The sequence below is a fragment of the Macrotis lagotis genome, chromosome X (assembly GCF_037893015.1).
Source record: "Macrotis lagotis isolate mMagLag1 chromosome X, bilby.v1.9.chrom.fasta, whole genome shotgun sequence".
NCBI lineage: Eukaryota > Metazoa > Chordata > Mammalia > Peramelemorphia > Peramelidae > Macrotis > Macrotis lagotis.
In genome coordinates, this window is record NC_133666.1 from 154,059,078 (window position 1) to 154,131,166 (window position 72,089).

Below are 72,089 nucleotides of genomic sequence, written 5' to 3' on the forward strand. Positions count from 1 at the left end.
TGTTAATATTATGGAATGGAAGCAATCCACATAGTTTTCTTGGACTCTTTCCATAATTCTCTCCAGGGCTTGCTGCTTATAGGCAGAGAAACATTTCCTTAAGATGATTTTTTTTCCCAGGATTCAGGACAGCCATGAGTGAAGATAGACTGATTTTCTCCATATCATTCTCCTTCTTTGAAAGTTTAGTTATACTTTTGCTGCCAAAAGATCCCTCCTGGAGGAATTCCCATGGTTCTTTCAAGATCTACTCTCTCAACCAAGAACTTTGTCTTATATTTTACAGAAAAAAAAGTTGAAACCATTTGCTACGAACTACCTCTTTTCCTTATTTTCTATCATTTCAGATGCTTTCTTCAACTCTTTCCTCCTTCATCCCTGTCTCACAGGAGGTCTTACTGTCTACTCAACAGATTGTCCCCTCTGCCATTTCTACTCAAATACTTATTTTGAATTTCTCACTATTGACTCAATTCTCACTGCCTACAAACATGCTCATGATTTTTCCATCTTGAAAAACAAAACAAAAACCTTTCACATCTATCTCCTATATCTCTTCTGCTCATTGAAACTAAACTCCTTGAAAAAGTCATCTACAATAGGTGCCTCTCCTTTCCTCTCACTCTCCCCTTAACCCCTTACAATACAGTTTCCAGTGTTATCATTTCACCATAACTGCTCTTTTAAAAGCATGGGGGCAGCTAGGTGGTACAGTAAATAGAACACTGGTCCTGGAATCAGGAGGACCCAAGTTCAAATATTACCTCAGATGGTTTGATAATTACCTAGCTGTGTGGCCAAATCACTTAATCTCATTGCCTTGCAAAATTTAAAAAAAAATTACTAATAATCTCTTAGTTGCCAAATTAAATGGCCTTTTCTCAATTCTCATTTTCCTTGACTTCTTTACAGTCTTTGACACTACTGGTCACCTTTTTTCCCCCTGCCTCGATTTAAGTAAGTAGGTTCTCCTACCTATTTGACTACTTCTTTTCAATTTCTTTTTTCTCTTATATCATTCAGATAACTCCCTCAAAAATTAGATGTCTATGTGAATGTAATTATAAAATACTTTATACAAATAAAGTCAGATTTAAATAATGGAGGAATATTAATTGTTCATAGACAAGCAGGGCCAGTATAATAAAAATGACAATTCCACCTAATTTACTTATTTAATGCCATCCCAATTACATTATTAAAAATATTTTATTGAACTGGAAAAACAATAAGATTCATTTGGAAGAAAAAATTCACTTGGAAGATAATAAAAAGAATTAAGGGAAAAATATAAGGGGAAAATTTAACATACCAGATTTTAAACTATATTGTAAGGCAGGAATTATCAAAACTAACTGATATTAGCTATGAAATAAAAAGGTGGATCAGAGGAACAGAGTAGAAATACACTATGTCACAGTAAATAATTATAGTAATCTCATATTTGACAAATGGAAAGATTTATGCTTTTGGGATAAGAGTTTGCTATTTGTTAAAAGTATATTGGAAAAACTGGAAAGAAGGCTGGCAGAAATTGGGTACAGAGCAATATCTTGCACAATTTAAAAAGATAAGCTCAAAATAGACACATAACCTAGACAAAAAGGGATATTTTATAGATAAATTATATCATGGGATATGTTATCTATTAGATTATGAAGAGAAGAATTATGAATAAACAAGATGTAAAGAATAATGATATAAAATAATTTGTATTACCTTAAACTAAAAATGTTTCATATAAATAAAATTGATGCAGCTAGGTGGTGCTGTGGATAGAGATTATCTACAACAGGTGCCTCTCCTTTCCTCTCATTCTCCCCTTAACCACTTACAATCCAGCTTCCAATCTTATCATTTCACCATAACTGCTCTTTCAACAGTTACTAATGGGAGCAGCTAGGTGGTACAGTGAATGGAACAGAGGCCCTGGAGTCAGGAGGACCTGAGTTCATTTCTGACCTCAGACACTTAATAATTACCTACCTGTGACTTTGGGAAAGTCACTCAACCCCATTAAAAAACTAATAAAATTGATGTGGCTAAGATTAGAAGGAAAGCAAAAGACTGAGAAAAAATTAAATAGACAGTTTCTCAGATAATGGTCTTATATCTCAAACTTCATCAAATGTATAAAAATATATCATTTCTAAATATTAATTGATCAAAGGATATGAACAAGCATTTTTGGAGGAAGAAATCAAAGCTATCAATAACCATATGAAACAATGCTCTAAATCATTATTGATTAGAGAAATGCAAATTAAAACTATTTTGAGATAGTATCTCACACCTATCAGATTGTCCAAAAAAGATAGAAGGGTAAAATGACATGTGGTGGAATGAATGTGGGAAGAACTGGGACATTAAGACCCTACAGGTGTAACTGTGAACTAATCAGTCATTTTGGAGAGCAATTTGGAATTATACCCAAAGAGCTATAAAATTGCATATATATCCTTTCACTAACAATATCATTATTAGATCTATTTCCCAAGATGATCAGGGAAAAATAAAAAGAATCTATTTGTACAAAAAATTTACAATAACTCTTTGTGTTGTGGCAAAGAACTGGAAATTGAGGGGATGTTCATCAATTGGGGAATGGCTAAATAAATTGTCATATTTGGCAATACTACCATGCTGTTAATGATGAGCCAATTGATTTTAGAGAAGAATGGAAAGACTTGCACGAAGTAATAAAAAGTGAAAGGGGCAGAACCAAGAGACAATTATGTCAGGATCCCCATGCCTCTCTTTCTAGTCCTGTTTGCTCTTAGGAATACCAGAGCTAAAGCTGAAGAAGCAAATTGATATGATCCTATCATAGGATATGATCCTATCAATAACAACACTCCTGTGTCTCACATTTTGAATAAACTTTGTTGCAACTAAATCATAGAACTGATGGTCCCTGAGCTTGAGCAAGCAGAAGTAGGCTCATGAAACCCTGCTTTGAATCAACTTTTTGTCACAGGCAGCCCTGCTTCCCTGTTGTGCTCTACCACTGCTTATAAACTCATTGTTGATTCTTTGTCTAGTCACTACTATATGTATTAAGGCTCAGTCTCATTGCAATAGGTCTGCTCTGAGAGGAGCATGCTTGTCTAGCTGCCCCTTCTTCAAGGGAATAAAGAAAGATTTTTGCCTATAGCCACTGTGAACTCAGGTCATTTATCATCAGAGTTTAATAATAGCAATATTGTTCAAAGAATAATTGTGAATGATCAAGTTATTGTGATATTGTAAATACTTAAATTAAGTTCAAAGGATTTATGAAGGAAAATATCTATCCACAGAACTAAGTGGAAGTATGCATAGTATGGTTATATATATATATATATACATATGTACATATATATATATATATATACATTAATCTGTGTCAAATTGTAGTTTTCTCTACTATGTAGAGAATTACATAGTACTTACTGTGTAACAAAAATTAAATTAAATATTAAAAAATAGGTGTCCTTCAGGGTTCTGTACTAGATCCTCTTTTCTTCTCCCTTTATAGTATTTCTCCGAGTGATCTTAAGAATTTCCATGGATTTAATTAGCATCTTTATGCTACTGATTTTCAAATTTCTCTATCTTGCCAATTTCTCTGCTGACCTCCAATAATCCATTTCCAAATGCCTTTCAAATTTCTTGAACCTTAAACACCACATGTCCAAAACTGAATTTCTTATCTTTCCCCTTAAACCCTGTCTTCCCCTCCTATGTTTTGTTTTATTGTATAGGGAAACAGGGTATATGTTGTACTCAAGGAGGACTACCATCTCTGACATATGGACTTGCTGAATACTTTTCAAGGTTGTTCATTTGACTTTTTTGTCCACCTAGACAATGACTCTCACCTGTTGCTCCAAAAAAGGTATAAAATGAGCAGTTTACTCTGGCAAAATTATCCTCACAGGGAAGGTTAAACCAGGTTTAGGGTAATCCACAGTTCTCAATCTCATCATTGTGTTTGGGATATGAAGATTACCCCAAGAATGTGAAGACTTTCCCCCCAGTGGAATGGGTGGATGAGGACATTTTGTCCTAGTGTCCATGAGAGTGAAGCTGCTGACTTCAACTCTGCTCACTTATATCAATTCATGCTCAAGATATCACCCTGAAATTCACTGGTTCTCTTAAAAAAATACAGGACCTCCACCACCACCACCAATAGAATGCAATACCATTCTCCTAGTCTCTCAGACTTACAACCTAGAAACCATCCAGAATTTTTACTATTTTCCTCCTGTCCCCACTAAATCCAATCTACTACCAAAGTCTGTCAATTTGACTTTTGCAACATCCCTCAAATATATTCTCTTCACTTCTCTGATACTACTGTCACTGAGGCAGGTCCATATTAATCTCACTTCAAGAAAACTGTAATAGTCTGCTTGTGGGTCTGCCTGTCTTAAATCTCTCTCCTTATCAATCCATCCTCTATTCAGCAACCAAAGTGATATCATAAAATTGAGCATGTCATGTCCCTACTCAATAAACTCCACCACTCCCTATCACTCCTAGGATGAAATATAAAATATTTTATTTAGGATTTAAAGTCCTTCAAACCTAGTTCCCTTCTATTTTTCTAATTTTCTTATACCTTTCACCCTTCACATAATCATCTAACAATTGACTCTGGCATCTTCACTATTCCATGAATAAAATCCCCATCTCTTAGTTCTGGGTTTTTTTCTGTATCTCTCCACTCTTAGAGCATTGTCCCTCCTCATCTAAATCTACTGACTTCCATGGCCTCCTTTAAATCTCAATTAAAATCCTATTATTTATAGTATGACTTTCCCAGTCCACCTTTATTCTGGTGCCTTATCACTCAATTATTTAACATACACACCTATATGTATATGTATATTGATATTTGTATGTTGTCTTCCCCATTAGATGATGATCATCTTGGAGTCAGGGACTGTCTGTTTCTTCCTTTTTATTCCCAGAATTTATCACAATATCTGGCACATAGTAGACACTTAATAGATGTTCATTGATTGAAAAATATATTACACACACACACCCACACACACACACACACACACACATATATATATATATATATATATATATATATATATGAAAACAGGACAGAAAGACATTTCAATTCAGATTATATACATCTAATTAATCTTTGATCTAGAAATCTAATTATGAAACATGCTTCCCTTTTCTTGGCAGAGAGGTTGTGAACTATTGGTATGTATTATTGAACATGCTGTCAGACACATGCTGTGTCTGTTCTTTGGGAAAAAAATGTTTTCTCTTGGTAGCATTTCTATTAAGAGAATCCTACATGGAGAAGTATTGTGAAGTAGCAGGAATGCAAAAATCATTAAAACTTAAAAAAACTTACAAAAATAAAAAAAAACAAAAAACCCCTTGAAAAATATTTTAGAATTTTATCTAGGCAGAAAAAATAAAGTTCTATTGACTTATTTCAGAAATGAATGTTTTCAGTCTTGCTGTCCTCTGTGGGAAATAACCAGAGAAAGTCCAGGAAGAAAATGGAACATTAGCTTGAGACTTTGATCTATTCTAGGGGAATGTGGAATGTTGGAAGCTTGCCAATTTCCTTTTCTTAGGTAGATATATATATATACTTGCACTAGTATCCTATACTGTCCTATAGTAAAATTTGTGGGGGGGAAAATCAACTCTCATATAGACTAAAATGTCTATGCAATGTACAATAATTTGTGGGAAGAACCCATAATAGTTTAAATGAGAAGCACATTTACTCTGACCAACAGCTCTATTTCATTATAGAAGCTGTGTCCCAGATGGGATTATGTTAACTACTTTTGCAGAAGTTGGAATACTTTGTGAGAATCTGATCCTGGACAGTGGGAGATTCAAGACTTTCTTCAACTGTATGAATGGGAATATTTGCCTCAAGATTTCCCCTAAGAATTAAGGGAGCAATTATTTTTTTCTCTATAAAAATTTTTAATTGAAAAATTATATCCTATGCTATACTTAAGAAGAAATTGTTCCCAAATATCTGACATTTTCTGTTTCATTGTCACCAGTGAAGCTTCTTCCCATACAACTATGGTCCATGTGGTTTTGCATAAATAATTGATAGTGTGGGGGTGGAAAACTCACCAGGGATGTTGCGAAATAATCCTTATTATTTCTGTGGTTATGACCTATGTTTTCCTGAACTAAGCTATATTATGTACTAGAATGACTTAAGGATATGGGATAAACTATTATTCCTCTCAGTGACAATCATTATCCTTCTCCAAAAACTTTTGTTGAGTATCACTGATATGAAAGGCAATGAGTAAAAAAATCCTATTCAAGAAGAATTTTAAAGTATTCAAAATCTTTTTCTTGTAATAGTCCCATGGGTGGTTGTGAAATTTAATTTCTTTTAATGAATGAAGAAATCTCAGAGATATACTATTACTAAATAATCAGAGAGATTTCTTCATTGCCCCAGATCTTATAATAACTATCAGATTTGAGATAGGAACCCAAGTCCTCTGGTTCTAATTTTCTTTCTCTTTCCTCTACTACATTGCTTCCTTGAAATGAAAAAAAATTCCTTAGGTCCCACCCACAGGCTCATCATAACTTGGGAAAGATTCATCCATTGAAAGTTAAATAATGTAAAACAGCTTATGCTATGTGCCAGTAAATGTTTTAGTTAAATATCAGTAAATGTTATAGGAGTTCAAATAGCTGAGATGATCTCAGTGATCTCACCGAGAAATGGACTAATTAATAAAGGCCTTAAGATAAGGTAGGACTTGGTAATATAACAGATAAATGTCGAAGATGGAGAATATTCTAGATGAACAGGTGTTAGGAGCAAAGTGTGAGGTGAAAAAGAAAGATAATGTAAATGGATTTTGATGGTATACCAATGATAAATTAAATGCAAGGAGTGGCATAAATGAAATCAAACATATGTTAGTTCTGCCACTAGCGATGATAACAATCAAACAACTTCTATATCCCCCTAGGTATATTAGAAATAAACTTCTTGGGGATAGGGACTGACTTTTTCTTATTTATTATCCCATTACATAGTACCTAAAAGGAATTAATAAGTGCTTATTGAATTGACGCTCAAGTCATAACTAGTGCTCTTCTCTAAATTCAATAATAACTTAATAAATATTGTTAGCAATTATATCAATTTATCTACAATATATGTTATATAATTATAGTTATATAATATATAATATATAGTTATATAATTATTTATGAAGAGGAATTCATTTTAGAATACTACTGGGACAACACACAAGTGCGATATTATAAATTAACAATTTTTTCATTTAAAGGTATTGAAAATATACATGTTTGACAGATAACTAGGTTATTCAAAGTATATGTCAAAAACTTAAGTATATTGAGCCTATTTACTAATGAGAGAAATGATTATTAAATCTCAAATTATTGGAGAGATCTTTGACCTTTCCCAAAAATTTACCCCACCTAAAACAGTCTTATTTAGATGGAGTTGTTACCCTCCTCAATTAGAAAACCTTACAAAGAATTTTATCTAAGGTGAATGCCAGTCCATTGTGTTCCACTTAGGAAGGTTTAGTGGTGGTGGTGGTGATGATGATCTTTTGTGTAGATTACACAAATCAAGGAATGATTTGGAAGTAAATTATGTGATTAAAGTCAGGTCCCCCATCCCCTCAGGAGAATAACTCAATCTCTTGTTTATTTTTTCTCATTGCATATTAATTAATCAGAGTCAATTGCCAACCTCGGGAACACCCACTCTTCCAAGGGCACCACTGAGTCAGTTGAGAGGATCATTGACCTCTTTTATTATTTATATGCTAACATGATTTATAAAATAATTTATCCTCCCAAAGTTATGTCTCTCAAACTTTTTATACATCATGCTAGATAAGTTCCAGAACCAGCACAAGTGAAATTATGATTTTCATTTGAAGTAGAGGGCAGGAGCTTCATATTTCATCATGTAAAGAGGGATGAAATGGTCAGGTACCCAATGCAGTCCAGGATATTGTCTTTCTAGGCTCTTTAAAAATCACACATCTAGGGGCAGCTAGGTGGTACAGTGGATAAAGCACCAGCCCTCAAGTCAGGAGAACCTGATTCAAATCCCACCTCACAACCTTACTTAACTATGTGATCTTGGGCAAGCAACAACCCCACTGCCTTACCAAAAAAATAATCATACATTCATAGATAGGTATGTATTCTGAGTTAAGTACAAACATCTATATTTAGTCAGTTTCTTATATCAAACAGATGGAAATTGGAGGATGGGATGTTTTGCTAAGAGTTTTTATTGGGTAAGGAGAGGGGGAAAGAGTGTACAGATTTATTTGAATGTGGGAGGAGGTAGACAACAGGGAGTAAGAACACAGGAGATGAAGGATTCTTTTTAACCTGTCTAATTTTATAAAATTACAAAAAATTTTCATATAGTTCAAGTTACAAATCCTACCTTCAGTAATTTGTACTGGGGAAGTATCCATAAAAATTGAAATAGATCTTGTCTAATCTTACTTACTTGAAGAAGGAAGGACATATAGATTTTTTCCTTTTTCTGGTCGCCTCCACATAGGACAATTCATTTTGTTATAGAGATAATGTGAACAGAGAAGATGCTTTCACATGTGTTTTAATATGTTTTTATTAATTTATTAGAAATTATTTCATCAGAATTTATTCTATTCCAGATTCTGAATAGCTGTTTTCTGTCTCCCTCAAAACAATCTCTTCCTCTTTGTTCAAGAGAAATAGAAATTGAAGAGAAGATAATTTCATTTTGTACAAAAAAGTAAGAAATATCCAGGAACCCAATAACTAAACATTACTTGGAGCAATGATATCCTAAAAAGTTGCAGAAATATCAATTACTCAAAGTTGTACATTGCCAATATAATAAAAAATAGCCTTTAGATTGCTTTACATGTTCAATTCCATACCAATCAAATAGTCAAAGGATCACTTTATGGAATTAAATAAAATAATAGCAAAATTAATCTGGAAAAACAAAAGATCAGTGATTTTAAATAACAACAAAAAATAGGAAAATCAAAGCAGGAGGCTAGCAACTACCACATCTGAAAACTAAACTGCAAATCAGTTATTCTCAAGAGTATCTGGTACTGATTGTGAGAAAGAAAAGTTTAATTGTGAAACAGGTTAAGTACAAAAGATCCAGGAGCAATTTAAAAGAGTAATATTGGTGATGGACTAATTATTAAATAAAACCATTGGGATCAATAAATTAGAGAAAGGGAAGGAGATAAATTTCACAACTAGGAATAAAGGGAAAGCTTTACATCATTTAGGATAAATAGGATCGCAGGAGATAAATTGGTCAGTTTTAATTACATAAAAAAAGTTTTTCTAGAAACAAAATCAGTGCTACTGGAGTTAGAAAGCAAATTGGGGGGAAACCTCTGCAGAAAAATTCTCTGATCAAGATCTTATACCTGATATTTCTCAGTAATTGATACAAATTGAAACAAAAGTCATTCCCCAATAGGAGATTAAGGATATAAGCAGGAAGTTTTTACAATATAAAAGGAAAAACTATCAACCACTAGATGAAAAGATAACAGAAAAGTAAAGTATCAATTATTGGAGGGAATGTAGGAAGACAGGAGTTAACAGAATTTTGAATTCTACCATTCTGGAAAGAGGTTTGGAACCATGCCCCAAAAAATCATTTGCTTGGGCAAACCTGTTGGCTTAGCAATACCATACTACTTGGGATACTGAAAAGAAGTAGAAGAAAACACTCAAATAAATACTTTTTGTTGTAGCAAAAACCAAGATACAGTAGGTTATCCATACTTTGGAGAATAGTTGAAAAAATCATGATATGTAAATAATTTGAAATATTATTGCACAATTAGAAATAAAAAAAGTTGATAGATTCAGAGAAAATGGGAAGGACATATATGAATTGATGTAGATTGGAATGGACCAAGATAAAAAAAATTTATAGAATAACTATAACATTGTAAAAGGAAATAACTATGACAAATTTAAGAAGTATGATCTATCAGGACTCCAGAAGACTAATGATGAATCATGCTTTCCACATCTTGGCAGGGAGGCGATGGATTAGATGTGTAGAAAGAGTCATTTATTTTCTGATGAAGCCAAAGTGTGAACTTGTATTTAATTTTTGATGAGTATTTAGAGGTGACTGGGGAAAAGATATATAAAAATAAACAAGGAAAGAAAGATAAAACCATCAATGAATCCTCAAAATAGAAGTGAACAGCAGAAATTTTAGAAGAGGACCCAGACAAATAAGACTGTGCTAAAGCTATTATGCTAAATTATATAAATTGATATAGATATATACAATTATATTCATATATATGTATTTGTGGACCTATATATTGTTTACATTAAAAATTCACGGATTCATAAATAATCTCATTTTTCTGTATGAAAAATGTTCATGTTTTACATAATATGTATTATCTAGCTTGTTTTCTCAATAGATGGGGCAATAGAGAGGAAGAGATTTTGGAACTAAAATTAAAAAATGAATGTAATAAAAGTATTTGTATTTGCTTAGTTAAGGATAGTAAAAAGAGAAAAATATTACAAAAATTCATTTTTTAGGGGCAGCATGGTATAGGAAAAGTACTGGATGTGGAGTCAAATAATAAGGATTTAAATCTGGACTGTGGAGGTAGATTTCCTTTTCTCTGAAAAGGAAAATGTACATAAATTTCCCTATTAGATTTGCAATATTCCCAATTAGGTTTGCAATATTAACAATTTATCCATCACTTTCAGTAGAATATTGACAAATTGGTTATAAATGATTCTAGGATATCCCTGGTTCAAATCTTAGCTCTGCTACTTATTACTTGTACTGTTTGGGGCAAATATCAGGATCTTTTGGGACCCCAGTTTCCTCATTTATAAAATAAAGTATTTGAAAAAAATTAAATAAAGAGTTCAATTAAATTAAAGCTGTATCAGAGCAGGGAAACCGTGTTTGTATGTGTGTCTGTGTATGTGTATACATGGGCAACAAAGAACCTGGGATGGGAGTTAAAGGAGTAGATATGAATGTCGTTTTTCCTGCCAGGACTAAATCTTTAGTTCGAATATCTTTCCCAAAACCTATCTTCTTCCACCAACTCCTTCAGAAAAACAGGCTATAATCTCTCTATCTATCTACTTCCCATGCAAAAGCTTCAAATGAATTTGCTTGAGGTGCTTTGAGTCTCAGCTATTTCACTGGAATAGATCTTGGATTTCTTCCAAATCTAAATATTTTGAACCTAATAATTTATTTTTGTATTCCATTCTCGTCATTAATTCAAGTCACTTTATGGACTGAGAAATGCTTCTAAGATTGAAGGATCAGAAATTTTCTGAAGGGCTTGAAACATTCTGCCTACTTAAAATGATATTAAATTATCAGGAGGCAAAAGGGGGGAAAACTATATAGCTTCTCTATATGCTCTATGAAATTCTTATTTTTTTCACCTTAGAAAATGGATTCATTTTTTTCTCACACAAATAATTGGCAATGGTCAAACCCTGCTGGTTTTTTTTTTTTAGGTTTTTGCAAGGCAAATGGGGTTAAGTGGCTTGCCCAAGGCCACACAGCTAGGTAATTATTAAGTGTCTGAGACCGGATTTGAACCCAGGTACTCCTGACTTCAGGGCTGATGCTTTATCCACTATGCCACCTAGCTGCCCCTGTTTCTTTTTTTAGAATTTAGAATTCACACAAATTATTTTCTGAGTTTCTATTGAGGATCAAGATAGGGACTTGTGGTTTCATTGGTATTCCCCCCCTGGAAGGAGAAATTCCTTCCCCTGCAGGCTGGCAGCTTTTCTAAAATTTAAAGAAGTGCTTACATCTCTATTTTTTAACCAAAACCAAATGATTCTGAGAATTAACTGTTTGTAAAGTCATTAGAATGCTGGTATTGCTAGGATCCCTTCTTTCTCACTTTCTCACTTTTTCTTCATTATTTCTTTTTTTTCTTTTTTTTAGGTTTTTGCAAGGCAATAGGGTTAAGTGACTTGGCCCAGGCCACACAGACAGGTGATTAAGTGTCTGAGGCTGGATTTGAATTCAGGTACCCCTGACTCCAGGGCCGGTGCTCTATCCACTGTGCCACCTAGCTGCCCCTTTCTTCATTATTTCTTTTGATATTTTTTTGACTTTTTTCTTGTCTTCACATGAATTATTATTATTTTTTTCAGTTCTATATTTTTTGGCACTATCATTTTAAGGAAAGGTATATTTATTCCTATATTTCTAGTTTTTGAATTTGAGTGATTTGCATTAAAATTTTAAGTGACTTTCTTGGGGTAAACCAGCCAGTATGTGTCAGAACTAGGCCTTTAACGTAGATTATCTGGTTCTCTATCATACCACATTACCTATCTATCACAGAAACAGTGAATAATTTAATTAGTGTTCATAAAATTTTTTTGGTGTATTTAACATGAAATGGAAAAAATATGAAGTGTATAAACAATTTCCTGATCATTTTGCCAGGTTTTCAACTTTCAGGATGTCTTCCCCAGGACTGCAGAAACTTCTTCAAACTCTACAATCACTTTCGTTTGTTATGTGTTCCTGTGTGTGATTTAACAAACTGAAGTACAAGAGCTTAAAGCACAAAATTGCTTTACAATTCAATCAACTCCAGTTAACATGAAATGTAACTGCAAATTTTGATGCTCCAGAAAAATCACACTGTGATCAACCTCTGGTTATTCCTTAAAATGGGCAAAAGCAGTCATGTGTATTTTTAATTTATATTTTACTATGTAATATTCTGGAATAGCAAAACATTTCTAATAAAATATTGATTTCCAGTAAGCAAACCCTTGAACTCCAAATTCTGAAAGAACTAAATGATTTGTCTTTCACATCTTTCACATTCCATTCCTTCAGATGGAGGAAAATGCCAGATTAAAATGGACTTACTCTTCACCCCTCTCCATAACCCCTTCCATTTGTCTAAATTTCCTTTATTTGAGTTTCATCTCCTCCTACTCTGGGTGGTTGTAAGAAGTAATTAAATATTTTGGCCTTAAAAGAACTCTGAGTTTCAGATTGCTTGGGAAAATAAAGAGGAAATCTTGTCATTAGCCAAATTTATTATTCACTGAGTTCCTTATTATCTACTTAGTACTTAGTTCCAAAGGGACATTCAATATTATCATCTACAATTGAATATCTCTTGTGTGAAGTGTTAGCATTAATGTTAAGGTAGGGCTGTCTCAGGGTAGCTCCCTCATCTTGAACTCATTTTTTTGTGGGTGGTGAACTACAATTTGGAATTCTAGAAACACCCTACAGGTATTCACTACTTTATCTAAACTGTATTATATAGGTCATAATTCCCCATCAACAGTTTACCAACAGACATAATTAGTTCAAAGCTAAAGTATTTATTTGAATTGAAAAGTAAGAACAGTAGTTAAAAATACATATTGCCACATGATTTCCCCTCTTTGGACTTTTTCACAAATATTCAGCAAATCTCTGGAAAAAATGAGCATAAACTTGTAATGGTAGTGAGGTGCACACTTTTTCTCCTGTGGAGTTCTTTCAAAGCTTTCCCTGGCTGAGTCAGTCAATAGCCAGTAGAAATTCATTAACACTCATTTTATTCTAGACACTGTGCTAAATAATGAAGATTAAAAAATAAGTTAGTCCCTATCCTCAAGAAGTTCACAACAAAAAGCTATATACAGAATAAAATGGGAAATAATTAAAAGAGAGGAGGCTCTAAAATAAAGAGGGGCTGGAAAAGTTTTCCTTTATATCTTCCTTTCACCACACCCTCCACTCAAGTTATTTTCTTATTTAAAAATCATCAAAACAAAACAATTCCCAGGCTCTCTAACTTATTAGATTCCCTCTATGACCCATAATGATATTAGTGTTCAATGAGGACACCTCTATTATCTTTATATTTTAGAATATACTTAGTCCCTATATGTTTTCTTACTCTTATTTTATCTTTGTTATGTTTATCTTGATTCCCATGTTTACATTTCAAAGTTTCTACTTAGATCTAATCTTTTCATCAGTAATGCAGACTAGTGATTTGGGTATGCAATTTAAATAACTAGAAAAGAAACAGACTAAAAATTTTCAATGAAACACTAAGTTGGAAATCATTAAACTGAAAGTGAGATTAATAAAACTGAGTGTAAAAACACTGAATTAATAGATAAAACTAGGAGCTGATTTATTAAAAAAATAGTTAAACCATTGGTTAATTTGATTTTAAAAAGAGAAAAAAACCAAATCACTAGTATTAAAAATAAAAAAGAGTGAATATACCACCAAGGGAGATGAAATAAAAGAAAATATAAGGAGATATTTGTTCAAATTATATGATAATAATTCTAACAATTTAAGTGAAATAGAAGAATATTTGTAAAATTTATATGTTGTCTAGATTAGAAAAAAGGGAAAATTAGAATATCTAAATAGACTTTTTTTTAGAAAAAGAAATTGAACAAGACATAAATGAACTTCCTAAGAAAAACTCACCAGGACCAGATGGATTTACAAGTAAATTTACAAGTGAATTTGAATAATAGGTAAAGAAGGGATTCTACCAAACTTCTTTTATGAAATAAATATGATACCAAAACCCTAAACAAGGAAGAATGAAAACAGAGAAAGAAAATTGCTGATCAATTCTATTAATGAATATGAATGCAACAATTCTAAGCAAAATACTAGCTAAAATATTACAATAATATATCTTTAAATTATACATCATGATCAAGCACAATTTATGCCATAAAAGGATGGTTTAACATAAAGAAAGCTATTAACATAACTGATTATATTAATAATAAAATTTAAAAATGCTCATTATATCAATAAATGCAGAAAAAGCATTTATATTAAACTCACATGAAGTATTGATATAAATGAATTTTTCTTTAAAAAGATAAAAATCATTTGTCTAAAATCATCAACTAGCATTATTTGTAATGGGGATAAGCTGCAAGCCTTTTTAGTAAGATCAAGTATGAAACAAGAATGCCCACTGTCACTGAATTGAATTGAATAACATTGAATTGAATTGAATAACAATTCAATATTGTATTAGAAAAACTAGAAATTGTAATAAGAGAAGCAAAAGAAGTAGAAGGCACAATAAAAGAAATGAGGTAATATACTATCTCTTTTTGCAGATAACATGATGATAAACCTGGAAAATTCCAGACTCAAATAAAAAGTTAGTTGAACCAATAATTTTAGCAAAGTATCAGAATATAAAATAAATCCATATTAAATCATCAGCATCTTACATATTATAAACAAAATCATTAAAAAAATAAGAGATAATAAGAGATACTCCTTTAAAAGTAACTCCAGATAGTATGAAATATCTGAGAGTAAATCTGTCAAAAGAATCCATATAACTATATAAAAGAAATTATTAAAAAAAATTTCACACAAAATCAAATTTAAACAATTGAAAAAATATAAATCATTCATGGGTAGGCAAGATCAATATAATAAAAAAGGACAATTTTACCTAAACTAATTTACATATTCAAAGTCATCCCAATTAAATTACTAAAAATATATTTTGTTGAATTAGGAAAAAATAACAAAATTTATTTGGAAGAAGAAAAATTAAAGAATGTGAAGCCAAGGGAACTAATAAAAATATAAAGGAAGGAGGTTTCACAATCTCAACTCTTTAATTATATTATAAGGCAATAATTATCAAACTTACTGTTTCTGGCCTAAAAAACCAGGAAGACAAATCAGTAGGACAGAATAGGCATACAATAGCAGCAAATGGCTATGGAAATGTTTTTGGCAAGTGTAAAGACAAGTTTTTGTAATAAGAATTCATTATTTCATCAAAATCATTGGGAAAGCTAGAAAGCAATTCAGCAGAAATTGAGCATAGACAAATATCTTACACTGCTTACCAAGATAACATCAAAATGGATACATGACTTAGATACTAAGAGAAATATTACATGAAAATGTGAAGGTCATGAAAGATACTATTTATCAGATTTATGGATAGTTGAATAATTTATGAATAAGTAAGAGATAGAGAGCAAAGTTAGGCATAAGATAGATAATTTCAGTTACATTAAATTAAAAGGGTTTACACAAATAGAACAAATGAAGACAAGATCAGAAGAAAAGCAGAAAATTTGGAAAAGAAAATTTATACAGTTTCTCAGGTAAAGGTCTCATATCTCAAATATTTGAAAACTATCAAATTTATAAGAATATATGGGTCATTCAGCTAAGGATTTGGGAACAGACAGTTTTCCAATGAAGAAATCAAAATAATTTGTAATCATATAAAAATGCTCAAAAATCTTTACTGATTAGAGGATATATTTCCTCTAATTTATATTAATTAATTAAAACAACCTTGAAATACCATTTTTATCTATCAGATTGACTAAAATGATTGAAGAGGAAAGTGACAAATGTTGGAAGAGATGAGGAAAAATTGTGACACTGATTCATTGTATTGATCCAATCATTTTGGAGAGCAGTCTGGAATTATGACCAAAGGGTTATTAAATTGCCAACACTCTTTGACCCAATAATGCCACTAGAAGGTCTATTATCTTCATGGTTTAGATATCAGTCCCAATCGATGTCATTGAAGGAATTTGACTGGCTTAGTGCTTTTTGTTTCTTGGAATGATCATAATCTCTCTTGTCTACAGTTTTGGATCATTTTACCATTACTTAGCATTAAGATAAATACAAAAATGATATCTTTAGCTAGATATGGCCAAAGAAATTCACTATAATCTTCTGTATTCCCTATAGTTTTGTGTCTGAGATTCTCTGGTCAGTAATTCCATTGATTAGCTGTTTAACCTTAAACAAGTTAATTAGAATCCCAGACTCTGGAAGGTACCCTAGAGATTATCTAGATTGTTCCATTTTATCAATTCATCCTTGTGCTTCATTTCTTCATTAAATGAAGACAATTAATCACTTTTGAGTTTTTCATTTAGTCACCTTTTAATTTTTCATTTTGTTAGATGATCTAGGGTGACTTTTTAATCATATATCTTCATTATTCCCTTCCCAAAATATAGTTGATGTGTGTGTATAAACTTATGGGGTATACACTAACTTAGATATGAGCCTAAATAAAACAAAATTAAGAGCAAAATTAATTAAAAATTAGTATGATTGTGTGCTTACACACACACACACACACACACACACACACACACACACAAACACAAACACACACTACTCTGCCTTCCAGAATAAGGTAGAAATAATTTAGATTTTCCTTTCAACTGTTGTCTTCTGTTAGGATGATTGAGAATGGACCGTATTTTACTGATCTTTCTCAAAGAACATTTGAAATGAATATTACGATCCAAATAGTAAAGAAGAAAATAAGTGAACCAAATACTACTTTTGTAGCCTTTTTTTTGTTAAACCAAATGGCAATATAAGGGCTATACATTAACATTTCAGTAAATTTGATCCTGAGATTTGTGACAGTGATCAATGAAATAGAATATAGACAAATTTAGCAGAATATAGAGGGAGCCCTCTTGTAGCTTGTGGGGAAAATTGGAGCTAAAGACTTTTGAGAATGAATTGCTACTGGCATTCTAAAGACAGAATGATAAATTGTCAAAAAGAGAAACTTGGAAGATATCCTTTAATGGGAATGGGAGAAAGGGAACTAGATAACACAGCATGTGACGTTTTATTATGTTTAAGTCAAGAGAATTGGGGGCAGATTATATATATGTTTAAGGTGATGATGTGTTTCTTTGGGTTCAGATGGTTTTCCAACTTTCCCATTATAAAAGTCCTCATTTCAGGTTGCTTTTGTTATGTAAAAGGAGTGAGCACCAGGACTAGCCTCTTGTTATATGCAAAAATAAAATTAAAAATAGACAATCATTCTGTAGAGCTTATGTTTCCCCCCAAAATATTTTTCCCTTAATTATTATTTTTCTTCAGTTCCTTGTCAATTAGGAAAGTTAAATAGGGTATTCCCAATAAAATGCCATAGAAATGGATAAACTGCATACAACATTGTACAGGAAAATACTCATTGTAGGGGAAAAATACTCATAATTTGGAATAGTGCTAAAGCATTTGTATTTTTTTTTCTTTAGAAGTATGGGGGGCAGAGCTAAGATGGTGGCAGAAGAGCTTCTCTTAGGTGCTCACTCCAAAATATTTCAAAAACCTTAAAATTGTAACTCTAAATTTTCAAGAGACAGAACCCACAGAATGATCCAGTGAGGCAATTCTCCAGCCCAAGTTAACCTGGAAAATAGTGGGAAGCTCTATTCCATGGGATTGGAAGAGCCCCACAGCACCAGAGGAAAGGAATTTCAGCTTCCCAGGAACAGCCCGAGGGCACCTGGGAGCACTGACTCCCAGCAGCAGAAGCAGTTTCCTGACCTGCACCCCAGAGAGCACCAAGCACAACTTGGAAGATCATCAGAGAGACCTCTGGCACAGCGAGGGTAAAGCCCAGGCCCACAGGTGGCCGGACCTCAGTGCCTCTGGCACTCAGCACAGCCAGCACTCAGTGCAGCCCAGATCCCAGGAAACAGAGTAAGTCTGTGGAGCGGTCCAGTAGGAGACTTCAGGCAGCTGTACCCTGAGTGTTCAGTCCAAGGAAGATAAGGGAGTGGAGGGAGACTGCCAAGGTTTGTCCTCTGTCCCTGGAACAGGATTCTGGGACTGTGACCAAATTCAGACCCTGGTCACAGTCTAGACCTATCATAGAGCAGGGACCCCCGCCCCCACAGTCTCTGGGGCAGAGGGGTGAGTCTGTGGTCATTCACAGACCAGGATAGCAGTCAGAGCCTCACACACTGAGGTCTTTGTGTGTGTGTGTGGGTGTCCCAATAAAACTCAAAAGCTCAGGAAGCACCCTAAAACCAGGCAAAGGCTGGGGAAATGAGTAAACAGGAAAAAAAGGAACCTGACTATAGACAATTACTTTGGTCCCATGGAGGATAAAAATACTCATTCTAAAGATAAGACAGTCCAAGCTTCAGCCTCTATAGACTCCAAGAAATATAGAAGTTGGATTCAAGATATGAAAGAGCTCAAAATGATTTAGAAAATCAAGTAAGGCAGATTGAAGAAAATTTTGGGAAAGAAATGAGAGAAATGCAGGAAAAACATGAAAATGAAGTCAGTAGCTTAGTCAAAGAGATCCAAAAAATGCTGAAGAAAATAACATGTTAAAAACCAGCTTAGGTCAAGTGGATAAAACAGTTCAAAAAGTTATTGAAGAGAAGAATGCTTTGAAAAGCAGAATTGGCCAGATGGTAAAAGAGATAAGAAAGCTCTCCAAGAAAACAAATCCTTCAAATGTAAAATGGAGCTAAAGGAAGTTGATGACTTTGTGAGAAATCAAGACACAATACTTCAACACCAAAAGAATGAAAAATTAGAAGAAAATATTTTACATTTCACAAAAACAACTGATCTGGAAAACAGATTCAGGAAAGATAATGTAAACATTATTGGGGTACTTCAAAGTCATGATCAGGAAAAGAACCTTGACCTCATTTTTAAAGAATTTCTACAGGAAAATTGTCCTAATATCCTAGAAGCAGAGGGTAAAATAGAAATTGAGAAAATTCACCAATTTCCCCCAGAAAGAGCTCCAAGAAGAAAAACAACCCACAGGAATATTATAGCTAAGTTCCAGAACTCCCAAGTCAGAGAGAAAATATTAAAAGCAGTTAGAAGGACACAATTCAAACATTGTGGAGCTGTAGTCAGGATCACATAAGATTTACCAGCAACTCCATTAAGGGCTCATAGGGCTTGGAATACAATATTCCTGGAAGGCAAAAGTGCTTGGAATGCAACCAAGAATTAACTACCCAGCAAGACTGAACATCCTCTTCCAAGGGAAAAGATGGACTTTCAATGAAACAGGGAAATTTCAAACGCTCCTGTTGAAATGACCAGAGCTGAACAGAAAGTTTGACCTCCAAGTACAGGACTGAGGTGAAGCATAGAGAGTGGATGAGAAGGGTAAATTATGAGGGACTTCATGATGATGAACTGCATGTATTCCCACATGGAAAGATGATATTGATAATACTCATATGAACCTTCTCATTTAACAGAATAGGTATCAGAGCTGAAGGTATCAGAACACAGACTGAAACACATTTTTTTCTCTTTCTTTTACTTTATTTCTCATGAGGTGTCATGTTTTTGTGGGGGATAAGTATTATGTTTATTCTTAAACAGGAAACAATATGTAAATAAATTAAAGAAAAAATAAAAATATGAAAAAAGTATGGCTTACTTGTGTCAGTTATCTTTTTAAAAAAGAAGGAATTTGTTAGAACTCTACATAGTTTTCAAATACTTTTTAATAAATTTATATGGAGAAATAAAAAATCAAGAATTTCCAGGAATTCAATGAAAAAAAGTACAAAAGAAGGTGACTTAGCCTTACCAGATCTAAGATTATATTATAAAACATCAGTCATCAAAACTGCCTGGTATTGGCTAGGAAATAGAGTGGTGGATCAGTGGAATAGACTAGGTGCAATAGCAGGAAATGATTATAACAATCTGCTGTTTAATAAACCCAGAGTCCAACTATTGGGATAAAAACGCCATCTTCAGTAAAAACTGCTTGGAAAATTGGAAGTTAGTATGGAAGAAACTTAGATTAGACTAACACCTCACACCCTATACCAAGAAAAGATCAAAATGGATACAGGATTTAGACATACAAAACAATATTATAAGCAAACTAGAAGATCAAGGAGTAGTTTACCTGTCAGATCTATGGAAAAGGAAGCAGTTTATGACCAAGGAAGAGATGGAGAACATCATTAAAAACAAACTAGATGATTACATTAAATTAAAAAGCTTTTGCACAGACAAACCCGCTGTAACCCAAGATCAAAAGAAATGTAGTAAATTGGGAAACAATTTTTGCAATTAGTATTTCTGACAAAGGACTCATTTCTAAAATATACAGAGAACTGAGTCAAATTTTCAAAAAAAACAAGCCATTCCCCAATTGAAAAATGGTCAAAGGATATGCAAAGACAATTTACATCTGAGGAAATCAAAGCAATCCATAATCATATAAAAAATTGCTCCAAATCATTACTTATTAGAGAAATACAAATTAAAACATCTCTGAGATACCAACTCACACATATCAGACTGGCCAATAAGACCAGAAAGGGCAATGATCAGTGTTGGAAGGAAATCAGGGACACTAATACATTGTTGGTGGAGTTGTGAACTTATCCAGCCTTTCTGGAGAGCAATTTGGAATTATGCCCAAAAGGCAACAAAAATGTACATACCCTTCAACCCAGCAATACTACTACTGAGTCTATACCCTGAAGAGATTATGAAAAAGGGTAAAAACATCACTTGTACTAAAATATTTATAGCAGCCCTGTTTGTGGTGGCAAAAAATTAGAAATTAAGTGAATATCCTTCAGTTGGAAAATGGCTTAACAAACTGTAGTATATGTATGCCATGGAACACCATTGTTCTATTAGAAACCAGGAGGGATGGTAATTCAGGGAAGCCTGGACCAATTTGCATGAACTGATGCTGAACAAGATGAGCAGAACTAGAAAAATATTGTACACCATAACAGCAACATTGGGGTGATGATCAACCTTGATGGACTTGCTCATTCCACCAGTGCAACCACCAGAGACAATATTGGGATATCTCCAATGGAGAATACCATCTATATCCAGAGAGAGAATTATGGACTTTGAACAAAGACCAAAGACTATTACTTTCAAATCAGATAAACAAAAAACCGTTATCATACTATGTAATTTTCCTATCTCATACTTTATTTTTTTTCCTTAAGGATACGATTTCTGTGTCATCACATTCAACTGAAATCAATGTATAACATAAAAACATTGTAAAGACTAACAGAATGACCTCTCCGGGGGGTGGGGGAAGGTAAGCAAAAATGGTGGGAAAAATTGTAAAACTCAAAATAAAAAAAAAAATCTTTCTTAAAAAAAACCCAAATGGTTTTCAACAGAATTTGGAATAATTATTTAAATCTTTTGTTAGAATTCACTTATGAATCCATTTGATCCTGGAGATTTTTTCTTAGAGAGTTCATTGATGGATTGTTCAATTTCTTTTTTTCTGAAATCAGGTTATTTGAGTATTTTATTTCCACTTTTGTTAATCTAGACAGTTTATATTTTTATAAATAAAAATCCATTTCACTTAGATTGCTAGATTTAGCTCTGAATTATTACCTAAATTTTATTTTTTATTCATTTATTTTTAAATTTAATGTAATTAATTTGGTGATGAATTCACTCTTTACAATTTTGAAACTGGCAATTTGGTTTTCATTTTTCTTTTTTGTATATATCAAATTTACCAAAAATCTATTTATTTTATTGATTTTTTTCCATAAAAGCAACTCTTGATTCTATTTATTAGTTGAGTAGTTTTCTTATCAGTTTCATTAATTTCCCCTTTGATTTTCAGAATTTCTAATTTAGTATTTAATTGGGAATTTTTAATTTGTTCTTTTTCCAATTTTTTAAATTTTCAGGTCTAATTCATTAATCTCCTTTCTCTATTTTATTCAAGTGAACATTAAGAGATATAAAATTTCTATTAATGACATAGCTTTGGTATGTTGTCTTATTATTGTCATTGTTTTGAATGAAATTGTTGAATGTTGCTATGATTTATTGTTTGATCTATTGATTTTTAAAATTCAGTTATTTAGGGGCGGCTAGGTGGCGCAGTGGATAAAGCACCGGCCCTGGAGTCAGGAGTACCTGGGTTCAAATCCGGTCTCAGACACTTAATAATTACCTAGCAGTGTGGCCTTGGGCAAGCCACTTAACCCCATTGCCTTTCAGAAACCTAAAAAAAAATTCAGTTATTTAGTTTCCAATTAATTTTAGTCTTTCTTTACATAGTTCTTTATTATACATAATTTTCATTATTTAGATAATTTATTTTCTTTACAAAAAAGATGAATGTTGAAAACTATCCTTGCATAATCTGAAAAGGATGATACATTTAATATTTCTGCCTTCCTGCATTTGGTTATGAGGTTTTTAATACTCAATGGTCATAAAACTCAAATAATATCTTTAATCAAAAATAAATTTAAATTAAAAAAAAAAAAAGAAACCAGGAGGGATGGAGATTCAAGGAAGCCTGGAGGGATTTGAATGAACTGGTGCTGAGTGAGATAAGCACAACCAGAAAAACACTGTACACTCTAACAGCAACATGGGGGGCAATGATCAACCTTGATGGACTCGCTCATTCCATCAGTGCAACAATCAGAGACAATTTGGGGTTGTCTACAATGGAGATTACCATCTGTATTCAAAGAAACAGCTGTGGAGTTTGAACAAAGACCAAGGACTATTGCCATAAATTTAGAAAAAAAAAACTGAAAACTTATTGTCTTATCCTACTATCTCTTATACTTTATGTTGCTTCCTTAAGGATATGATTTCTCTCTCATCACACTCAATTTGTATCAATGCATACCATGGAAACAATGTAAAGACTAACAAATTGCCTTATGTGGGGGGTGGGTGGATGGAAGTAAGATTAAGGGAAAAATTGTAAAACTCAAAATAAATAAAATCTTTAATTAAAAAAAGTATGCTCAAAAAAATACTCAATGGTCAATTTTTATGTAGGTTTCATGTACCGCTGAGTAAAAGGTATATTCTTTTCTACCCCCATACAATTTTCTCTAGAGGTCTGTTTATCTAACTCTTCTAAAATTCTATTCACCTTCTTAATTTTCTTCTAAATTATTTTGTGGTAAGATTTAGCTACATCTCACATCTCACACCCTATACCAAGATTAGGTCAAAATGTTTACAGAATTGGGATATCAAGTGTGATACTAGTTAGGAGAAAAAAAAGAATAGTTTATCTTTAAGATCTATGAGCTCAGAGGAGTTTGTTATCAAATAAATTTAAAAACATTATATATTACAAAATGGATAATTTTGATTACATTAAAATAAAAAAGGTTTGCACAAATAAAACCAATGCAACCAAGATAAGGAGTGCAGAAAGCTGAGACACAATTTTCACAGCTAATACTTCTGATAAAACTCTTATAAATCTAAAATATATAGAGAATTAAGTCCTATTTATAAGCATACAATTCATTTCCAACTTATAAATGGTCAAAGGATATGAACAGGCAGATCTCAGATGAAGAAATTAAAGCTATCTATGATTAAATGAAAAAATATTCTAAACCACTATTGATTAGAGAAATGCAAATTATAACAACTCTGAAATACCACCTCTCTCCTATCAGATTGACTAAAATGACAAAAAAAAAGAATGATCAATGTTGGAGGGGATGTGGGAAAGGCAGGACACAAAATTGGGACCTTTGGTGGAGTTGTGAACTGATGCAACCATTTTGGAGAATCATTTGAAAGTACACCCAAAGGCAATATAACTGAGCATACCATTTGATTCAGTAATACCACTAGTAGGTCAATATTCCAAAGAGATCATAAAGAAAGGGAAAAAGACCCACCTGTACAAAAATATTTACAACAGTTCTTTTTATAGTTACAATGAATTGGAAAAATGGGGATGCCCATCAATTGGGGAATGACTAAACAGGTTATTGTATATGAATGTTATGGAGTACTCTGGTTCTGTAAGAAATTATGAACTTAAGAAAACCTAAGACTTTCATGAATTTCATGATGTTGAGAGAAATGACCAGAACCAGGAGAACATTGCACACGTTAACAGCAGCAATGTGTGATGATCAACTATGATGAAATAAGTTCCTTCTAGCAGTTCAGTGATCAAGGACAATTTATTTTTTTAGTTTTTCCTTTTATTAAAGATTTTATTTGAGTTTTATCATTTCCCCCCCATCTTACTTCCCTCCCCCCACCCCCACAGAAAGCAATATGTCAGTCTTTACTTTGTTTCCATGTTGTACATTGATCCAAATTGAGTGTGATGAGAGAGAAATCATATCCTTAAGGAAGAAACAAAAGTATAAGAAATAACAAGAGCAGACAATAAAGATATCAGTTTTTTTTCTAAATTAAAGGGAATAGTCCTTGAACTTTGTTCAAACTCCACGGTTCTTTATCTGGATACAGATGGTATTCTCCATTGCAGACAGCCCAAATTTGTCCCTAATGGAATGAGCATGTCCATCAAGGTTGATCATCGCTACCATATTGCTGTTAAGGTGTACAGTGTTTTTCTGGTGCTGTTCATCTCACTCAGCATCAGTTCATGCAAATCCCTCCAAGTTTCCCTGAATTCCCGTCCCTCCTGGTTTCTAATAGAACAATAGTGTTCCATGACATACAGATACCACAGTTTGCTAAGCCATTCCCCAATTGAAGGACATTTACTTGATTTCCAATTCTTTTTCACCACAAACAGGGCTGCTATGAATATTTTTGCACTAGTGATGTTTTTACCCTTCATCATCTCTTCATGGTATAGACCCAGTAGTGGTATTGCTGGATCAAAGGGTATGCACATTTTTGTTGCCCTTCGGGCATAGTTCTAAATTGCTCATCAGAAAGGCTGGATGAGTTCACAGCTCCACCAGCAGTGCAATAGTGTCCCAGATTTCTCACAACCCTTCCAACAATGATCATTATCCTTTCTGGTCATATTGGTCTGTCTGAGAGGTGTGAGGTGGTACCTCAGAGAAGTTTTACTTTGCATTTCTCTAATAATTAATGATTTAGACCAATTTTTCATATGACTATGGATTGCTTTGATCTCCTCATCTGTAAATTGCCTTTGCATATCCTTTGACCATTTGTCAATTGGAAAATGGCTTTTTTTAAAAAAAATATGACTCAGTTCTCTGTATATTTTAGAAATGAGTCCTTTGTCAGAAATACTAATTGCAAAAATTGTTTCCCAATTTACTACATTTCTTTTGATATTGGTTACAGTGGTTTTATCTGTGCAAAAGCTTTTTAATTTAATGTAGTCGAATCATATAGTTTGTTTATGGTGATGTTCTTCATCTCTTCCTTAGTCATAAACTGCTCCCCTTTCCCTAGATCTAACAGGCAAACTAGTCTGATCAAGGACAATTTTAAAAGACTTGTGATGGAAAATGCCATCCACACTCAGAAAAAACAAACAAACCGTGGAATCTAAATGCAGACCAAAGTACAATATTTTCACTTTTTTTTTTGTTTTTTGTTTGTGCCAGGCAATGGGGTTAGGTGATTTTCCCAAGGTCACTCAGCTAGGTAGTTATTAAGTGCCCAAGGCCATATTTGAACTCAGGTCCTCCTTATCCCAGGGCCAGTACTCTATCACTGTGTCACTTAGCTGCTTCTATTTTTACTTTTTAAAACTTGCTTTTTGTTTTTTCATTATTCATGTTTTTTCCCCTTTAGTTTTGATTCTTCTTTTACAACATGACTAATATGAAATTTGTTAAACATGATTGCACACATATGACATAAATTAGATTATTCATGGGAGGGAGGCAGAAAAATATGGAACTCAAAAGTTTACAAAAAAGATGAATGTTGAAAACTATCTTTACATTTAATTGGAAATATGAAATAAAATAACATTAAAAACCAAAGTAATAATTATAGAAAAATTTTAGATAAAAATGAATATCATACTTAAAGATAAGCTTATTCTGATGATAACAAAAATTGTCATTGTGGTTAAAAATATTTTAGCCACACAGACTGAACTATCTTCTCTTTCTTTAACTCTTCAGAGATACATTGATGGGTACTAGGAGCTTAGCTACATTTAGGTAAATTTACATGTTCACATTCTCACATTGAATTATCACTTATCCAATAAGTCAAGTACAATTGGATGGTCTTGGGTTTTGGGAGGAGTCCTCCTCTAGTCCTCATGGGACAAGTACTGCATGCTATGTATTCTGGAAAGGGAGAGAGAGAGACAGAGACACAGAGAGAGAGAGAGAGAGAGAGAGAGAGAGAGAGAGAGAGACAGAAAGAATGAGTGTGTGTGAGAGAGAAGGAGAAAGAGAGAGGAGGAGAGATAAATGGAGAGAGAGAGGGTGGAGAGAGAGAGAGAGAGAGAGAGAGAGAGAGAGAACATAGGATGAAGTCTTCTTAAAATCTGAGTGGGCAATACTTCTAGGTTCAATGACTCCTCCTCTCTGATGAAACTTTTTTTGAGCCCTAACTCCTTGCAGTCTTCCTGGAGTAGTCTGGAAAGGGAGTTCCTGGAGTTTTCTTTGTCATTCCATAGCAATAAGACCTTTGGCACTGAGCCACACATATCACCAGAAGTTTCTACTTGCATTTATTTAGCTGTTGAGGGAGTTGAATTGAAATTTAACCACTATGACAACTGAATTAATTTGATTTGTTATTGTTCTCATCTTTGATGATTGAGATGATATTGACATGGGATATGTACTTTAAAAGAGCTATGGTTTCATTGGTGTAGATATTCTCTCCACTAAAACAGATTGCAATCCTTATAATCAGAATATAAAGTAAAACTTTCAGACATCAATGTGATTCCAAATATCCAGATGTTTGGAAGAAACTGGAAGATCATATGAATCCAGATGATGATGAACTAACTCATTGCCATTTTGCTTTTTCTCATTTTCATGGCAGAAGGAAGAGTTTGTATTCATATCCCTGGTGCCTAGCATGATACCTGGATCAAAATAGGTACATAATATTGCTGATTCATATAGACACAGTCACAGTTAATATTATGAATCCATTGAAAATGTATTTTTAAAATATGCAGTAATCCTTTGGGAGTCTCTGAAATTTTGGAAAGCAATCAGCAAATCCAAAACTCATTTTTATATGATTCTGAATAATATCTTGGGGAATAACAACCTATAAAGGTAAAAGACTTAGCACAATAGCTCATTGATACTAGATAGATATTTAGAGTGGAAGATTAAATCACAAAGCATACAAAGTATTAAAATGTTAAAGATAGAGTCTTTTTGCTGATTCAGTCTTTCCAGACAATTGGAAGGAGCTTGGTAAGTAAAAAGTATTTTGAGCATCTAGTCACTTGAAAGACCAAAAATAAGAATGTTTTCTTCTTACTGTTGCTCATTTTTGTTCCTGTCTCAGTGTTGACATTTATGTTTAGGCATTCTATTACCTTCAGTATCATTACTGCAACCTCCAGGAAACTACATTCTTTTCACAGTAGCAACAAGAGAATGAAGTGTGCCCATGAACTGATATAATATCCAAGAAATCTTTTGGAGCTTTTAAAATAATGTTGAGTACACATACCAACTCAGCAATTTCACTGAGAGCAGCAGAAGTTTATGGTGCTGTCTTGCAGTGTGTCTTGATGTCTGTTTAAATTGGATCTTTGCCCAAAGAGCTTTATTTCCTGTACGTCAGAAAGGGAAAGAATCTTAATGAGTCTCCATAGACATTCTCTATCCTTGGACATGATTCCTTGGTGATCCTGCTCTCTAGGAGTTATTGAAAGAAAACTAACTTCAGACTAAAAATATGCAATTTTTTAATTGTGCAGGCAGTCTCTCTACAACTACTACTAATTAATAATTAAGAATAAAAAATAAAACCTCTTAGGTTGTTTTCAATAGCATCTGTATTTCACCTTTCAATTTTAGTTTCAAATGGCTTAACAGTTGACATCTGGTTTCTCAAAAAAAGAAATATAATGTCAATTTGGCCCAATTCAATAAATATTTACTGAGTGGCTAGTAAATTCTTGTTGGCACTGGGAGCTTTGGTTGAATGATGAGATCTTTTCTGTATAGCTTGATAAAAGAACAACAGGATGATAGTGAAGTCTTATTTGAGATAAGATAATATGAAGTTGCCATGGATTCAGTATAGTTGTGAAACTTCCTCCAGCTACATTAATAAAACTCGAAAGCAAAAGGATAGATAGGAGTAAAGAAAACAGATATGAAGGATGAATATGAATTGAAGTTTGACAGACTGTAAGAAGCAGGTCAAGGGTGGAAGACAATGTATTATTGACTTAGTTAATTATATGATTATAAGATCCTATCAGGAGGAGGATTGTGATAACAGAACAGGGATGGAAGGCTTGGGGATAATGAAAGTCACAGCTGGGATAAGGAATATGCTTAGAATGAGTGAACCATTTAGTCAATCAGTAAACAAACCATGTGCCAATCTTTGGAGTTACAAGAAAGGCAAAATATAATCTCTGTTCACAAGAAATTCACAGTCTAATGTAGACAATATGCAAACAGTTATGCACAAGCAAAATATATACAGGATAAACTGGAAATAATCAATGAAAGGCAGGCATTGGAATTATGGATAATCAGAAAAGATTTCCCTTTTTTGATATTTTAGTTGGAAAATTGAAGGAAGTCAAGTAAGTCAAGAGGCAGAGGTGAGGAGGGAGAGAATTCCATGCATGGGGGAGAGTCAGAGAAAATACATGGAATGGCAAAATAGAATGTCTTGTTTGAGGAATAATAAGGAGGCCACTGACACTGGATCACAGAACAAGCAGAGGTGGGCAGATATCAAATGGAAAAAGACTGGGAAAAGAGAGGCAGGTTATGAAGGATACTGAATACCAAACAGAGGGCTTTATATTTGGTTCTGGAGATGATAGGGAGCCACTGAAGTTTATTATGTGAGATATGGTTGGAAGAATGCTTCAGGAAGATCAAGTTCACAACTAAGTAGAAGATGAATTGAGTAGGGAGAAACTTGAAACAGGAGACCAAGCAGCAGGATATTTCAATATTACAGGAATGAGGTGATAATGGTGGAACCACTATCAGAGGAGAGGAGTCATATATAAGAAAGGCTATGATGTTAAAAATCAATAGACCTCAGAAATAGTTTGGATATGTGGGATAAATGAGAGTGAAGCACTAATAACATTATCTACATTGTGAATATCAATAAAAAGGATGGTATTATCTATTACAGTAAGAAAGAAAAAGGAAAAAAGGAGAAAGGTTTTAGGGGGAAAAGATTATGAGTTTGATTTTGGATCTGTTGCATTTAAGATGTCTACAGGACATATAGAACAAGATGTCTAATTGCTGGCTGAAAATGAAAGTTGAAACGTCATCAGAGTTTAGACCTAGAAAAAAAATTGAATGACATTCATGGGAACTGATATGATTTCCAAGTATAATAATGAGAGAGAGAAGAGGACCCAGGATACAGTCTTATAGACACCCAGAGCTAGAAATTAACACCTAGAATCTAGATGATCTAGAAAAGGAGATTGAGGAGTATGTAAGCACAGAGGAAGAGAACTAAAAAAGAATATTCTGTTATGAAAACCTAGAGAAAAAAATTGAACCAATAAAAAGGGGGACCAATAGTATGAAAAAATGTAGAGCTGTCAAGAAAAATTATAAGTAACATTAGAGAGGGCAATTTTGTTTGATTGATGAAATCAGGAACCAGACTGTAGAGAATTAAGAGAGAGAAAAGGAAGTACAAGTGCTTAATGTAGATAGGTTTCTTGAAGATTTAGTTATAAAAGGAGAGATTTGATTCTAATAGGAAGGGGTAAATCACGTGAGAACTTTAGGATGATGACATCTATCAGGCAATAGTCACGGAAAGATTCAAGATATTTAGGAGAATAGAGATAAGAGAGGAGACTATCTGCTGATGAAGATGGGAAGGAATGGAGTAATTTGCGAATCTCGAAAACAAGATGGGTCATTTATCTTTGAGAAAGGGGTGAAGGTGGAGATAGGGATAGCTGTGAGATGAGAAAGAGAGAAGAGGAAGCTCTTGATGAATAGCCTTAATTTTTTTCAATAAAATATGGGAAAAATTCTTGACTGAGAGGGAATGAGGAGGGAAACCATGATAGGTTTGAGGAAAGATGCAAAGAGTTGGAAAAATTACTAGTGAAAGATTTAGTAAAATAATAAAGGAGGTGGAAGGATTGCCTTGCTTTCAGTGAAGGTCCAATTGAGATTATATAACAAATTTAGGGTGAATCCAATTAGCACTGTTTCATTGTTTTCTCTATCTTTGTTCCACAGCATATAAGAAGGATAAAAAAAATGGACAGTGGAAAAAAAAATCCAGGACTGAAGCATGGCAGGGAAAAATTGATGATGAGATATCAGGCCAAAGGATTTAAGAAAAAAGGACAGATATATAAATAAACTCATTCACTGAGGGTTCAAATAGGGAATAGAGTAGAATACATGCAAAGAGAAAGTTGATACAAGGGATTGAGATGATAAGGACAAGAAATGATTCATGATGACATTCTTTAATTTAGGAGAGCAATTATTTAGGGATATGTTAATAAGGCAAGTTAGTAATAAAATGAATCTATGAATATTTCTTTTGGGGAAAGGAACAGAAATTAAACTGTTTTAAGTAGAGAATATTGAGAGTAGCTTGAGTAGACTAAATATCCAGAGGGTTTGAAAGGTCTAGGCAATCTTGAATTAAATTCAAAATCACAGGGCAAGAAAGAGGTCCTAAAAGGTCATTTCTGTTCTAGTTATCTCTAACTCAAATTTCTTTTATCTTACTTTATAACAATTATTTGTGTCTCTTCACAAAAATCCATCTATCTAATTACATGTTCAGTTAAACAAAGAGCAAAAGGGACTGATTAATACATGTCTGGGAAGAGTATGGTAGGACGAAAGTATTTGGGTATAAATAAAACTATACAACCAAGGGTTTGAAGATCCTGAATCATAGAATCAAAACTAATTATCAAGAGTAAAAGGGATCTGAGAGACAATGTAATTTAACATAGCTCCAAATTGAAATTCTTTTTCAAACATTTCCAAGAAATAGTCATTTATTCTTAGCTTGAAAAAGGAGAATTCACTTCCCCACAATGAAGACTATTGTATTTTAGGAGGTCTGGTTATTAGGAAATGTCTCCTTTTACACCATATCAAAATCTACCTTCTACATATTGTTTTAGTTCTGTCCTCTAGGCCTAAGCAAAACAAGATCCATTTTCCACATGTAGTTCTTAAATTCTCCAATTCATTCTGCATATTTCTACTGGTATGCAGCTAATTACCATATTTTAGATTATTATAACATTGAATAATATGAATTTCTGTAATGAGACCACTTCAGAGAATTCCTTAGTGGAACTAATCAGGACATAGCTGTGCTATCAAGCTATCATACACACAGCTATCAAGACCTTCATTCCCTAAGTAGTTTTTAAAATCCAATTCAAATAAATATCTATTTTCTACTTCCTATGTACAAAATGCAGTGCTAGGAGCTAGGGGTTACAAAGAAAAAACAAAACAATTTCTTTCTTAATGGAATTTCTTGTTCTGAGGGAATAAGATCTGTACAAAGATAGATAGACAGACAGATAGATACTCAGATAAATAGATGAATTGCAAGATAAATTGAGGAGGGGAAAAGCACTAACTAGTAGAATGGGGAAGAATTCTATAATGGCAATGGCCCCTGTCCTGAGCTGAGAAGAAAGATAAGAGTTCAGAGAGGCAGACTTGAGGAGAGAAGATTAAATGTCACATCTGGAAAATAGTCCAGTTTGTTTGAAATAAGGAATGTAAGGGAAAGGAGAGGGAGGGTAATGAAAAATTGTATTAAAAAAGTTAGACTGTAGTAATAAGACAAAGAACCTTGAAAGCAAGCTTCAGAATTTATATGCTAACAAGGACATATGAAAAGACAACCCTATGCTTAAGGGAAAGGAAAACAGTGACCAGTAAATATTGAGAGTCATGGTAGGAAAGACAAAGGAGGAGAGAGTGTTTGGGAGGATGTGAATAGTCAAAGGTATCAAGCAGTATCAAAAACAGATACCAACAGTATCAAAAGCTATTTAGAGAAGTCAGGGAGGTTGAAACCTGAGGAAAGACCATTAATATTATCTATTAGAATTATTGAAGGACTCGTTAGTCACAGGAACACTATGAAGATTCTCTTGGGTTCCTGTACATATGTTTTGATTTGGCTATTATTCCTCATATATATATATGTACACACACACATACATATATATATATATAATATATATATACATAATATATATATATAATATATATATATATATGTAGGAGAGGAAACTCAAAACTGGAGACATGTTATTTTACTTTTATGAATGTATGTGCATGAAGTGTGAGAGAAAGAATATAGGTCATAAATAAAAAGCAGCCTGAAGTGAAGCACATAATTAGCTGCAGCTGCATGTTGGAATGAAGGACTGGCATGTAGTCTAATCATATCATGATGAAGTATTCCCCTCAACATGTCATCACTTGGCTTCCAGCAAAAATTCCCAGATCTATTAATAGGGAAGAACATAAGACATGAGTTTGCAGAATTCATTAATCTTTAAATTAAAAACAGTTTTGGGTGTTCTTAAGTCATAGGAACTCATTTACCTTATTCAGCCTGGTAGGATGTAGCAAAACTTCTTAAAGGGACTTCAGGTCACCTACTTAATTTTAGGCAATCACTTAGACTTTAGTGTTTATTTTCTAAACTCAGACATTCATTGCTCTTAATTAAAAAAGCAAACCAGAAATCTTCAAATAAGACAATGTCTTCATTCAAGGAAAAACTAACAATTTTTGAGAACTTAAATGATCTTCAAGATAATTGTTTGGGGATGTGAGAAGGCAAGGAGACTTTGGGTAAGATTTTCTGAAGTTTTACGTTTATTTTGGTTACTCTGCTTATTAAAAAATTATGTTCCTCCTTATTTTTATATCTAATACTGTGGGGTCAAAACAATATAATTTCTAGTAGTAGATCAAGTAATTGAATATCACAATTTTATTAGAAAAATACTATTTCATAGGTTCTCAGAGTTGGGATGGGTCTCAGAGTCCATCTAGTTCAATTTACACATGAAGTATCTTGTCTACAAATAAGAGAGAAGTGATCCTCTATCCTTTGAAGACCTTTAGGGAAGGAGAACTTTCAGATACCTTTAGTTAGGATATTTGCTCTTGCTTTCAACATAAATTTGCTTCTACTCTTTGGAGCAGAGAAAATTTTCCTCTTTCATGTAATAGCTCTTCTGGTACTTGGGCAAATCACTTAACTCCTGCCTGCTTAAGTTTCCTCATGTGTAAAAACAGGAATTATAATAGCATCTACCTTCTATAGTTGTTGTGAGGAGTAAATATATATATATATATATATATATATATATATATATATGTATTTATAACAGTACTTTGCAAAGCTTAAAGTCATAAATAAACACTAACTGTCCCTAAAAAGTTATTCTAAGAATTTGGGAGCACTAACATTAGAGGCAGTTAGAGAAGATCTCATGTTGCAGGTTACAATGAAGCTGTGCTTTGAAAGAAATTGATGATTCTATAAGTCTGAGATCTGCAAACCTAGGGGACTACCTGTGTCAGATCATGGAGCTAATAAATCAACTATCAGGCTCAGAAAATAACTAGTAGACTAATTTGACTTGAGTACAAGAAAGGGAGAAATATGAAATAAAATTGGAAAGGTAGATGGAAGACCTTATGTAGTAACTGTGAGGCTGAGTCTTATCTTCTCAAGGTCAAACAGCCCCTCTTCCTTCAAATGATCCTCCTATACCATGAAATAGAAGTGTCCTTCCTATCATGTTATCATTTTAGGAATACTTTCCACCTAATTAATGCTAATCCTAAAAATTGCTTCAAAGAAGTAAACTTAATACCTTTCCCCCAAAAGGGGAAAGAGAACTCTCTAGCCCTAGATACAACATCTCTCTTAAAGTAACCTATGGTTGCAGTAGTTTTTTCTTCTTTTTGAGGGACAACTATATCTTACCATTATTTCTTTTTGTTGCATTACATTTTTATTCCTTTTATAAAATATTTCCCAATTAAATTGATTAAATAATATTTTATTTTTCCAATTACATTAAAACAATTCTTTTTTTTCTTTTGCTTTCCCAATTACATGCAAAGGTAGTTTTTTAACATTTATCCATTTGCAAGTTTATGAGTTCCACATTTTTCTACCAGTCTCCCTTCCCTCCCCCCTCCCCATGGCAACAAACAATCTAGTAATTTGGTATATATGGCAATGTTTAACATATTTCCATAATAGTCATTTTGTAAAAGAGGAATTAGAACAAAGGGGAAAAGCATGAGAAAAAGGGAAAAAATATAAAAGTAATTTTAAAAAGTTAACATAGTGCGTTTTGTTTGGCATTCAGACTCCATAGTTTTTTCCCTCTGGATGTGGATGGCATGTTCCATAACAGGTCTCTCAGGAAGAGTTGCATCCATCATAGTTGATCATCTTACAATGTTGCCCATAGTTGATCATCTTACAATGTTGTTAATGTGTACAATGTTATCTTGGTTTTGCTCACTTCACTCAGCATCAGATCATGCAAGTCTTTCTAAGCTTTTCTAAATTGTAACCACTCTGGATTTCTTTTTTAAAAATTTTATTTTCCCACTTGCATGTTATGAAAGTTTTTCAACATTTATTAACTTGAAAAAGTTACACATTTTCCATCACCTTTCCTTTCCACTCAGTTCCCCTCAATGGCAAACAGTCTAGTAAAAGACATGTACATTTTTTTGTTTAACAAGTTTAAATATTAGTCATTGTGAGTATAAGGAACTAGGACTAAAGTAAAAGAAAGAAAACCATGGGCTAGGAAGGGAAAACATAAGAGCAATTTTTAAAAAAGGGAACATAATATACATTCAGATTCTGTGGTTTTGTTTTGTTTTTTTTTCCCCTTCTGAATATGGATGGTATTGTCCATAACAGGTCTCCCAGGGTTATACTAGATCTCTGAATTGCTGAGAGGGAGTTGCATCCATCATATTTGTTCAACTCATAATGTTGTTGTTAATGTATACAATGTTCTCTTGGTTCTGCTCCCTTTGTTCAAAATCAGTTCACATAGCTCTTTACATGCTTCTTTAAAGTCTGTGGATTCATGGTTTCTTATAGAACAATAATATTCTATAACATTCATATACCATAACTTGTTTAGTCTTTCCCCATTTGATAGACATCACTCAATTTCTAATTCTTTGCCACTTCTCAAAGAGTTGCTATAAATATTTTTTAAACATGTACGATCTTTCCCATTTTTTTTTAGGTTTTTGCAAGGCAATGGGGTTAAGTGGCTTGCCAAGGCCACACAGCTAGGTAATGATTAAGTGTTTAAGACTGGATTTGAACCCAGGTACTCCAGACTCCAGGGCCAGTGCTTTATCCACTGTGCCACCTAGCCTCCTCCTTTCTCATTTGTTAATGAATTGCTTTGGATATAGGTTCTTACTGGGTCAAAAGATATGATGAATTTTATTGCTCTTTGTGCATACTTCCCATTTCTTTCTAGAATGGTTGATTAGTTCATAACTCCAGCAACAATTCATTAATGTTCCAGTCCCCCCACAACCTCTCCAACATTGATCATTTTCCCTTTTAGTCATCTTAGCCAATCTGATAAGTGTGAGGTGATACCTCAAAAGTGTTTTGATTTGTATTTCTCCAATCAGTAATGATTTGAAACATTTTTCCATATGATTATATAAAGCATTAATTTCTTCATTTGAAAATTGCCTATTCATATCTTTTGATCATTTATAAATTGCAGGATGTCTTATAACCTTATAAATTTGATTCAATTCTCCATATATTTTAGAAATGAAAATTGCTTCCCAGCTTTCTGTTTTCCTTCTAATCGTGGTTGCACTGATTTTTATTATTGCAAAACTTTTCTAATTTAATATAAACAAAATCATCCATTTTGCAATTTATAAAGTACTCTATTTCTTGTTTGGTCATAAATTTCTACCCTTTATATAGATCTTACAGAGCATTTCTTGATCTGTTAATTGGTCTAAAGTATCCCCCTATTATGTCTAAATACTATATGTATTTTGACCTTATTCTGGTAAAGGGTGTGAGATGCAAATCTATGCCTAGTTTTGGCTATACCATTTTCCAGTTTTTCCAGAGTTTTTGTTGAAAAATGAATTCCTATTCCAGAAGTTAATGTCTTTGGGTTTGTCAAACAACACATTTATTGATGAATCATTTGTACCTATTTTAATCCATTGGTTCATTACTCTATTTCTTAACCAGTACCAGGCAGTTTTGATGACTGCTGTTTTATAGGATAGTATAGCACAGCTAGGCCAACTCTCGGTGCATTTTTTTCATCGATTCCATTGATATTCTTGTCCTTTTGTTCCTCCAGATGAATTTTTATTAATATTTTTTTCTAACTCTGTAAAATAGTTTTCTGGTAATTTGATTGGATACTGATGATTGATTACTGAATAAGTAATTTGATTTGGTAGAATTGTCATTTTTATTATATTAGCTTGGCCCACCCATAAGCAAGTGACATTTTCCCAATTATTTAGATGTGACTTTATTTGTATTAAAAGTATTTTTAAATTGTAGGCATACAGCGCCTGGATATGTCTTGGGAGGTAGATTCCCAAGTATTTTATGTTGTCTACAATTACTTCAAATGGAATTTCCCTTTCTATCTCTTGCCCTTGGGCTTTGTTGTTCATATGTAGAAATACTGATGATTTATATGGGTTCATTTTATATCCTGCTTAAAGTTGTTAATGATTTCAAGTAACTTTTTAGTTGGTTTTATAGAGTTATCTAAATAAACCATCATATTGTCTCCAAAGAGTGAAAGTTTTGCTTCCTCATTGCCAATTCTGATTCCTTCAATTTCTTTTTCTTCTCTTATTGCTAAAGTTAACATTTCTAATTCTATATTGAATAGTAGTGATGCTAATGAGCATCCTTGTTTCATCCCTGATCTTATTGGAAATGTGCTTAGTTTATTCCATTATATAAAATGTTTGTTGATAGTTTCAGATGGATGCTGCTTATTATTTTAAGGTAAGTTCCATTTACTCCTATACTCTTTATTATTTCTAATAGGAATGGATGCTATATTTTGTCAAAGAATTTTTCATCATCAGTTGAGATAATCATATGTTTTCTGTTGGTTTTGTTATTGATATGTTTGATTTTGTTGAGTGTTTTCCTAATATTGAACTATCTTTGCCTTCCTGGTATAAATCCTTCTTGATCATGGTGTATGATCCTAGTAATAACTTCTTGAATCTCTTTGCTAAAATTTTATTTAAGATTTTTGTAACAATATTCATTAGGGAGATTCATCTATTATTTTCTTTGTTTTGCCTCTTCCTGGTTTAGGTATTAGTACCATATTGATGTCATAAAAGGAATTTGACAGAACTATTTTTGATAATAGTTTATATAGAATTGGAGCTAAATCCATCTGGACTTGGAGACTTCTTCTTAGGGAGTTTATTGATGGTTTTTTCAATTTCTTTTTCAGAACTGGGTTTATTTACTTTGGCCCACCCATAAGCAAGTGACATTTTCCCAATTATTTAGATGTGACTTTATTTGTATTAAAAGTTTACTTTGATTAATTTATATTGTTATAAGTATTCATCCATTTCACTCAGGTAGTCAAATTTATTGGCATACATTTGGGCAAAATAGCTCCAAATTATCTCTTAAATTTTCTTCTCAGTTGTGGTGAGTTCGTCCTTTTCATTTTTAATATGGTAATTTGATATTTTTTCCTTTTTTAATTTAGATTAATGAAAGTTTTATCTATTTTATTGGTTTTTTTATAAAATAAATTCTTAGTTTTATTTATTAGATCAATGATTTCTTGCTTTCAATTTTATTAACCTCTCTTTTGATTTTCAGAATTTCTAAATTGATATTTAATTGGGGATCTTTGTTCTTTTTTCTACCTTTTTAGGTTGCATGCCAAATTCATTGATCTCCTCTTTCTCTATTTTATTCATATAAGCACTTAGAGATATAAAATTTCCCCTCAAAACTGTTTTAGTTGCATTCCATAAATTTTGGTATGATGTCTCATTGTCATTTTCTTGGATGAAATGGTTGATCATTTCTACAATTTGTTATTTGATCCACTCATTCTTTAAAATTAAGTTATTTAATTTCCAATTATTTTTTTGGTTAATCTTTCCATAGTAATTTATTACATGCAGTTTTTATTGCTTCATGACCTGAAAAGGATGCATTTATTATTTTGCCTTTTTACATTTGTTTATAAGGTTTTTATGCTCTAGTACATTGGTTGCTTTTTTCTTCTTATCCCATTCAGTTCTCTCCACAGTTCTATCATATCTTCATTTTCTAAGATTTTATTTACCTTTTTAACTTCCTTCTTGTTTGTTTTGTGGTTAGCTTTATCTAATTCTGAGAGAGGAAGGTTGAGGTCTCCCACTATTATAGTATTGTTGTTTATGTCTCCTTGTAATTTGTTCATTTTTACCTCTAAAATATGAATACTGAACCACTTGGTACATGTATATTTTATAATGATATAATATCATTCCCTATGGTGCCTTTTAAGAAGATGCAGTTTTGGAGTCAGTAAACAGGAGTGGAGTTGGTAAGCAGGAGCCCCCAGGCAACTGAGCCTTGAGTGCTCAGCCCACCAAAGGTAGAGGAGTGGAAAGAGAGTTTAGTGGTCTGTCCTCTGTACCTGGAACAGGACTCTGGGGCTCTGACCACATTCAGATCCTGACTGCAGGATCTAGGCCCCCCCATAGAACAGCCACCCTCCACTTCAGTCCCTTGGCAGAGTGCGGTCATTCACAGACTAGGAGGGAAGTTAGAACTTCACACACTGAGATCCTTGTTGCAGGGGCGGGGGTCCCAATAACACTCAAAAGTTCAAGAAGCACAGCAAAACCAGGCAAAGGCTGGAGAAATAAGTAAACAGAGGGGAAAAAAGGAACACCACTGAGAAATACATTGATTATGATCCCAACAAGGATCAAAATACTCTATCTGAAGATGAGGAAGTACAAGCTCCTGCAGGTAAAGACTCCAAGAAAAAGGGAAATTGGGCTCAAAAATGATTTTGAAAATCAAATAAGGGAGATAGAAGAAAAATTGGGAAAAGAAATGAGAGAGATGCAGGAAAAACATGAAAAAGAAGTCATCAGATTAGTAAAGGAGATCCAAAAAATGAAGAAGAAAATAACATGTTAAAAACCAGAGGGGTGGCTAGGTGGCATAGTGGATAAAGCACCGGCCTTGGAGTCAGGAGTACCTGGGTTCAAATCCGGTCTGAGACACTTAATAATTACCTATCTGTGTGGCCTTGGGCAAGCCAATTAACCCCATTTGCCTTGCAAAAAAAAAACCTAAAAGAAAAAAACCAGAATAGGTCAAATAGATAAAGCAGTTCAAAAAGTTACTGAGGAGAAGAATGCTTTAAAAAGCAGAATTGGCCAGATGGAAAAAGAGATAAGAAAGCTTTCTGAGGAAAATAAATGCTTCAGATGAAGAATGGAGCTAAAGGAAGCTGATGACTTTACAAGAACTTAAGACACAATACTTTAACAACAAAAGAATGAAAAATTAGAAGAAAATGTGAAACATCTCATTGAAAGAACAACTGATCTGGAAAACAAATTCAGAAAAGACAACTTATTTTTTTTAATTTTTATGAAAGATATTATTTGAGTTTTACAATTTTCCCTCAATCTTGCTTCCCTCCTCCCACCCCCACCCCACAGATAGCACTCCGTCAGTCTTTACTTTGTTTCCATGTTGTACCTTGATCCAAATTGGGTGTGATGAAAGAGAAATCATATCCTTAAAGAGAACAGAATTCTCAGAGGTAACCAGATCAAACAATAAGACATCTGGTTTTTTTGTCTGAATTAAAGGGAATAGTCCTTGTACTTTGTTCAAACTCCACAGCTCCTTATCTGGATACAGATGGTACTCTCCTTTGCAGACAGCCAAAAATTGTTCCTAATTGTTGTGCTGATGGAATGAGCAAGTCCTTCAAGGTTGAACATCACTCCCATGTTTCTGTTAGGGTATACAGTGTTTTTCTGGTTCTGCTCATCTCACTCAGCATCAGTTCATGAAAATCCCTGCAGGTTTCCCTGAAATCCCATCCCTCCTGGTTTCTAATAGAACAGTGTTCCAGGACATACATATACCACAGTTTGCTAAACCATTCCCCAACTGAAGGACATTTACTGGATTTCCAATTCTTTGCCACACAAACAGGGCTGCTATAAATATTTTTGTACAAGTAATATTTTTACTCTTTTTCCTCATCTCTTCAGGGTATAGACCCAGTAATGGTATTGCTGGGTCAAAGGGTATGCACATTTTTGTTGCCCTTTGGGCATAGTTCCAAATAGCTCTCCAGAAGGGTTGGATGAGTTCACAGCTCCACCAACAGTGTAATAGTGTCCCAGATTTCCCACATCCCTTCCAACAATGATCATTATCCTTCCTGGTCATACTGGCCAATCTGAGAGGTGTGAGGTGGTACCTCAGAGAAGCTTTAATTTGCATTTCTCTAATAATTAATGATTTAGAGCATTTTTTCATATGGCTATGGATTGCTTTGATCTCCTCATCTGTAAATTGCCTTTGCATATCCTTTGACCATTTGTCAATTGGAAAATGGCTTTTATTAAAAAAAAAATATGACTCAGTTCTCTGTATATTTTAGAAATGAGTCCTTTGTCAGAATCATTAGTTGTAAAGATTGTTTCCCAATTTACTACTTTTCTTTTGATCTTGATTACATTCATTTTATCTGTGCAAAAGCCTTTTAATTTAATGTAATCAAAATCATCTAATTGGTTTTTAGTGATATTCTCCAACTCTTCCTTAGTCATAAACTGTTCCCCTTTCCATAGATCTGACAGGTAGACTAGTCCTTGATCTTCTAATTTGCTTGTAGCATTGTTTTTTATGTCTAAGTCCTGTAACCATTTGGATCTTATCTTGGTAAAGGGTGTGAGGTGTTGGTCTAATCTAAGTTTCTTCCATACTAACTTCCAATTATCCCAGCAGTTTTTATCAAAGAGGGCGTTTTTATCCAGGTGGCTAGACTCTTTGGGTTTATCAAACAGCAGATTACTATAATCCTCTCCTGCTTTTACACCTAGTCTATTCCACTTGTCCACCACTCTATTTCTTAGCCAATACCAAACAGTTTTGATGACTGATGCTTTATAATATAAATTTAGATTGGGTAGTGCTAAGCCAACCTTTGTTTGCATTTTTTTTCATTAAGCTCCCGGCAATTCTTGACTTTTTATTTCTCCATATGAATTTACTTACAATTTTTTCTAACTTACTAAAGTAATTTTTTGGAATTTTGATTGGTAGGGCACTAAATAGATAGTTTAGTTTTGGTAGAATTGTCATTTTTATTATATTAGCTCTCCCTATCCATGAGCTGTTGATATTTGCCCAGTTATTTAAATCTGATTTAATTTGTGTGAGAAGTGTTTTATAATTGTTTTCAATAAGATTCTGAGTCTATCTTGGCAAATAGACTCCCAAGTATTTTACACTGTCTGAGGTTACTTTGAATGGGATTTCTCTTTCTAGCTCTTCCTGCTGTTTCTTGCTAAACATATATAGGAAAGTTGAGGATTCATGGGGGTTTATTTTATAACCTGCAACTTTGATAAAATTGATAATTGTTTCCAGTAGTTTTTAGATGATTTCTTGGGATTCTCTAGGTAGACCATCATGTCATCTGCGAATAGTGAGAGTTTTGTCTCTTCCTTCCCAATTCTAATTTCTTTAATTTCTTTTTCTTCTCTAATTGCTGATGCTAACATTTCTAATACAATATTGAATAGTAGTGGTGATAATGGGCACCCTTGTTTAACCCCTGATCTTATTGGGAATGCCTCTAACCTCTCCCCATTGAATATAATGCTTGTTGATGGTTTCAGATAGATACTGCTCATTATTTTAAGGAACAGTCCATTTATTCCTACACTCTCTAGTGTTTTTAATAGGAATGGATATTGTATTTTTTCAAAAGCTTTTTCAGCATCTATTGATATGATCATATGCTTTCTGATAGGTTTGTTATTAATATAATTGAGTATAGTAACAGTTTTCCTAATATTGAACCAACCCTGCATTCCTGGAATAAATCCTACTTGATCATAATGTATTATCCTAGTGATGACTTGTTGTAGTCATTTTGCTAAGATTTTGTTTAGGATTTTTGCATCTATATTCCTGAGGGAAATAGGTCTATAATTTTCTTTCTCTGTTTTAACTCTTCCTGGTTTAGGTAACAGTACCATATTGGTTTCATAGAAAGAGCTAGGCAGAGTTCCATCTTTCCCTATTTTTCCAAAGAGTTTATATAGGACCGGAACCAATTGTTACTTAAATGTTTGGTAGAATTCACTTGTGAATCCATCAGGCCCTAGAGATTTTTTTTTAGGGAGTTCACTAATGGCTTGTTGAATTTCTTTTTCTGAGATAGGGTTGTTTAGGTATTTAATCTCTTCTTCATTTAACCTGGGCAACTTATATTTTTGTAAATATTCATCCATTTCACTTAGATTATCAAATTTATTGACATAAAGTTGGGCAAAATAATTTTGAATTATTACTTTAATTTCCTCCTCATTGGTGGTGAGTTCACCTTTTTCATTTATAGTACTAGCAATTTGCTTTTCTTCTTTCTTTTTTTTAATCAAAATGATGAGAGGTTTATCAATTTTATTGGTTTTTTCATAATACCAACTTTTGGTTTTATTTATTAATTCAATATGTTTTTTGCTTTCAATTTTATGAATTTCTCCTTTAATTTTTAAAATTTCTAATTTGGTATTTGATTGGGGAATTATGATTTGTTCTTTCTCTAATTTTTTTAGTTGCATGTTTAGTTCACTGATTTCCTCTTTCTCCAATTTATTCATATAAGCATTTAGAGGTATAATATATCCCCTAAGAGTTGCTTTGAATGAATCCCATAGGTTTTGGTATGTTGTTTCATTATTATCATTATCTGGGATAAAATGGTTAATTCTTTCTATAATTTGTTTTTTGGTCCACTCATTTTTTAAGATGAGGTTATTCAGTTTCCAATTTGCTCTGGGTCTATATCTCCTTGGCTCAGTATTGCATATGACTTTTATTGCATTGTGATCTGAGAAAGATGTATTCATTATTTCTGCCTTTCTGCAGTTGATCATTAGGTTTTTATGTCCTAGTACATGGTCAATTTTTGTATAAGTTCCATGTACTGCAAAGAAAAAGGTATATTCCTTTCTATCCCCTTTCAGTTTCCTCCATAAGTCTACCATATCTAATTTTTCTAACAATCTATTTACCTCCCTAATTTCTTTCTTGTTTGTTTTATGATTTGATTTATCTAGATCTGATAGTCGGAAGTTGAGGTCTCCTACTAGTAGAGTTTTGCTGTCTATGTCTTCCTGTAATTCTTTCAGCTTCTCCTCTAAGAATTTGGGTGCTGTCCCACTGGGTGCATATATATTCAATATTCAAATGACTTTTTTGTCTATGGTACCTTTTAGGAGAATAAAGTTTCCTTCCTTATCTCTTTTAAAGCTATCTATTTTTGCTGCTGCTTTGTCTGAGATAAGGATTGCTACCCCTGCTTTTTTTTACTTCAGCTGAAGCAAAATGTATTTTGCTCCAACCTTTTACCTTTACTCTATATGTATCTCTCTGCTTCAAATGAGTTTCTTGTAAGCAGCATATTGTAGGATTCTGGTTTTTAATCCACTCTGCTATTTGCTTACATTTTAAGGGAGAGTTCATCCCATTCACATTCAAGGTTATGATTACTAATTCTTTATTGCCCTCTGTGCTATCTTCCCTCTGTTTGTATTTTTCCCCCTTTCCCCCCTTTTATCCATATTCCCCAGTATTTTGTTTATGAATATCACCCCCTTCAGTGTGTTTGCCCTCCTATATTACACCCTCCCCTTTCTTTCCCCTTTCCCTGTTCTTTTCCCTTCCTTTTGTTATTTCCCCTTATTTCCTCCACTCCCCTTCCCTTTCTCCATCCCCCCTCCCCTTTTCCTCTTTTAATACTTGAAAGGTTAGATGTTTTATAAGTTAACTGAGTATGTGTAACTTGACTTTAGGCCAAGTCTGATGAGAAGAAGATTCAGGTGTTTCTCCTCTACTCCCTTCTTCCCCTCTATTACCATAGGTTTTTTGTACCTCTTAGTGTAATGAGATTTGTCCCATTCAATCCCTTCCCTCCTCCCGTCTCTTTCCTGTCCCCCTTTTTAGGGAGGTAGTGTATTTTTTTTTAGATCATTCTATCTAAGTTATAGAGAATTCTGAGTGTCTGTCCCTTCTAGTTCAGTATATTCTATCAAATAGAGTCAAAAGTCCTGACAGTTATTAGAGTCTTTCTCCCCAGTGGAGTTAAAGCCAGTTACATCCCATTAGATATCAGTCTTAGGGATAGGTCATGGATGTCCATCATTTCTGGCTAGGTATATTCTCTCTGTTAGAGTTACATTTCTCAGGATTTATGAGTCTCCCCCCCCCCCCCCCATGCTGGATATAGCCATTTTCAACTTACTGGATTGCATTTTTTTCCTTTTACCACCCCCCCCTTTTTTTTACCTTTTCATGTGTCTCTTGAACCTCCTGTTTGATATCCTAACTTTCTGTTTAGCTCTGGTCTTTTCATCAGAAATTTTTGGAATTCTTCCATTTCATTAAATGTCCATCTTTTTCTCTGGAAGAGAAGGCTCAGCTTTGCAGGAAAGTAGATTCTTGGCTGCATTCCAAGTTCCCGTGCTCTTCGAAATATCTCGTTCCAGGCCCTTCGATCCCTTAAAGTTGATGCAGCCAGGTCCTGTGTGATCCTTACTGTGGCTCCTTGATATTTAAATTGTTTCTTTCTGGCTGCTTGCAGGATTTTCTCTTTTATCTGATAGTTCTGGAGTTTAGCCGCAACATTCCTTGGTGTTCTCATTTTCGGATCTTTTTCTGATGTGGATCGGGATCGATGTCCTCTTTCAATAACTACTTTGCCCTCTGATTCCATGATGTCAGGGCAGTTTTCCATCACTAGATCCTGTAATATTAAGTCCAGGCTTTTTTTTCTCTTCAATGTTTTCAGGAAGTCCTATAATTTTCAGGTTTCCCCTTCTCGATCTATTCTTGAGGTCAGTGGTTTTGTTGATGAGATAGTTCACATTTGCTTCTATTTTTCTAATTTTTGATTTTGTTTAACTGACTCTTGCTGTCTCGTGGAGTCATTAGTTTCTGTAGACTCCATTATTTTTTGGGGCGAGGAGTTTTCTTCATTAACCTTTTCTAATTGGTCAATTCTACTTTTGAAAGAGCTTTCCATTTGACCAATTGAGGTTTTGAGAGAATTAATTTCTTTTTGCATTTGCTCATTTGAGGATCTGAGAGAATTATTCTAATTTTGTAATTCTCCAATTCTACTTTCTTAGGTTTTGTTTTCTTTTTGCAAGGTATTAATTGTCTCCCCCAAATTTTCCAGTTGATTTTTAAACTCCTTCCTTATTTCTTCAAGGAAGTCTTTTTGTGCTGAAGACCAGATTGTATTCTCCTCAGATGTTCCAGGTCTCTGTGGGTTGGGGGTCTTTCCCTTCCAGGAATTTTTCTATGGATCCACCTTACCGCTGACCCTTCTTCATTATGCTAAGACCTTGAGTTGGATGGGGCTGGTTCACCTGGGCTTGGGATCTCTAAAAGCTTTACTGAGTGCAGTTTCTCTGCCTGGCCAGTAGGAGGTGCTGGTTGCTTTCTCTGCAGAGTCTGTGACCTTGGTTTGAGGCCTTCTCCCTTTGCTTGAGGGAGGGAATTGGAGCTATTGAATTCTTTTGCCTTCAATCAATAGTGGGCTTTACCCTGGCCTGAGGTCATTTCTCAGCTGGGCTGGTTCTTTTTCTCACATACCTGGGCCTGAGGCAGAAATAATTTGCATTTGTTTGAGAAGAGGCCTCAGTGCAATGGAAGCCTGGGCTCAGAGTTTCTCAGACCTGAGGAGCCCAAGGATAGTGTCCACAGCTCTCCTGCACCAGACCTCTCCCCACAGCTCCTTTCCCAAGCTCCAGGGGGACAGCACCAACACCAGCACCTCTGCTTCCCTGCGGACCCAAGCCACCTTCGTCCAGCCCCATGGCTGATCCAGCAGGTCTGGCTCTCAGGCCCTCAGACTCCCGGTTCCAATCTGGCTGATCCCGGGCTGATCTTCCCTTGGAGCTTAGACTCACCTGCCTGTACTCAGCCAAGGCTGCTGCGGGAGACAAATCCTGAACTAGATTTTCCTCTCCTGGCTTTTCTTTCTGGGTTTCCTGGTTCGGATTTCTTTTAAGAGGTTTGTTTCATGTGATAGATGGGGAAGAGTTCAGGAGACTTTAGAACTGTGCCTGTCTTCTCTCTGCCATCTTGGCCGGAAGTCAGGAAAGACAATTTAAAAATTATTGGAATACCTGAAAGTCATGATCAGGAAAAGGGCCTTGACCTCATTTTTAAATGACTCCTAGAGGAAAATTGCCCAGATATCCTAGAAGCAGAAGGCAAAATAGAAATTGAGAGAATCCACTCATCTCCCCTGGAAAGAGATCCAAAAAAAAACCCAACCCCCAGGAATACTATAGCCAAGTTCCAGAACTCTCAAGTCAAAGAGAAAATATTACAAGCAGCCAAAAGAACACAATTCAAATATCATGGAACTGCAGTCAGGATCATACAGGACTTAGCAGCAATTACATTAAGGGCTCATAGGTCTTGGAATATAATATTCCAGAAGGCAAAAGAGCTAGAAATGCAACCAAGAATCAACTACCCAGCAAAAATCCTCTTCCAGGGGAAAAGATGGACTTTCAATGAACCAGGGGAATTTCAAATATTCCAGTTGAAACAACCAGAGCTGAACAGAAAGTTCGACCTTCAAATACAGGACTCAGGCAAAGCATAGAGAACGGAGGAGAAAGGTAAAATATGAGAGAGTAAATGATGATGAACTGCATGTATTCCTGCGTAGAAAAATGATACTGATAATATGTATATAAAACTTTTCATTTAATAGAGCAGGTAGAAGGAGCTTTTATAGATGAAGCACAGGAGAGAGATGAATTTGGAGATATAATATATTTTAAAAATGGAGTCAATGGCTAAAAGGGAAATGTAATGGGAGTAAGAGAAAGGAGAGGTAGAATAGGCTAAGTTATTTCACACAATAAGATTTATTTTTGTTGTAATGAGCTACTGCAATGATATGGAAGGGGGGAAGGTGAGGGGGAATGAGGGACCGTTCACTCTCATCAGAGGTGGCTCAGAGAGGAAAAATATATACACAAAATGGGGTGTAAACATCTAGAGTGAAAAGGAGAGAAGGACAGGGGAAGCGTGGGGATGTGAGTGATGGAGGACAGGGTGGATTGTGGGGGAGAGTGGTCAGATATAACACATTTTCTTTTTTGCTTCTTGAAAGGGCTGGGATTGGGTGGCCTGTCCAGGACCACAGGGCTGGGTGCTGGGCCTTTAGGAGTGCTATGTGGGCTTGGGGCCTTTTGGCTCCATGGCCAGTGATCAGTGTGCTGCACTACTCAGCCACCCTACAGCACATTTTAGAAAAGGGACAGAATGAAAGGAAAGAGAAAATATAGTATATGGTAGCTGGGAGGTATGAATGGAGGGACTTGCAATCAGCAATGGTAATGGTGGAAAAATATGGAGGTAACTTTTGTGATGGACTTATCATAAAGAATGTGATCCACTGGAAACAGTGGTTTTGGAACAGAGACTGAAGTACATTTTTTTTCTCTTTCCTTTACTTTATTTCTCATGAGGGTCTATATTCTTTTGGGGAAGAGGCTATTATGTTTACTCTTCAACAAGAATATTTTAGTAATTATAAAAACCAGCATTTGTACAAAAATAAAAATTAATTAATTAATTAATTAAAAATATTTTAATAAAAAGAAAAAAGAAGATGTAGTTTCTTTCCTTATCCCTTTTAAAAAAATTTATTTATTGAAGCCAATGGGCTTAAGAGTGACTTTCACAAGGTCACACAGCTAAGCAATTATTAAGTGTCTGAGGCCAGATTTGAACTCAGGAGCTCCTGACTCCAGGGTTGGTACTCTATCCACTGTACCACCTACCTTCTCCCCCCTCCTCCCACTTATCATTTAAATGAATTCTATTTTTGCTTTTGCTTTGTCTAAGATCAGGATTGCTACTCCTGAGTTCTTTATTTCCCCTGAAGCATAATATATATATTTTACTCTGAGCTTTTACCTTTAGCCTATGTGTATCTCTGCTTGAAATGTGTTTTCTGTGGAAACTATATTGTAGGATTCTGGTTTTTAATACATTCTTCTATGTCTTCCATTTTATGGCAGAGTTCATCCCATTCACATTTATAGTTAAGTTTACTAATTCTGTATTTCCCTCTATGCTATCTTTCCCCATTTATACTTTTCCTTTTCCTCTCCTCTTATCCCTCACACACCAGTGTTTCTCTCCCTTTTTCCTTTAACTTTCCTTTAAAATTTTAACTTTAACTACTTTACTTTCCCCTTCACCTTCCCTTTCATCAATCTCTTCTCCTTTCTCTCCCTACTTTCCTATAGAGTAAAATAGATTTTTAAACCCAATTGTAATGTATGTTTTTCTCTCTGTGTCAAATCTATTGAGATTAAGATTAACACAGTTTTTATACCCTCCCTTCCTTTCCTCTCCTATAATAGGTGTTTGTGACTCTTCAACTGATATTATTTATTCACTAATGCCTAACCTTCTCCTAGTAAGAGTACTTTTTTGGTCTTTATTATTTCAATCTAGTCCTGTTGCTATAATCCTTTTGTCAAAATATATCCCTTTTATTTGTCCTTATAGAAGTGCCATTCTCAAAGATTGATTGATTTCTTGATAAGCAGCATTTCCTCATAATCACTAAGTATCCGTCCCTCTTCTATTTTATTAGAAATATAATTCTCAAGAATCATAAATCACATAAAATTATAATTGATTTTTACTGTCCCCTCTTTTTAAGTATCCTCCATGAATACACAATTCTCATGAACCAAAGCATCTTGCAAAACCAAATCATTTCATTCATGTACTGGTTATTCTCCCCCACCCCTGCCACCACCCCGCCCAACCATACTCCCTCCAATTGTAGCCAAAGCATTAAGCAAAGCAAAACTGTTTCATGCTCTTTTCATTTCCAATTCCTCTAAGTACCCTCCCTTTTTCCATCTCTATGGTACTCTGATCATAACCCTACAATCCTTCCCAACCAGAGTATTGGGTACACTATCCCCCTCTGACCCTTGTTAACTAAAGTATGGATTAAGGTAACCCTTTTGAACTGAAGTTCTAATAAAGTTAGGTTACCTCATGATCTAGTTATGTATAGAACTTCTGAGTATTCTCCCTGCCTCTGGTTCTATAAGAAATACTAACCTCTTAATCAACATTACTTCATATCTCATTAATACCCATAGCCTCTAAGTACTATCCCTTTAACTATATTCAACCCTTTAACTATCCTAAGAGAAACAGTTCTCAAGAGTTACAAGTGTTATCTTCTCTTGTAGGAATATATAGTTTAATATTCTTGACTAGCATTTCCCCCCTTTACATTTATCTTTTAATGTATCTCTTGAGTCTTGTATTTGATAATATTATCAACTCCAAAGGTCTTCATCACATAATTCAATCAGCATCATTTTGGGGACCATAATTCAGAAAACGTAGACAAGGAGATCATCTGAATAGAAATCGAACACTTCAATGAATCTATGATATCTTAGGTGAGCATACTCTCACCAGAGGGAAGATTGCATTCCATTTATGTTCTTCACATCTTATATAACATCTCTTTATGTTTCCCCAAATAATCTACAGAGGAGAACCACTCAATACTCTAGAGACCTTTCTCTAGATACATTATGATACCAACAAGAGAATGTTGTTATATTGTTATATCTCATTTTAACAACAAGAGAGTGGGCAAAGGCATAAAAATGACAAATATTTCCTGAGTCCAAGGCAAAATAATAATAATAATAATAATAATAATAATAATAATAATAATAATAAGGTATAAAAGTATAATGATAGTAAAGGAAGAAGTTACTTCCCAGACAGAAGATGACTGTTTCTCCCTTTCTATTTTTCATGACCTTGGGTAAATCATTTAATCTCTTTAGGGCCCCAGTTTCCTTTCTTTTTTCTTCAGAGAACTGGACTAAAGTATTTCTAAGGTCAATTTCAGCTGTAAATACTAAGAACCATGTCAGATTCTCTTCATTCACATTGTAAATTCTGGGCTCATAGCAGTCACTTGGCTTGCCTGGGAAACATACAGCTGGGGATGCTCAGAAATATAATTTGCATTTATTCTCCAAGTCCAGTGTTCTGTCCTTTATAGCACATTATTTTTGTGAACTAGTGAAACAAAACAAGATTTACAATTAAAAATGAGAATTTTTAAAAGTTATAAAAAGTACTCATGGAGGGATTAAAGTAGAGATGGTGTCAGAGTCATGAAAGATGGAATTGATTTCAGTTAATAGAGAAGTATGGAAAGAAAGGCATAGTAAAACTAAACATAGTAAAGTATCAGTGTGAACCAGTGCATAGAGACAGAAACATCAGGAATGTTTAGAGGTTAGCAAGTGCTTCTTCTGAGTTAAGTAAAGGGTTATAATTGGATATGAAACTGCAAAAACAGATTAGCAGTAGGTTAAGAAAGGATTTAAGGTAGTGAGTGATCACAACAGTCAGAGTTACACTAGCAAAGACATTTTAACCTCAAAAGTCCATCTTACTGCTGGAATGCAATTCTCTTCACCCCTCTAATCATTTTCTTCCATAATATTATCAATGAAATAGTTAACAGTATTTACCAAGATTTCCAGTTTTAAAGACAAGGTAAACAGAAAAGTAAACAGACTTTTCAGAAACAGAAATAAGCTTCCCTAATCTTGGAAGGAAGGCAGCAGGGCTCTAACTTTCACTGAAGAGAGGGTAAATTGGAAGAGGAAAACTAGGCATCACTGGCTCTGCTGTCAAGTCCTGATTGGTCTTCAGCACTTGCAGCTGAAGCACTTCAGCATTCCCTCTTTCCTATATATGGTTTGACCACCTCAGCACCAGAAATTTGACTCTGGTGACTTCTTCCCAAACCTCCCTCTACCTTCCACTTTACTCCTCCCTGCAGCTTTTTTTCCCTTATCCTGCTGTGTTCTCTGCTTTTCCTCTTTATAATGCTTTAATATTGGAAGAACTAGTTTTTCCACCAAGATATGGCCCCACAAGTCCCAAGTTCAGGGTTAAGAAGGGGAACAATAAGAAATTTCTACCTGTCCAGTGGCACTTCATCCCAAGATTTTATGTTTCTTCTGCAAAGTTAAAGCACAGAACTAAGTTCAGAGTATCAGACATGATTTCCATGGATTAGGCATGATTACTATTTTAGGGAAATGATTTTCTTTACAAGAACCAGTTTCTAACTCAATAAAAAGAAACAACTGTCATTTGAATATTGGAATCTCTTCAATACAATGCTTACAGATTCTCTTATGGCCATAAAGAATAGAGGGTTAGGATGTTGTGGTTGCCACACCCTTACTTCCTTCTCTTCAGGCCTGTGTGAAACAATATAAATATATGCTCCTTTTTGTTTTAAATTTGAAGTTTGCTTTCATAATTACACTTGAAAACCACGAGTGGTGTGTTAGCTTTTCAAATTAAACTTGTTTTCTAAGAAAACTGCATGCTTCAGCAATTCCTTTGCAGAAGAAGGGAGGGGAGAGAATTCATATCATGATGCCTGATCCTAAAATCTTACAAAGGATATGGGGAAAGCTCAGTACTGGCATCTCAGAATTTAGTGGGGTTTCCCCCTTCTGTTTCTGCTGTTCTCTAAAGAAATGAAAACTATTTAAATATAGGGTAAGTTGTTGTTTTTCTTGTAAGCTCATTTCCTCCTTCATTGCAATTTCTTTAGTGAGAATGCATATCTTGATGTTCACTAAGTGTGAATAAGTCTTAGATACTTCCAAAGATATGACAGAAAAATCAATTCATTTTGGCTGATGAATGTCATCACGTCCTCTGGAACATAAAAAAGACCAAAGAAGTAATCAGAATCCAAGAGATTTGATTATCTGCTGTCCCTGAATGTTTGTGTCTAGACAACTAATAGAAAATGCCTTTTATTATGACCTTGAGAATTGGAGGAATTGCTGCAGATTAGGAGGAAAAGTGATATAGATTTAACCTAAGTTTCCTTCCCAATGCCTTTTCCACTGGTTGGAGGAATATATTGAGAATTTCAAATGGTCTGGAGAATTTCGGATTTCCCTTGAAGTCCTGTTGGGGAGATAGTCCTCTAGCAGTATGCCTGGAATAGCCTGAGTTGTGTCTGCAATAGGATCTAAGGCAAGACTGAGTTTCGAATCATTGCTCTTCATAGAGCTCAGCAAAAGAAGCTGAGCTTCGAATCATTGCTCTTCATATAGCTTAGCAAAAGAAGCTAGGTCATTTCTAGAGCTGCCCACCAAGAGGGAAAAGGATTCTAACAAGAAACTGTGAATTACCACTTTGCCACATGTACTTTCCAAGTTTGAGCCCACTTTCACCTGAACATGGTATATGCTGGTGGGAGAGTGGGCCAGACTTTTTCTTTTAGGGGAAAGGGGGAAGAATGTGTTTTTCAATTGTCTCTATGTTTATGTCATTACTATACTATTATATCTATGATTGTATCTCATAATCTGCTATTATACTATAATATATCAATTGTTTCTACTATTCTGATTGATTAATTAATATCTTTGATAACCAGTTGTAGGGTAGGAGAGATAAATCACTGGAATCTCCAGGATCATTTAAAAAATAACTCCTAACTGCTAGGAGCTGGCTCTATTAGTCACATCATGAAGTCCCAATTTACAATTTTGAGTAGGAATTATAATACAGAACACGTGATACACATACATGCTTTCCTAAACAATCATACTCAATGAGTGTTGAACATCATCAATTTAGAATAAAGTTTTTATTTGAGGTGTTGTAGTATATCATATTTTGTTTTGGTTGTTTAATCATTTTGGTAATTCTTTTGATCGATCCCACCTGGGGTTTTCTTGACAAAGATACTAGAGTAGTTTGTCATTTCCTTCTCCAGCTCATTTTATAGATAAGAAACTGAGGTAAACAGGTGACTTGTCCAGGGTCACACAGCTAGGAAAATTTCTGAGGTCAGATTTGAACTCAGGATGATGAGTTTTCCTGACTAAAGACCTGACACTCTACTCCCTGTGCCATCTAGTTGCCAAGTTTAACTGCATGGAAAAAACAAGTACCAAGTACCATGTTGCCATTTTTAGCATTCCATGCTGGTTGCATTCAAAAACCTGGCAGAGAATATTTGTATTTTTAATAGTACAACTGCAAACGTGTGACATATTACTATCCACTGACCGGTCAACTGTGTTTTGAATAATAATTGTCCCCAATATCTCAAACCTAAAGCAAATCTGACTCAAGGTCCTGAATCTATGAGTCCAATTTCCTTTTCCAAATTCACAGCAGGATACCAACACCTGCGAAATTAAATTTGAAAATTATTTGAATACTTTCCAATTCTCAGCAGGCATTATAACTTCAATCTGCCTCAGAGTTATTTTTTTTATTAAAAAATAGATTTTATTGGAATCTTTTATTTTTATTTATATATTTATCCCTATATCTCTCTTTTTACCACTGCTTAGGAAATAATCCTCTATGTCAAAGAATTATTTTTTAAGAAACAGAAATAAGGGAAAACAGTAAAATGATGAGTGACTGTGGATAGAGTGCTGAACATAGAGTTAGGAAGGCTTGTCTTCCTAAGTTCAAATATGCCTTCAGATATTTACTAGCTTTATGGCCCTGGGCAAGTCAACTAACCCTGTTGGCCCTAATTCCTCATCTGTAGAATGAGCTGGAGAAGGAATTAACAGACCACTCTAGTATCTTTGCCAAGAAAATCCCAAAGAGGGTCATGGAGAGTTGTATTCTATTGAAGCAAGTCAACAATATCATTTCAAAAATTGGCATTGTTAAGTATATGTTTCTACTAATGGACTCGATTATGTAGAAAAGTTGTGGAAAGATATTGTCTGATATTTTGCCTCTTAAAATAAGCTTGTTCTTTACAATTTATAACCTTTTTAAAAATTGTACCACATCATGTCTTTAATCTACATAGTTGGAATAATTGTATATATAGTTTTATTGGCTTTACTTACTTGATTTTGCATCAGTATAAGTTGTTTTCATGCTTCATGACATTTACCATGCTTGTCATTTCTTGTAGCACAATAACATTCCATTAAATTCATGTGCAACATTGAATTGTTCGGCTAATCCCCAATGCATGGGCACTCACATTGTTTCTATTTCTTTGCTGCTATAATAAATACTGAAAGTTTTTGTGTATAAAGAAATTTTATTTTTGTCAATGACTTCTTTGGGATATATTATTAACAGTAGAATCTGTGGATCAAAAGGCGTGGATTTTTTAGCCATTTTGTTTGCATAATTTCAAATTGCTTTACAGAATGGCTACACAAATTCACAGCTTCACTAAAACTATTTTTGCCACAGTTTTTTTTAGTCCTATTTTTGTTATCTTTGCCAATTCAATAGTTATACGGTGAGAACTCAGGTTTTTTTTTTAATTTACATTTCTTTATTATTAGTGATTTGGAGCATTATTTCTTATGATTATTAATTTGTTTATTTTAAAAACTGTTCATATGCTTTAACTACTTAGTTATGAGAAATGACTGTTTATTGACTATTAGTCTTACATATTTTAATTAATTTTCTATATATCCTGTTTTTAAAAAATCTCTCATAAAATATTTTTCTCACTAAGATTTTTTTCAATTGCCGAAAATTAATTATGTTTATGTGGAAGCTTTTCAATTTCATATTATCAAAAGTATCTATTTTATTGTTTGTGACTGTATCTATATCTTACACGGTTACGAATTCATCTCCTACAATGGCTATGAAAAGTATATGATCTGCTTCTCTTCTAATTTTGGATAGCATGGTCTTTTTAATTTAGGTGATGGATACATTTTGAATTTATTGTGGAGTGCAATATAAGCCTAATATTTATTCTCTAGTTTTCTTAGCAATACTTATCAAAACAGAAATTCCTTCCTAGATAATTTATGTCTTGGAGTTTATAAAGCATTGGGTTACTGAGTTCTATTCATTCCAATTCTCCCATTTAGTTTGTTCAACTGTTTTTATTTTTCATTATTAGTTATTCATTTTTTAGTTGCTGATTCCTTATAACCACTTTTGGGACTTTCTTGACAAAGATACTTGGATGGTTTGCCATTTTCTTCTCCAGTTCATTTTACAGAGGAGGAAACTGAATCAAATAGGGCTGTTACTTGCCCAGATCACACAGCTTGTAAGTGTCTGAGACTCATTTGAACTCAGAAAGTGGATTTTTTAAATTCCAGAACCAGCATTCTATCCACTATGCCAACTAGTTGCCCATGTTTTTATTCACTTTTCTTATAAATCTGTTGTTTGGTGTATTCTCAAATAATCTTGAAGTCAAAGACAAATAGTCTTTTATTTGTTTTTGGTCCAGAAATATTTTAAATGTCTCTTTCTTATTGAAATCAATCTTTTCTTTTTCATTGATTACTAGGCTCAGATTTTCATGGTAGATTATTCTGATATGCATTTTGGACTCTTTTGCTTTTCAGAATATTTTATCGTAGTTCATTTTGTAGTTTCTGGTAGATGCAGAGTTGTCTGAATTATTCAAATTTCTTTCCCTATAAAATAGAAAGACATTTTCCTGGTCATTTGTAAAATTTGTTGTTTGCAATTGAAATTCTTAAACTTAATTGTTTTGTATCTTGGAATCTGAAACATGGAGTTGTTCTTTTTTTTTAGAGAAAATCTGTTGATTTTCTTGTTGGGCTCTGTATTCAGCAGTTTTGACCTATTTTTAATTATTTTTTGGCATTATGGTTTTTGAGCTTTTGATTAATCAGATTTGCTCTAGGAGAATCTTTAAATTGACTATTCTTTCTTTGAGATCAACAGCTTTTGCTTGTATAGATATGTTATGTTCCCAATTTCAACAAAAATCTCCAAAATTCTCCAAGATCTCCTTTTATTAAACCAAATACAAGTGCTTAAATATCCTCCCCAGTCCCTGGTCTACTCCCACTCCCATGGCACTCTACAGTCAACCAGTAAATAACACTCTGGTGCCAGAGGACACCAGGGGAAAATTTACAGTACTCCCACACACAACAGTCCTTTACATAAATAGATGGCATGTTTCTACTTTTCTAGATTGTATTTCAATTTAGTATATATTTTTTTACAAGGCAATGGGGTTAAGTGGCTTGCCTAAGGCCACACAGCTAGGTAATTAAGTGTCTGAGGCTAGATTTGAACTCAGGTACTCCTGACTCTAGGGCCAGTGCTCTATCTGCTGTGTCACCTGGCCGCCCCTTGTTTTTTTTTTAATCTGGTTATATTTCACTTCTTTGGAGAGACTGGATGCCAGGGATTCAAATATTTCTATTCTGTGAATTAATTCTGCGGTGCAAGTCATAAATTCTATCAATTGTTCTCTTCTAAATTCTCTCAAGATTATAATTTTTCTCTTGAATCATTCTGAAACATCTTGCTATGAATCCATAAGATTTTATATTTTATATTTCTTATGTCTTGTAATATTTTTGATTGATATTTTATTTTATTTTTCCAATTATGTCTTATGAAAGTTTTTCGACATTCATCCACTTGAATATTACACAATTTTCTTCCACTCTCCCATCCCACCCCCCTCCCCTCAGTAGTAAACAGTCTAGTGAATATTGTACCTGTATATTTGTGTTTAACATGTTTACATATTAGTCATTTTGTATAGGAAGAATTAGGACTAAAGGGGGGGGGGAGTAAACCACGGAATGGGAAGGAAAAACTAAGAGAAACTTTTAAAAAGTGAACATAGGGGGTGGTTAAGTGGCACAGTGGAGTCAGGAGTACCTGAGTTCAAATATGACCTCAGACACTTAAGAATTACCTAGCTATGTGGACTTGGCCAAGCCACTTAACCCCATTGCCTTTCAAAAAAACCCCTAAAAATAAAATTAAAAAAAATGAACATAGAGTTTATTCAGATTCTGTGATGTTTTTGTTTTTGCTTTATCTTCTGAATGTGAATGGGACTGACCATAATAGATCTCCCAATGTTGTCCTAGCTCTCTGAACTGTTGAGAGGAGCTGCATCCATCAAAATTGATCAATTCACAATGTTGTTGTAAGTGTTCAATGTTCTCTTGGTTCTACTCCCTTTGCTCAGCATCAGTTCATGTAATTCTTTTCTCTAAAGTCTGAGAATTCATGGTTTCCTATAGAACAATAATACTCTATAACATTCATATACCACAACTTATTCAGCCATTCCCCAAATGATGGGTATTCTCTCATTTTCCAATTCTTTGCCACTACAAGAAGAACTTGTAATATTATTAGAAATGTATAATTTTTTGATATTTTTATGCTCATTTTCCCTTTTTGTTTTATTATCTTCTTTATTTTATTTGAGTTTATGCTCTAGATTTTTTTGACTGAGTTGTCTTCATCTTGAATTCTTTGGTGAGTTGAATCTTTTTATCTTATATTACTCTGCTACATCTAGTTTCTAACTTCTCCTTTGATGATGGGTTCCCTCCCAAGATTAAACCATAAGACTGTCTCAGCAAATTTGAGGAACTTAATTTTTTTTCTGGCCTTGGTTCTTACTTCAAGTACCTTCTGGGAGGAACAATTCTGTCAGTTTGATTCTAGTTTCTTTTTCTTTAGAAAAAGAGAAGTCATTAATATTGAACTCCTGACCTTTTGCCATTTATTCTTTAGTCATCTAGCTATATTGAATCTGCATCTGACAATTTTTGCAACATTGGAGAATTCTGTTGTTTCAAGTCAATTTTCTGTTCCTTTTGGCTTCCTAAGCTGGGACTTTCTCCAGGCATGATTCATGTGTTTTTTTCTCATCCTAACTTTTCTGAGAAGAGTTGATGCCCACCATTCCTTACAAGTCATTGGGAGAAGGGCAGTGACTTGTTTTTACTACAAATGTCTGAATCAGGAGGGAAACCCATGAATGAGTCAAAAAAACACATGCTTATGGGTGAGATAGTCCTCCCTGATACATCATGGAAGCCTATGGGAGGGGGGCAGAGTGAAGGTGTTAAGGATTAACATTCTCCATTGTTAATTCATAAAGGTATTATTGTGTTACCCTTATTGTTTTCTTTTCCTGTTGATTCATCTATAATTATTCCAACTCTGATACATAATTAGACATTTGGGGAGAGAAGCTGAGAGATAGTAGGCACTAAAAAAATTATCTAGTATTGTACCTTCTTGGCAACAAGAATTAAATAGAAACTTTATTATCAATATCTTTTTTACTCTACTCTTTGTTGGGCATGATCCAAGGCTCAGTCAAGGGTTTTCTTTCTCCTTTCATTTAAAAATATTTCAACTGATGATTTCATCAAGCCCCTATGAGTTCAGTTATCATCAATGTGTAGATAACTTCCAGATTATCTGTATACCCAACCCTACTTTGTCTCCCAAACTACAGTCACACATTTTTAGCTATCTCTTAGACAAGTCAAATTGGAGGATCAATTGACATCTCAAAACTCATTTTGCCTAAAAAGAACTCATATCCTAACCTGTTTTACTCCAACTTGCCTACTATTAACAAAGTCATCACCATTATCCTACCAGACTTACAACTTCACTGTCATTTTTGACCCCTTACTTTTATTCACCCACTTCATGCAATCTCTTACTAACTTATTGCTCAATAACCCTTTTTCTGTACTTCCCACAAGCCCATTTAGGCTAATAGGAACTTGAGTCTAGACTATTTCAAATAGTATAGACTATTTCTAGACACTTTTTTTAGGTTTTTGCAAGGCAATGGGGTTAAGTGGCTTGCCCAAGGCTGCACAGCTAGGTCATTATTAAGTGTCTGATGTCAGATTTGAACTCAGGTATTCCTGACTCCAAGGCAGGTGCTCTATCCACTGCGCAACCTAGCCACCCCTCACTGTACTTCTAAATGGTGTACTTACCTCAACTCTCTTTTTCTTTCTCTCCAACTTCTACTCTCATGTGTCAAATTGATTTTTCTAAGGTATAGATTAGACATGTCAAAGCTCTTCTCCCCCCCATCCCCACTCAGTGAGAACTAGTGTTTGCTTGTAACTTCTAGGATTAAAAATAAAGTCTTTCGTTTTGCACTGAAAACTTTTCAAAACCTGACTTTCTATTTTTGTACTCTTCTTACATTTTACTCCTTTCCTTGCATCATGTGATCCCCCTACTCTCTTTTACTTGAAGTTCCTCAAACATGAAACTCCATCCCCTTTGGATGATTTATCTCTTATGCTTTCCTATTATCAGAACAGAAACCTTTCAGTTTTCCTAACTTCCTTCAAGACTCAAGTCCCAGTTCTGAAAGAGGCCTTTACAGATCCCCCAAACTGCTAGTGCCTTCCCCTTTCTGGAGGATGTACTCTGCATGTGGTGTTACTTGCATGTACCTAATTATTTCCTTGTTGCCTCTCCATTAGAATGTATATACCTTGAGGTCAGAGATGGTGTTTTTGCCTTCATTTATATTTCTACCACATAATAAGTGATTAATAAATGTTTATTGACTCTGATTCAGTCTTTTTAATCCCCAGTAGTTTGGAAATTTTATATAATTGGATTAATTCTATTTCAAGTTAAATTGTTTCTTTATGTTTACCTGTATCATAATTTTTTATATCTATTGTCAATTCATAGCCAAATTTTTCTACTTTTAAATAATGTTTAATTCTATTGGTTATTATAATTACCATTTCTTCACTCCTTCTGTCTTTTTTCAATTTGATGCTCTGTCAATATACATTTGTATATACTTACATATATACATATATACATATATATTACAATTAATTATTTTATTTTTTCTTTATCTAAAGTTACCTTCAGGTACCTTCCTAAATACAACTAGATCTCAAGATTTATATTTTATTTTGCCTAGCTATTGAATTCAACCAAATTATTTATTTAGATTTGATCTTTTGGACAATTATAACTTTTCTTACCAAAAAAGTATCAAGTGTTCAAAAAATATAGAAATAGCTAGTACAAAGAAAGATTAAATCATGTAGTTTAGTCTGAATGAAAGCAAAAGGAGAAGAGGATTCAACCTCATTCAGTTCAGTTAACAGTTTGAAATGCAGATCCTTTCAACCCAGAAATAGAACAAATCAGATACTGACACCAGAAAGCCTAACTAGAAACAGCTCAGAGATCATTTTATAGATGAGAAAATCAAAACTCAGAAAGATAAAATGACTTGCCTAACATCACTTAAGTGGCAGACTCAATTCAATAGGGCTTTTTCACCATCCAACCTCAAAAAAATTTTGCATTTTCTGATATGATATTCTATAATTATATTGCTATTTTATATGAAGTATCACAAATATCACTTTTAAACTCATAATTAAGAACAATTTTTTAAAAATTCTACTTATTGAAGGCAATGGGGTTAAGTGGCTTGCCCAAGGTCACACAGCTAGTTAATTATTAAATATCTGAGGTCAAATTTAAACTCAGGTCTTCTTGACTCCAGGGCCAGTGCTCTATCCACTGCACCACTTAGCTGCCCCCTAAGTAATTTTTTTAATCCATTAACCTAAGCACCAGGTAAAGACTTCCTTTCCCCCTACTTATTTTCTCAAATCTGGGGACATTGTGATTCAGAAGCAGAGTAGCATACTTCAATTCTTGCTTTCTAATCAATAATAATAATAATAGTAATTCATTTATCTATAACATTGGAAGCCTTACAAAGTACTATTCTCTTAAAAAACCTATCAATTATGTAACACACTATTACCATTTCCCTTTTAAAGAAGAGAAAATGGAAATTCAAAAAAGTTAGGTGACGGATCCTACAGTTATTATGTGCTGTAGCCACATTCTAACTAGGGTTTCCTAACTTTGAGGACTGTGTTCTTTTCAATAAAACATGTTGCCTCTCAATTACAGAGATTGATTTGGCAGTGGAGTTTCAGATAAGGAAGATTCTGAATTGGAAAAAGAAAAAAATTATATTCCTTTTATCTTTACTAGTAAGCATTTCTTTTAAAAATGCACTCATTTTTAAATGTAAAATTATTTTAAATTATTTTAAAGTAGCTCAATTGTGTTCCAGGGACCAGCAGTCAGGGGGGGCAAAGTCTTCCTTGATATCATGAGAAAATAATAATGATAAAATAAATATTAATACTGGCTCACTGATCTATGTTATATAAAAGTAATTTCTGTATTATTCATTCTTTTTCATAGATAAAAATAATTGAATTTTCAAAATTTAACAAACTGCCTTGAGAAATACAATAAACATCTGCCTATTGCTGTTTCTCTTTATGTCACCAGTATAAGTTTTAGCGACTTTTATTATGTATATATGCTCATTTTCCATAGTCTACATGATGCATTTCACATATATGTATAAGATATTTAGTTTTGCTGATCTTGATTTTAACCACCCAAAAAGGTGGCTATATCTGCTTCACTGAAGGGAAAATGAGTGTGCTATCTCAATTACTCTCATACAGTGCAAATCCTGACTCTGATGTTATTCATGCCTCTCCAATTATGGATCTCATCACAAATCACACATTGATTTCCAAATTATCTTGATTTTTCTTTTCTTTTAATTGTCTGAAAATGGCATATAAAAATTCCACCCTTTCACAAATCCTTAGGAACAAAAAAAATTCTAAAAATAGCAAAAAAGTTAATAATAATGAAATTCAGAAGGAAATAATAGAAAGGGAAATTCTATTCAAAGTAATTACAAAGCATATAAAATATCTGGAAGTCAATATACTGAAGATAAAATTGAGAATCATTTAGATACAATTGCAAATCATTTTTAATGCAATAGAAACTGACAAATAATTATAATTGTTCATGACTGGGTTATGCTAGTATATCAAAATAGTAGTGTTATCTAACTACCATATAGCTTTAGTGTTATAATAAACTATCAAATAAATATTAATAGAATTACAATAAATAATAAAATAATGAAAAAATCATTTTGAGCAGCAAAAGATATATATAATCTCAAAGAAAACCCAGTAACTTCTCTGAAGTTATTCTTCCAGAAATGTACTCATACTCATAATCCCAGAGAGGAGCACTTTTTCCCACTGGGTTCCAGGGGTAATCCTGAAGATAGTAACTACTAAGCTTTAGTGTGTTTCCCAGTATCAATTAAACAATAAAATTCCATTTTAAAAGGGATTTATCGAGCAGATAAAGGAAGAAAACAGGAGTTATAAAAACAACTCTTTTTTCCCATGCCAAGAATGCATGCTCTCATTATACACATAAGATTCCAGGGGACTCACATTTAAAGAAGAGATACAGAGATGCATGAGTGAAAAGAATATATGTGCATAAGAGATGGTCTTGACTCATGACCCTGGAAAGTCTTTTCTTCCTTTATAGAGTCCATCTGAAGTTCTTCTCACATGGAGCTCTCTCCTGGGCTTTGAATATTGGTGTCTTTATATAATCCATACCCAGTATTTTTTTTTCAGTCATGAGGGGTCACGATCCCTGAAGTTTCCCATCTACACAAGGTGATTACTTTTCCATTTCTGTTGCTGGTTCTTTTTTTTAAATTAAAGATTTTATTTATTTTGAGTTTTACAATTTTTCATCTAATCTTACTTCCCTCCCCCTCCCCACAGAAGGCAATTTGTCAGTCTTTACATTGTTTCCATGGTATACATTGATCCAAATTGAGTGTGATGAGAGAGAAATCATATCCATAAGGAAGAAATATAAAGTATAAGAGATAACGAGATCAGACAATAAGATATCAGTCCCCCCCTCAAAATTTAAGGTAATAAATAGTCCTTGGTCTTTGTTCAAACTCCACAGTTGTTTCTCTGTATACAGATGGTATTCTCCATTGCAGAGAGACCCAAATTGTCCCTGATTGTTGCACTGATAGAATGAGTCCATCAAAGTTGATCGTCACCCCCATGTTGCTGTTAGGGTATACAATGTTTTTCTGATTCTGCTCATCTCACCCAGCATCAGTTCATGCAAATCCCTCCAGGCTTCCCTGAATTCCCATCCCTCCTGGTTTCTAATAGAATAATAGTGTTCTATGACTTACATATACCACAGTTTGCTAAGCCATTCCCCAATTGAAGGACATTTCCTTGATTTCCAATTCTTTGCCACCACAAACAGAACTGCTTTAAATATTTTTGTACATGTTAGGGTTTTTTACCCTTTTTCATGATCTCTTTGGGATATAGACCTAGCAGTGATATTGCTGGATCAAAGGGTATGCACATTTTTGTTGCCCTTTGGACATAGTTCCAAGTTTCTCTCCAGAAAGGAGATCTCCACCCTGTTGTTGGTTCTTAACCAGCTATTGATTATTATTATTATTATTTTTTGACTACCTACAGTGGAGCTCTGCTACATATTCCATTTACCAGGGAAACATCAGATGGCTCTGATAGAAACTCAAGATTTAGTTTCCAATTGTCACCTGGACACTACTTTCTCTCTCCCTTCTCCCACTTAAAAACTCAAAGTACCAGGAAAGAAGTTGTCAAATTGTTTGTCTTGTTTGTGCCCCCTGTTATGACTCGTCACCTCCTTGGTCATCATTTCTTGTGCTGCAAAGCCATTTAGAAGACTCATCAGCACACAGAACCAATGCTTAAACCACTTGTGACCCAAAGTAGGCTCGTCAACATTTCTACATGTATATATCAGAAGCAGGCAGAAAAATATCTTCATATACTATGGGGACTGAAACTAGGAAGGAAATAAATACCCATTTTAACATAGGTCAAAGTTATAGCCAAAACTCTCCCCTACCCTCTATTACAGAAATAAAGAAAAGAAGTAGGAATAAAGAGTCCTTTCAAATCTCAAAATATACTAAAAAAAGCAGTAATTGTAGAAATTATTTGTTACTAGCTAAAAAATTTAAAAATTCAGTGGAACAAAACAGATAAGGAAGAATGAGAAACAATAAAACTGCAGAACCCACTTTTTAGTAAACATGAATCCATAGACCATATGAGGTGAAACTTCCTATTCAACAAAAACTGTTGGGAAAACTGGCAATTAAAAATTAGGTTTAGGACAGTATTTAATGCCACATATCATAATAATCCCCAAATAAATACATGGCCCAAACATAAAAAATCATTGCATAAAAAATATAAAATAATATTGCTGCCTTTAACATGTATAACTAACTGGGGAAATCTTAATCAATTAAAGAATAAAGAGGATCACAAAAGGTAAACTAGGCAATTTTAATGATAGAAAAACTTTTGCAAAACAATATCAATACATCTTGAAATATAATAGAAAATGTTGACTAGGGGGAAAAAATCTGTGCACTTCACATCTTTGGTAAGTGACTGATATCTAATATACATAAGAAATTCATGCAAATATATGACAAAGAAAATTCTGCAATGGATTAAGTGGTGATTATATACAAACCATTTTAAAAAGAATTACAAACTATTAACAATCATTTGAAAGATCACTTCAAATTACTATTAATGAGAGAAATGTAAATTAATGCAATTCTGAAGCTTACTTTCACAACCAGAAAAATTGGCAAAGTTAATATAAGATAGAGAATTAGTGTCAGGGAAGGCTGTAGGAAAATAGGTCATTAAAATGCTATTGGTGGAACTATTGATGAATTCTTTGAAATTATAAAAAATTACACTTAATGCTAGATGATAGTTAAGACAATGGAACTTTTATCCATCGTTGCAAATTCAAAATTCCTTTTGGGTAGATCTTATAATTATGTGACCAACAAGATATAAAGCTGAATGTTTTGTCCACTTACCAAACCTCACCAAAATAGGAATTATGTTTGAGAAATAAAACAATTTAAGATTTGTCCATGGTTTAGGACCAAAAATCCTAATGAAAGAACTCAATGAATTCAATAAACTAACGGCAGAGAAAAATAATCCCTAATTATAATGTACTCATTCAGAATCCTCACTGTACTGTAATCAGCAGTGTTGGATAAATGAACACATGGGCTTTCAATAGAACTCAGTTACACTCCAAATTTCATTCCAGTTGCAGAGAGCTAAAAGACAGAAGTTTGCTCAGACTAGGATAGTGGTGTGGCAGTATCCAGAGCTAAATCAGAGCTCAATCAGAGAATTGAGGAACATTGGGAACCAAGGCAAGTGATATTTGTGGCTATGTGGCACTAGTCATTAAACCTGAGGAAAAGACCCCAGGATACACCTGAGGTCAGTTCAGTCCCCTCCATAAGTCACTTAGCAAAATGGGCTATGGTTAGAAAAGTTAAATATAGGAGAAAGATATTCAACAAGGGAAAATATTGGGATTCCCTCCCTGATTTTTATTCATCTTTCTCCTGCTATTCTTTTGGTTAGCTGCTAAGGATGTCTCACTTTTTCCAGTACTGAACTTAAATCACTAAAGTCTTAATTGGACCTAGCCAGAACATGGTGGGGACCAAAAACAATATAAAATTTCTACTCACTAAATGAAGGATTCCCCAAGAAGCAAAAAGTCTTTAAAAACCCTGACTGGAATCTAAGTCATCCTTTCAGAGTAAGACCAATAGTAAAGATACAAAATCCCCTTTCCCACTTACACATAGTTTGACTATTAACTAGTCTCCAGGAGTCTTCTCTCCACAATCATGGGCACAACAAATCAAGCCCAGACTCCCCATTTCCTTTTTTTCAAACCTAGTCCTACTAAACCCAGATAAAAACCTACCTCTCTCACAGATTACCTTGGAAATTTAATATAATTATGTCAAACAATAATTCAGAAAAGGCTAGGATTAACTGCTTTCTGAGAATACTAAGTTACTAAAGATCATTCAAGTTTTATTTTTTTCCTTGTTTTCTGAAAGAGAAGACATTGAAGGATTAGAACTGAAAACAGGACTTTTCTACTCTTAGCAGAGGAGGTTTGATAGAGTTGGGGAGATGAAGGGCACAGTAGCAATAGCAGCTGAAGCACAATTTTACAGGCCAGCTTTAAGTCTTATTATGACCCTTTCCCTGATTCACCACTTGCTTTACTGAAAGACTTCAGCAGAAACTATGCCTTCTGGGAGAAACCAATGGATTGAGAGTGATTGAGAGTGAATAAATTTGATTGGGCAGCTAAGTGCAGTAGATAGAGCACCGGCCCTAGAGTCAGGTGGACCTGGCCTCAGACACTTAATAATTGCCTAGTTGTGTGACCTTGGGCATTTAACCCCATTGACGTATATTAAAAAAAACATTAAAAATTGATTACTGCTTCTTGGTATTTTAATTTTGGTTTGAGATGAGGAAAAGTTAATTTTCATTACTTCTTGAATTTATATTTTTGTTATGAAGAACATTGATAAGGAAGAAAACATCTAATAACTATATGTAACACAAAAAATCTTCAGCACATCTTGAGGCTCAGAGCATTTTGTGAATTTGATAATTTATATTTTTAAGCTTTCTAAAATTGCACAGAGAAGAAGCAACATAAAACTGAGACTATCAATATGAACCATGCCATAAGACCAATCTTTAAATTTTCTCCACTTACTTTACCCTCAGGATAGAGAGAGAGAGAGAGAGAAGAGAGAGAGAGAGAGAGAGAGAGAGAGAGAGAGAGAGAGAGAGAGAGAGAGAGAGCATGTAAAATAGTTCCCACATTGAACTGATGGAAATAGGCATAAAAAGGCATGATCATACAAAACCAATTTTAGCCATTGCCAAACTGAATTTGTAAAAATACAAACATCAATTTTAATATTATTTTTTCATTTTATGGTTTCATTTTCCAAACTCAGCTCATCTATCTAAACCAGTAGTGCTAAGTGTTATGCTACTAGGTAATGGCTCCAATTGAATAAAATGAATTCTACTGATTGAAAATTTTGCAAACCACTGGGTAATAAGAGTGCAAGGAGTGAGGGTAGAAGGCAATAAGGAAGATTGATCTTGTAAATAATAGGGAGAATATATTTGAAAGGACAAAGATGAATCAGCTTATCATTGGATTCAAGACTCAGTGACATAGCCTTGATCTAATGCCTTCCATTCCAGGACTTTCTTCATTATATCCTCAGAAACAAGAAGGACATCTAGGAGCTTGAGAAACTTTTCTCCTTCACTCTTCTTTAACCCTCAATTTTTCTACAAAATGTCAACTGCTTTTAGGCCAAAATGATCTCCTTATCACTTCGCTAGAAGAGGCTGGGACACACATGCTTTCAATGACCAGAAGCTGTCTGTTTTAGAAGTCCTAGGTTTATCCCCAACCCTTAGCACAATGCTTAATAATTTCTGTCTTTAAAAAAGTACTAGATTTTAAATCATTAAACGTGCTAAGTTACAAGGTAATGTGGCAAGTAATAGATTGTTTCTCTCTGGGGCTTCAGGGGCAAGCTCTCCATATTCCCACCATGGTATAAACTGGTGGGTACATCTGTATTATTTTTGGGTCTATGGATTGTAACTTGGAGAATGCCTAACAGAATATTAATGAGACTGAATATTTATTTAGAAAAATTGGTTTAATCTCTATTTGAGACAAAGGAGAGGAAGTACACAATCTTACCAGTTATTTTTAGCCAAGGAAGTAAAATATGGGATTCCTGATCTGGAGCTTATTAGGTCACAGATTTTGTGATTCATCAGGAAGTTTCTAAATAAGCAACACTGTAGGAAATTGCTAAAATAATTATTGCTACTTCTAAATTTTTCAATTGCTATTTTTCAGGTCAACACAAAGCAACCTTTAGTGTTTCAGCTAAGTCCCAGCATAACACAAGGCAGGTTTGAAACCTGTAAATTAATCTCTCCTGTCTTTACCAGATGGTTCACTGGAAAGATTTCAAAAATTAGAGGGAATAATTAATGTTAACATTAGGAATAATACATGAAAAAAGCAGAAACCTTATAAAAGATAACTAGGTACAATTATAATCTTTATACCAAAGCATATGCCATTTTATTTCAAGGCGTTCATTATCCTACTTCTAATAACTTAGCTCACTTTTCAGCAATTTCCCATTCTTGGTCACATAAGTGACCTCCTTGAAGCTCAAAGAATTTTCACCTTTGAACCAATTTCCACACTTATCCTCACTTTTTGACAAAGCTTTATCTCAGAAATTGACTGCTATGCTTGTTTGTTAGGTTCTCAGACCACAAAGCAAATTTGTACAACATAACTTTTGGAATTTAGGAAAACTCTATGATTATAGAGTAATTTGACCTGTTCAAGATATTTAGTTTACCAATGCAATGAGTTTCTTTAAAGTGTCATGAATGACTCATTTGCATGGTTCCCACCCTCCTCCCATGTAGAATAGGAAAAGATCCCATGTTCAATAGTGAGCCAAAACTCTGGGCAAAGGAGATTGTCAGCCACAAGGAATATGAGAGTCAGTTTGAGGGCAAATGATCATTCTGACAATCTGAAAAAACAATTGTGCTGCCAAGAGAGACACTAAGGATCACATCTAGCTGGAAGCTTAAAGGACGGATCAAAGAAAAACCTGAATATTCAAGACAGTGGCAGTAATAGAATCAGAGACCCAAGAGGGGAAGCAAATGAGCACCCAGAAAATTTTAGTCTTTCCAGAATTATCAAGTATAGTCACACAATGTTAGACTTTGATTTGAAGTAAAGATGATATACTTAAGCAGAAAAATAATTCCCTGGAAAGGAGTTATTATTTCCCATTTCTGTGTTCTTCTTGTCTCCAATAAAATTGTTCTTTGTTTAATGACTTCTGTTTTTGAAAAAAGATGAACAAAATTCCATTGTTTCCAGGCATGTCTAAGATTATATGCCTAAGATTAAAACAAGTATGTATATATTCAGTTAATGTATTAAGACACAGGGTCTTCTTAATAATTAGATGGTGGTGGAAGAGGGTAGGGGTTGAAATCATCTACCCTGGCTGTACATTAGAAAAGTACGTCAATAAACAATAAAGTCAGCAGGAGTAAAGGAAATAATGTATAAATTTTGCGTTGAGGGGTCAGGAACCAATTGCAACTATTGCATAGATGGCCACAGATCCTCATCAGGTGCTGTTGATTTGTGACAAGGACACCAACAACAGAAAAAATTTCCAAGATTTCTGATAATTGCTGAACATTATATCTGAATCTAGTTCCTCTTAATAATATAAAAAACCCCCAAAATGTATCAAGCATAAAATAGGAGATAGGAGAAGGGAAGTATGCCTCAGAAAAGTCATTAAGAAAAATAGCAAAGAAACAAAAAAAATCTATTAAAATGATTCAATTTATATGAACATAGTATAATAACAAAAAATGACATAGAAAAGATCATGAAACAATGACAATAAACTTCAAAGTGGTTTAGAAGCACAATTAATGAATTATAAGAGATCAGAAATAAGAACAGAAATTAGCTATCCAAAATTGGGGAAAATAAAATAAATATTGACAGTTTATTAGATGTGATCAATTGAAGAATGCTTCTGTCTTGTCTGGGTTAGTAATTACTCTTTGCTGAGATACTATGTGACCAACATAGTTCCTGTATATGTTCACACCATCATTTTTTAGACAATCCAGCACTTTTGGTAGTCTCTCATTTTCATTACATAAACCATAAAGTCATCTAAGAAAGTCAATTTTTCTTTGCAGGTTATATCTCCAACTACTTTCTCTATCACTTATTTCATATAGTAGCATCCCTGAGGTCCCTTTGGACATGTAATCAAATTGGCAAAATCCAGCTGGATAGAAGAAAGCTATCTTCTCTTTATCTTCCTTTTCCATTGGAATCTGAGAGTATCCAATAAATAAATCTAAAATTGAGAATTCCTTCTGCCATCATATTGTCTAATAGCAGTCAATCTACAACATTTTCAACTCTTAGTCCTGCATATTCATCCAACTTCAATTACTAGATTATGGGGGGGGATCTTTTGGTTCATAGAAGTGATATCTGCTTGTTACAAAAATATTCTATGCATTTAAAAATATATACATACACACATATATATATATATATATATATCTCATGTGGTGGTCTGATCACATATCAGTCATCTCTCTTATTTTTGATAAAGAAATTTTAATCTGTTTTTATCTCCTCTAGAATGATGGACCCTTTGTCCATGATTGTGTAGATTTGTTGGTATAATTTCTAAACTAGTTACTGTTTATTTTACAGCACACAGTGTATGTTAAAAATGAGGATGATTGTTTTAAAGGTATTTTTTCTCACTAACTTTTGGTTTCAGGATGTCAGCAATTTTCCCAATCAATTCAACCACATACTTCTCTAAGATCTTTATGCCAATGTATTTTGCTTCATATGCACCCAACCAATTTTCATTGTAAAGCAACCTTGTTTTTGTGGGTTTTGGTTTACTCGGTTCTTCATTTCTCCACTGTTTTTTTTTCTTTTAAGAATTTTTCTTTCCCTTTTCCTCCCCTTTATTGTCCATTACTTTATTTGCTACATTTCTTACTATTTTGAGGCAATGAAGAGGAGTTAGTTTTAGAAATGACCACACAACCATCTTGCTAGAGAAGCCTACATTATTTATCAGATCCTTTCTTTCTATGGAAAAAAGAGAGTTTTCTTATACATTTATTTATTTCAGATTCTAATAGGTGGGGTACTTGCTTGGATACTTTTTCTTTCCTATGAATTTTCCCCAGTGTAATATATACTTCATGGGCTGTTATTTGACAGAACAAGCCCTTCTTTTACAGAATTCTTCTTAACTGGAAGGCAGAAGTGAAGTTAAAAAAAAGAGATCATTCTTAATTCTGCAATTAATGAAACCTATACTGCTGCCAATCTGATCTTCTATTCTTTCATTTCCTTTCTAGAGTGCTATGTCTAGATTTTTTGTGCATTTTCTTCCTTTTCCCTGGAAAACTTCCCAAATTAGAGACCTAGTTATGAAAATAAAGTACGTGTATTTAGCTCATTAAATTTGCCAAGCACTTGACTTAAGATAAATGAGTTTTAAATAAGCAAGTAAAGTGACTGTCAAAGCTCAGAAAAGATCAGAGAAAGAAACTGAATAAAATTTATATTGAAATCC